The sequence below is a fragment of the Zalophus californianus genome, chromosome 1 (assembly GCF_009762305.2).
Source record: "Zalophus californianus isolate mZalCal1 chromosome 1, mZalCal1.pri.v2, whole genome shotgun sequence".
NCBI lineage: Eukaryota > Metazoa > Chordata > Mammalia > Carnivora > Otariidae > Zalophus > Zalophus californianus.
Genome location: NC_045595.1, coordinates 105246444 through 105318532, shown reverse-complemented (window position 1 = coordinate 105318532; position 72089 = coordinate 105246444). Strand labels below are relative to the sequence as shown.

The 72089-nt window shown below is 38.3% G+C and overlaps 3 protein-coding genes and 1 pseudogene across 4 annotated transcripts in view; 2 read left to right on the top strand and 2 right to left on the bottom strand.

Moving 5' to 3' along the window:
* Window positions 1-2132, bottom strand: part of SELENOT (selenoprotein T) — a 24059-nt gene extending 21927 nt beyond the window's left edge. The window contains exon 1 of the mRNA XM_027585513.2: window positions 1887-2132. Within this exon, the coding sequence (XP_027441314.1) occupies window positions 1887-2023 (137 nt within the window). The 5' untranslated portion in view covers window positions 2024-2132. The remainder of the gene's footprint in view (window positions 1-1886) is intronic.
* Window positions 2133-22738: 20606 nt separating this feature from the next.
* Window positions 22739-58246, bottom strand: EIF2A (eukaryotic translation initiation factor 2A). 2 transcript variants are annotated; one of them, XM_027582603.1, is made up of 14 exons: window positions 58156-58246; window positions 48092-48161; window positions 44387-44461; window positions 41181-41299; window positions 40239-40338; window positions 39809-39891; window positions 38216-38289; window positions 37934-38078; window positions 37638-37754; window positions 34454-35025; window positions 31006-31119; window positions 24577-24705; window positions 23740-23805; window positions 22739-23135 (listed from the first exon to the last, which is right to left on the bottom strand). In XM_027582603.1, the coding sequence occupies exons 1-14, from the start codon at window positions 58205-58207 to the stop codon at window positions 23070-23072; spliced, it is 1782 nt and encodes a 593-aa protein (XP_027438404.1). In that variant the 5' UTR covers window positions 58208-58246; the 3' UTR covers window positions 22739-23069. The 2 variants fall into 2 exon arrangements, with proteins under 2 accessions (XP_027438404.1, XP_027438405.1); XM_027582604.1 differs by lacking the exon at window positions 44387-44461 and having other exon boundaries at window positions 58156-58198.
* On the top strand, window positions 25219-26715 carry LOC113917423 (annotated as a pseudogene).
* Window positions 58247-58420: 174 nt separating the features above from the next.
* SERP1 (stress associated endoplasmic reticulum protein 1) lies at window positions 58421-64474 on the top strand. Its single transcript, XM_027582605.2, has 3 exons — window positions 58421-58950; window positions 59255-59330; window positions 60536-64474. Exons 1-3 carry the CDS (start codon window positions 58867-58869, stop codon window positions 60574-60576), a joined length of 201 nt encoding a protein of 66 aa, XP_027438406.1. The 5' UTR covers window positions 58421-58866; the 3' UTR covers window positions 60577-64474.
* The last annotated feature ends 7615 nt before the right edge of the window (window positions 64475-72089 follow it).

Sequence of the window (72089 nt, the reverse complement as noted above, 5' to 3'; positions counted from 1 at the left end):
ATCTACAATTAAAAAACAAAACAAAACTGAGTAACTTTTGTATGTACTACGCTCCAGGTACTACAAAAGAAAACTCTCATTAGACTTTTGGGACAAGTTTGTACTTAAGGGGGGGAAAAAAAAGAAGAAAAGGAAAAATGAAAGAGAAACTATGTATCAGAAACTCAACTGAAGTTCTTAAGACTTTTTAAAAAGTTTAACTGATTGAAGAACTAAATGCCCTTCCCTGTATCTGTTATGAACAACCTCAGTGGAAGGTACACTTTTTAAATTATTGTGACAAGTATTCCAATAGAAGCAATTGTAAAAGAAGAGTATTTTGGAAAAGTACAAGTGAAACCAAGAGGCGCAAAAGTAGGAAACAAAAATTACATAACTTGGAAAATGCAGTCTTTTTTTTTAACTACTTACATCCAAAGTATCACAATCCTTACCAATAACTATAGGTTGAAAAAAATGACAGCCACTTTCTAATTAAAAAAGAAATTATGGAAAAAATAGAAATGGTCAAGTCATAACTCCCATTTATAGTATTATATGAAAATGATATTTGCTGGCCACATAGTAAACAGTACAGGGAGTTGTTCTGTTGTTTTTTTTTTTTTAATCAGGAGGAAAGTGCAAAGTTTTTATAGTTTTCACTCCAAAAATAAAGCCTCACCATCTCACTTCCTGACTCTAAGGGTAACTTAAATTGATTTTTTAAATTTTAAATATTTGCTTACTCTTTAAAGGATAAGCAAAAAAATAGCTGGGCACATAGGAAATCTAACCTTTAGAACACTTAACACATCAAGTTTTAAAAAGCCGATTTTAACTGCATTACGGCCAACATTGATACTCCAAAGTATCAGGACTCTGAAAAATTTACTAACCTGACCATCCGATCTTGAAAAAACGTCATCTCTTGCAATACAGGATTCTAACTTCTACAATTTTGCAATTTTAGTTTGCCTTACAAATCTTCCCCCAACCCCACCTACCTTATTACATGCATCACTGCTCAGGTTCTAATACTTAACCAGGTAACGACAAAATCACTTACAGAATAACGTCGAAAACTGCTGGGGTTTTTTCTGGTTTAGGGTTTTTTCTTTTTTTGTTTCTCTGAATGCACAAGAGATTCGAAAGGTAGAAAGAAAGACATGCCAGTACAGGCAACTTCTGGGAGGCGGGTGTAATGGGGGTTGGGGGAAAAGATAAAAGAATTGTCTGGGAGTGAACCACTGTCAGAAGAGCAACGTGCTCCTTTGTAAAGACATTTTGGAAATTGCAAACTGAGGATCAGCCTCCCTGGACCTCTCCTCGCCCTCCAGCTGTCAGAATCCCCACTCCCTCACTCAACAGTCACCCCGGCAGGTCCTGGAGAAAAGACTCGCGGGTCTCCTCCAACGACCCGAATTAACCTTCGCCCAGGGGGGCAGCGAGGGCGCCCGGCATAACCCTGGGAAAGGAGACAGGAAAGGGGCACTGGGTGGCAAACGCTCCAGCTTCTCCGCCGACGCTGCGCCAACTCATGCCCACCTCCGCAGGCAGCCGGGGTGGCCATGGCGTAACGCCGCCGACCGGTCCTCCGTACTGACAAGTGTCCCCACGTCTTCGCCTTTCAGTATTTAACCTTCTCGTGCCCTCCTTCCCCACTCCCACCATTCGAGGAGGCAAAAAAAAGAACTGAGCCAAGTGAACGGTTCTGCTTGGAGGAAAGAAGGGAGGCCTGGCAGCCCCGGGAAGGACCCCAGAGAAGGCAAGCTGCGGAGGGCTGCTGGCGCCGTTCTTCCGGGCCAGGGGAGGTTCAGCTCGCTAGGCCGCGGAGCCGGGGCCTCACGTAGCGACAGACGCCTCACAGAGGCGCGGCGGCGCTGCCGGGGCCCGGCACACATACTCACCAAATCTGGAACTTGAGCAGCGGCCCCGTGGCGTACTGCATCTTTAATCTTTTGCTAGGCACGCCGCCCAGGTTGGCCGAGGCATCGCTCCGGATCACCGCCGACGCCGCCACCAGGAGAACTAGCAGAAACCTCATCTTAATCAAGCCAGCCACTTTCGGCCGCCCTCAAACGGAGACTGCAGCCAGCCCAAGGCCGAGCGGGAGCCGCGAGCAGCTCCCCACCGCGCAGGCGCGCTCCGCCAAGGTCGGGCAGGGAAGCAAAAATGCGCCTGCGCGGGCCGGCGCCAACGCACGCTCTGGGAGGCAAAGCTGACCTGTTTCGCTGTCCTGACCCACCATCTTGGATGTGTGCGGAGGCTGGGATGGAGTGAGTTAAGCAGGGAGGCAACGAAGTAGCTGGTGGGATGTCAGAAGATCCTTAATCATAGCACATGTGGGTTCATATAAAATTTTACTTAAATCAGACATTGCTCTGCCTGAAACACTTAGGAGCACCCATTTAGCAGCCTTGATGCGGGTGTGGGAGGTAAAAGAGAAAGCCCCAACCTTCTGAACGGTTAATGCTTAACTCTTTGAGTGCCACACTATGGCTTTTTCTTTGATCTTACAATATTGCTCTCTCCTAAAAGAATGGATTTTTTTAAAAAAGACTTTTGGAAAATTTTGATCATGTAGAGGAGTAGAATAATTACCTTACTCATTAACAATCTTTAACCATTACTGGCATTTTGACAGTCTTGATTGCCTAGCTCTAACCTGTTCTTCCCCCGGGGATGCAAATATCAGACATCCTGTCATTTCACTTGTAGGTATTTAAACATGTATCTCTAGAAAATAACTAGTCTTTGGGGAAGAAAAGAAAAATCTGACCACAAGACCGTTATCCCACCTTAAAAAAAAAAAACACTGTAATTCTTTAATACCACATATCCAGTGTTCAAATATCTTGTCTTAATAGATATTTTTCTAAAATTAGGACCAAAATAAAATCCATTGCCATTGGTTGATAGGTCTTTTAGTTTCTGTCAGAGCGTTTGAAACCAAGAATATGCCAGGAATTGAGAAGTTTCATTTATCATTTATTGCAGCAAAGGGGAACACACACCACTGGGAACCAAGGGGAGTCTCAGAAAGATGGTATTAGAAAGACCCTTATAGTATATGGGCTTCAATTGGATGATTTGGGGAAGAATGTTGGGGGTAGCAATGGAAAATTTGATCATACTTTTTTAAAGTCTCAGTATTAATAAATATAGGTCATTCTGGATCATTTATCCCAGGTATTTCAATTATGAAATACATCAAATATGAGTTTGAGAAACAGTGGAATAGGAAATTCTCAGTGTGTGCCCATAGTTTCTTATGTCTAATAGCTCAAATGTAGCACATGATCAAATATTTTTTCTAATTTAAGGATGCAGTGAGAGTCCGAAAACATTCTACACAGCTGTTAATTTCAGTTCACTTAGACGTTAAGTGATTAATATAAGTTCGATATATCTTAGGACAAAAGGAACTGCAAAACCAAAATCAAACTTTTTTCAGTAATCACACTGATGGTGATACTATTTCGTTTGTATTATTATTCTAAGACTGCTGCATGTAATGTGGGATAAAGCAAGTGAGTGATTATATTGGTGTCAGTCAGAATGGAACCTTGCAGTAGGAGAAAGGAAATAGATTTAAATTAATGTGTTAGGAAATACATCATGAGAAAGTGGATGAGAATACAAGAATTTTTTCAATTAAGAAATCTATTGGAGGGGCGCCTGGGTGGTTCAGTCGTTAAGCGTCTGCCTTCGGCTCAAGTCATGATCCCGGAGTCCTGGGATCCAGTCCCACATTGGGCTCCCTGCTCCGCAGGAAGCCTGCTTCTCCCTCTCCCACTCCCTCTGCTTGTGTTCCCTCTCTCGCTGTGTCTCTCTGTCAAACAAATAAACTCTTTTTAAAAAAATCTATTGGAATCTTGCAATAATGGATTAGAGAAGACACATCATATGATCATTTCCATAGAATTTGCTAAAATTAAACTCATTTATTATAAAAATTCTCAATGACTTAGAAGGAAATTTCCTTAACCTGATAAAAGTTATCTAAGAAAAAATGCAGATATCATACTTAATTTGAGACATTAGAATCCCAAGAAATTCCCAGTTCAGTCAGAAACAGGTCAAGTATACCCACATTCACTGCTCCTGTTCAGCATTGTGCTGAATTGTACAATTGTGTACTACCTAGCAAATCTAATAAGAAAAAGAATTAGAAAATGTAAGGATTGAAAAGAAAGAAAACTGCCAATGTTTGTAAACAATATAATTATATACATAGAAAACCAAAAAGAACCTACAAACTTGGTGTCCAGAAAGGTTGCTGGATACAAGTTCAATTCACAAAAATCAATAGTTAGCTTTCATCAAAAGTTAGAAAATGTGGTTTTTAAAAAAGGGCATCTCTTAATATTTTCTAGAATAAATCTACATGAAATGTGCAAACCTCTACAAAGAAAAGTATAAACCTTTCTACTAATTCTTCAAGGCAAATTCACTCAGCCTTCCCTGCACTCTGGCCCTTAAGCACTGAGAAATCACCTCCCTACTTAGTCATCATATTTCATTGTAATCAGTTATTACTGTGTTGGTCGCTTCTGCTATTAGCTGAGTTAGGTAAGGTCAGGGACTGTCATTTATCCTTGTAGCCCAGGTGACCATGGAGTTTTTATAATAGTAACAATGAGAATAAAATGAAAACAAACACTATCAAGCTACTGTTTATCAAGTGTCTACTATATACAAGGTACTGTTAAGGGCTTTACCTATAGTATTTTTATTTATATCCTTTAAGAAATGAATGGGAAGCCAGAATAGGAATATAGGTAGGGCAGATTGTGGAAGGTCTTAAATGCCAGGCTAAGCAGTTTGAATTTTTTTTCCTATAAAAAATTGGAACCATTCGAGATTGTTGGCATTATCAAAGCACTATTTTCAGAAGACGGATGTGGTAACTGTATGGGTAAAGATTGAAGTAACAAATATCTAAAGGAAAGGAGTCCTATACAACAGGGAGAAAGTTAGCACAGAACAGTTATTGTAAACCACCAGGCATAGTGCAAAACTAGGGAACAAGGAATAACTTGGTGGGTTCTTGGTCTTAAAGAAGGTCATGATTGGGTAAGAAAATATTTCAAGTGAGACCAATAAGATACACCAAAGTAGGGGCACCTGGCTGGTTCAGTGAGTAGAACATGTAACTCTTGATCTCAGGATTATAAATTCAAGCCCTACATTGGGTGTAGAGATTACTTAAAAATAAAATCTTAGGGCGCCTGGATGGTGAAGTCAATTGAGTGTCCAACTCTTGGTTTTGATTCAGGTCATGCTCTCAGTGTGGTGAGATTGAGCCCCACATTGGGCTCTGTGCTCAGTGTGGAGTCTGCCTGAGACTTCTCCCTCTCCCTCTGTCCCTCCCCCCATGCTCCCTCTCTCTCTCTCTCTCTCTCTCTCTCTCTCTAAAATAAATAAATAAATCTTAAAAAAAAAAAGATGTACGAAAGTAGGTAAGTGGGGAATCTCATTAAGCCTGGAAGGTTTCCACAGCTGGTACTCAGATTGTGTGGTATGTGGCTGGCAAACAGACAGATGTTTACTTAGGTGGGGTTTGGGGGAACATGGAATTAATGCTCCTGGGAAATAATGCATTTTAAGACAAGAGGCCAAAGAATAAGAGCCCAGTCAGCAACAGAGCACTAGTCTCTGGAGGAAAGATGATGCCAACCCTAGCACAGTGACTGGCACTCAAATTCCTCCTCATCTCAACTAGATTCCAAAAATTGACAGATCTAAAGTCCAAAAATGAGGCACAACATTGGAACCCCAGAAGCGCAGCTTTCAAAAACGGTCCTCCAGCAAAATGCAAAGAGAAGAGAGACATTCTCCATCTTATCCAGAGACACAAACTATGGCACCTTAAGGGCTCTATCATATTAGGCTTGTGATATGCTAAATGTGCCCAGATATTGACAGAGACCCCAGTGTTCAGTGAAGTAGCAGAGGTGTGCCAGCAGAGGGCGTGGTGTCCAGCAGAGCAGAGGTAGCGTTCGTCAGAAATCCTGTGGTATGCGTGGGGGGAGGAGAGGTAATGGCGACACCTGGTAAGAGTGAATTCATTTACCAAACATAAGTCGGACATCGTTTGGAGCCTCCCAGGCCATACATGAAATGGGAGGCAGGCATTAAATGGATCTTCATGTAGGACTGAGTCAGTACCTATTAGTTGGTAATAATAATAATTATTATACAATAATAGTTGTATAAATTAATAATCCAAAATAATAATAAAAATAGTAATGTACTCCATTTATTCTCAGAGGCTGGCATTTTGGTCCAAAATTCAAGTTCTGAATTTTCTTAATCTTCTAATTCCAAGAAATAGCCTACATCCATAATAAGGTCAGCAGAGCTGGCCTGAGGGAGTTTCCTTGAAGAATAAAATTAATACAATTAGCAGTATGAGGAAGGGTCTGAAGATTGATGGCCTTGAAAGCCACACTGAAAAACAACAAATTCAGCAGATGGTCATAGGTACTACAGATTCTTGAGCAGAGAAGAAAAGCCGTACAGGTTTCTGACGTCATTTGGGGGATTTAGTGCAAGATGGACTGGAAAAAAGAAAGAATGGACAAAGTAGAGCATAGGGGTGACGATCACTGGTTTTGAAGTCTGATCCTCCTCTCTCTTGCTAGCTGTGTGGCCGTGAGTTTCCCTGCAGTTTTAATAAGGATTAGAGCAAATAAAATGATATATGTAAAATCTGCAGCCTAGTTCCTCAGGTAGTGATAGTTATTATTGCTTGTTTAAAGTAGTAAGAGCTTTGAGTAGGGAATAATAAATGTAAAGAAAAAGGAAGAAATTTTTCCAGAGGAAATACTGGCTAATTTGGTGATTGCCAATGGGTGCTCTGGAGAGTGAATATTATGGGCTGAATATTTGTGTTCCTCCCCAAATTTATATACGGAAGCCCTAACTCCCAATATAATGGTATTTGGAGGTGAGGTCTTTCGAGGTAACTGGGTTTAGATTTGCTCATCAGAGTGGGACTCCCCACATGCACACACAAAAAGAGGTCAGTGAGCACACAGTAGAATGGCCGCTATCTGCTAGCCCAGAAGAGGGTCCTCACCAAGAACCAAGTCCGCGGGCACCTCGATCTTAGACTTCCCATCTTCTAGAACTGTGAGAAATAAATGTCAGTTGTTTAACCTAGTCTATGGTATTTTGTTATAGGAACCCAAGTTGACTAAGACAGTGAGGATTCAGTAATCACATCTCTAGCTCAGGTGTTCTTCTGATTTAGTTGGTCTAGGATGGGGCCCGGGCTTCCGTATAATCAAGTTTCTTCAGGCAATTCTACTATGCAGCCAAGTCTAGTGAATTAGACTTGAGGTCTCTTAGGATTTCAGACTGTGGTCTTATATGTCTTCAAATCCCCAGAGAACCCAGCAAATTTCTCTGAGCATAGAAGTTACTTGAACTTTTATTGCAGTGAATAGTAATGGGGAAATTGGCAAACAGTAAAAGGAGATCATTTAATTGTCAACATGTTAAATTTCAACTTTTGACTGGGTATCCACGTAAACTTATGCTGGAGATGACTGGTAATATGGGACTAGAAAGAGAGAATGTACACATATGTATTTGGGAATCATTTAAATGCATGTGGTAGCTAAAATTACGAAGGAACATCCAAATATGGTTAATACATCAAATTCTTGAGGCCTCAATTAAAAGCATTAGATGGAAGGTAAATTAATATAACCAGGTAAAATTGAATTTAAAAACAATATTTAGAGGGTGCCTGGGTGGCTCAGTTGGTTAAGCATCTGCCTTCGGCTCAGGTCATGATCCCAGGGTCCTGGGATCGAGTCCCACATCAGGCTCCCTGCTCAGTGGAGAGTCTGCTTCTCCCTCTGCCCTTCCCTCCCCCCACTCATGCTCTCTCTCTCTCTCTCTCTCTCTCTCTCACAAAACTAAATAAAATCTTTTTATTTTTTTAAATTTTTATTTATTTATTAAGATTTTATTTATTTGAGAGAGAGAGAGAGCACACGAGAGGGGGGAGGGTCAGAGGGAGAAGCAGACTCCCTGCTGAACAGGGAGCCCGATGCAGGACTCGATCCCGGGACTCCAGGATCATGACCTGAGCCGAAGGCAGTCGCTTAACCGACTAAGCCACCCAGGCGCCCTAAAATCTTTTTAAAAATTAAAAAGAAAACAATATCTAGAGAACATAGCTTGTATAAAAAAACTATATTTGAACAAAATGTATCCATTTCAAGATCTAAAGTAAGAAAGAAAGAACCCTGTACAAAATTTAATTGATCAGCAAGTTATCTGGTGGGAGCTTCTTCATAATATTAACAAAGTAGATATATGTTGTTGAAATGCTCCCCAACATTGACTCCTCTTCTTCTGGCAAAAGTACTTCAGTTTCTCTTCGGGGGACTAGCTTCACCCCACTGCACACAGTCTTGTCAATTAAAATGCCCCAAAGCCTTCCCAGCCAGAGTTGTGCCAATGTCCAAAGCCAAAAATTACTGAAGTTGAGTAATTCTGACAAAAGAACCCCGAAGACACTTCTAGACCCCAAACTACTCAGGTTCCTCTCATCTCCAGGGCCTCGTTCTGTGTCTTTTCATTTCAATCTGTGAGTTGTAACATATTTTGCCTCTAGAGGGTCCATTTCTCTTGCTTTCAAAGCAAGCACTCTTCAAGCCATGTATTTTTTCTTTCCTTAAGCCTGGCTTAGATTTTTCTAACTGCTGTCATTCCCACCTTCAAGTCTTAAACCTAGAAATATAGACAGACATTATGTGGAAGTTCAGATGGTAGACTATCAATGTCTGGGAGGCCATTTGAAAGATGGAATAACCCTGGCCAGCAAGCTCGGAATCAAGGCCAGACCTCAGACTTCCTGAAGGGGTGACATCAAGAGGCCTAGGATGAAAGGCCTAGGCTCAAACTTATGTCCATGCGAAAACCTGCACATTAATGTTTATAGCAACTTTATTCACAATTGCCAAAACTTGGAGACAACCAAGATGTCCTTCAGGAGGCGAATGGATAAATAAACTGTGGTATATCCAGACAGCAGAATATTATTCAGCACTACCAAGTCATGAAAGACATGGAGGAATTTTTTTTTTAAAGATTTTATTTATTTATTTCACAGAGAGAGACACAGCGAGAGAGGGAACACAAGCAGGGGGAGTGAGAGAGGGAGAAGCAGGCTTCCTGCGGAGCAGGGAGCCCGATGCGGGGCTCGATCCCAGGACCCTGGGATCATGACCTGAGCCGAAGGCAGATGCTTAACGACTGAGCCACCCAGGCGCCCCATGGAGGAATGTTAAATGCATATTACTGAGGGAATGAAGCCAATCTGAAAAGACTGCATACTATATGATTCCAACTATATGACATTCTGGAAAAGGCAAAAGTATGGAGACAGTAAGATCAGCAATTGTCAGTGGTGGGAGTGGGGAGATGAATAGGTAGAGCAGAGGACTTTTAGGAAAGTGAAATTGCTCTGTATGATACTATGTTGGATACCTGTCATTAAGCATTTGTCCAAACCTGTAGAATGTATGTCAAGAGTGTTGTACATGATGAAGCCTCATGTAAACTATGGACTTTGGGGGGTGATGTGTCAATGTATTCATCAACTGTAACAAATGTACCACTCTGGTGGGGATGTTGACAATGGGGGAGGCTCTGCATGTGAGGGGGCAGGGGTTATAGGGGAAATCTCTGTACCTTCAGCTCAATTTTGCTGTGAACCTAAAACGGCTCTAATAAAGTTAAAAAAATATATTCCTTTCCCCAGCAGCTGCCAACCCAAATACCGTAACAGTCTTGTTAGGGCCAGACACTACCTCTTCCTCCTCCGGGGAGCAGGAGGATGTCTATAAACAAAGTAGACCTTTAGATCAGATGGAATTCTAGTAGCTTCTATGCAAGGCTGGCTTCATGGGTGTGAGTCCATTTCACAGGACTCAGTGCTTAGAAGGGCCTGCCCATGGGGCACCTGGCTGCCTCAGCTGGTAGAGCACATGACTCTTGATCTTGGGGTCATGAGTTTTTCCCACCTTGGGGATAGAGTTTACTTCAAAAACAGGGAAGGGGTCTGTACTCTGCTTATTAACACTTTGCTGTCACCATCTTGAAACTCTTCTTTTTGAACAAGGAACTCCACATTTTTGTTTTGCACTGAGGCCATTCTTCTATGCCCAGGGCGTATCACTTCTCTACCATCATCATTACCAAACTCTATCTAAATTCCTTGAGAAAGTCTTTCATTGCCAGTGTTTAAAATGCAACATCTGCTTGGGTTTTATGGTCCAAACATATGATTTCAATCAATTGGGGGTTTGGGGGAGGAAGCACAAGCCAGGGACTTTAGGTTCCTTAAGTGGGTGCCAGATGTCCAAGGAGGTGGGGAGGGATGCAAAAACAAAACCGGCTGGGCACAATAAAAGATTCTCTCTGGTGATATCACAATTCTAGGATTTGACCTGTTTAGCTTCAATTGAACATAGAAAAATAAACAAAACTGTGCGTAGGAGTAATTTTGCCTCAGGGTGGAAATGGAAGCAGCTCTGCTTTGCTAAGTCTTTTAGGACTCTAAAAATACAGCTCCCTTTTCTTCCAAAAGGAACTAAATTACTAAGAGATCTCTGAAGGTATTCCCAAGTCACATAGTGCCTGATCTGCAACTATCTCGGGGTTACATAGTACCTATTTCCTCTTTCAAGTGTGCTCACCATCCTTCCATCCCTCCCCAGCTCAAATAAGCAACTGAGGGGTTGCCTGGGTGTGATACCTCTGACCCAATTCCAATGTCTTTCCTTCACTTCCTCTGTGCATCTCCTGTATACCTTTTTGTCTGTAACACCTTTTTCTTTCTCTACTGCTTCCATTTTTTGCTTAGTGATCTATCTCAGGAAATCTCTCTTCTTTCTTTCCTTCATTTCATTTGTAAACAAATTACTTCAGTTGTAATTAAATTCAAGAATAGTGAAAATTTGTATCAAGGGGGCGCCTGGGTGGCTCAGTCATTAAGCGGCTGCCTTCAGCTCGGGTCATGATCCCAGGGTCCTGGGATTAAGCCCCGTATCAGGCTCCCTGCTCCGGGAAGCCTGCTTCTCCCTCTCCCACTCTCCCTGCTTGTGTTCCCTCTCTCGCTGTGTCTCTCTATGTCAAATAAATAAATAAAATCTTAAAAAAAAAAAAAGAATATCATTTCCTTCCTTTAAAAAAAAAAGGAAATTTGTATCAAGGATCTTTTCCTTGATCCTTGAAGATATGTTTGTATGGATATAGTAAAGAATAAGTATCTAAAGCACACAAAAATGACCAAAATCATACTTAGTAATATCCTAAAAATTATTTTCTTTTTTCTTCATTTAAATCCGTTTTTAAAAAAGTAGCATTCAAACTTTCTAAAGGAATTCTCATTCTATTTTTATATATTTCTTATTCTGGCACTAGTTTTTAAAAATTTTCAAACTGCATTAAATGTAGGGTGCCTGGGTGGCTCAGTCAGTTAAGCATCTGCCTTCGGCTCAGGTCATGATCTCAGGGCCCTGGGACTGAGTCCCACATTGGGCTCCCTGCTCAGCAGGGGAGTCTGCTTCTCCCTCTCACTCTGCTCCTCCCCCCAGCTTGTTCTCTCTCTCTCTCAAATAAATAAATAAAATCTTTAAAAAAATGTATACACAGTTCTTCCATTGAATTCTTCATCTGCTCACCTCAGCACCAATAATTAGTTACATTATTACCTCTCTGGGAAAACACATTCTATTTTGTAAACATTTGACCTACAAGTAAACTCTTGGGACATGATTCATTTGCAGCCAATAGATAACTGACAGAATCAGGAGAAAGGTAAAAATAAGTCTGATGGCAAGGGGCTAAAGAAGGTTAATTCAAGGAACCTGGCAATGAAAAAAAGAAAGAACACAAACCAGCCTATTAGACTGGCAACTTTTAAGTGAGTAAACGTATTTTCTGGATTATGTTGTAAAATTTCTGTTAATTTCCATTTACAATGCTCTGATTTTTGGAACCCTCTAGTGGCCATATCAGGAATTGTTTAGGCAAAACAAAAGGCTTTTAATTTTCAAATTCACTTAAAATATGATTATATATATTACAAGTACTTTTCGAAGTGCACTTTTCTGACTCCTAATTTAAGACAGCAAAATAAGCACATGCATTTGGCTCTCTCCTGTCTAAGGATCTCAGAAAAATGCCAGGAAAGTGGTGGTACATCAATGGTAACACTGGCATGAAGGCAGTGGTCTAGAAGCTGTAAGAACTCTAGAAGACAGAAAGTAGATTGAATCATCCTAGGTGGCTCACCTAACATCTCCACAACATATCAAGAAAAAGATGAAGTCAAGATAGGAGCTGGTCAAGCCCCAGAGACGTTCCATTAATAAGCCTTCCCTGTAAACAAGTCCCCACAACTGCAGCAGCGTTTCCATGCCTGACACCTAACCTCACCAACTCCACAGTTGCCCCTGAGTGGTCCCAGTAGACGGATAACATTGCGGGGGCCTGTGGCTGAGCCTTCATGTGATGGCGGGGCTACACACAGTCTCAGCCGACCGTGGCTGTCAATGGATTGTCTTTAGGGAAACAGCTAAGGAGCCAAGATTAAAATGCTTACCTTATGATTTACTTTTGGAAAACTCAACAGCCTACTTTTTTCACATTTCACAGACTTTCTGATATGAAATTTCTTTTGGAATTTAAGCATAGTAACTTTTACTTGCCAAGGGGTATAAATTCTGGAAGTATTTAGTTCAAAAAAGGAATGTTTAACAGTTTATCTGAAGCAGGTTGGTGGCTCATTAATCTTTTGAATACAGATTTAAATAGTTCAATCCTCATCAAAATCAATCTGGCCCATTGCCTTATTTCTTAAAAAAGAAAAGTTTAGGTGTTAAGATGCCAATTTGCAGTCATTCATGAGATTCACTCAAGTAACTCGATCATACTTCCATTAAGTAAACACAATGGTCTCAGAGTGATAGCAGTACCCAATATCAAAACAAATTGATTAAAAACCCCAAACAGGTGAGGTTGGTGATGGAAAACACAATAAAGAGAACACTTAAATCTTTAAAAAGATTTTATTTATTTGAGAGAGTGCGAAAGTGAGGGAGAGAGAGAGCAGAGAGAGGAGAAGCAGACTCCCTGCTGAGTAGGGAGCTTGACACAGGGCTTGATCCCAGGATTCTGGGATCATGACCGGAGCCGAAGGCAGATGCTTAATGACTGAGCCACCCAGGTGCCCCAGGAACATTTAAATTTTTAAATATGATGTGACCCAGCAATTCCACTTCTGGACATTTATATAGTGGAGAATATAAGAAACAAAATAACTATATACTGTATTATAATTATTTTCATGTTATTTTTTATTCTTGTAGAGTAGAAGTTAGCAAACTTTTTCATTTTTCTTTTTTGGCAAACTTTTTCTGTAAAGGGCCAGAGAAGAAATGTTTTAGACTTTGCCAGCCACATAGTCTGTTGCAACTACTCAACTGCAGCTGTAGCACGAAAGCAGGTATGGCTGTATTCCAATAAAACTTTAAAGACACAGAAAGCTGAATTTCATATAATTTTCATGTGTCATCAAATAATCTTTTGATTACTCAAACATTTTAAAAATGCAAAAACTAGGGCCCCCTGGGTGGCTCAGTTGGTTAAGCGTCTGCCTTCATCTCAGGTCATGATCCCAGAGTCCTGGGACCGAGTCCCGCATCTGGCTCCCTGCTCAGTGGGAAGCCTGCTTCTCCCTCTCCCTCTGTCCCTGCTTGTGTTCTTTCTCTGACAAATAAATAAGTAACATCTTTTTTAAAAAATGCAAAAACTATACTGTGCTGCACAGGATTTAGCCCAAGGGCTGTCGCTGCTAAGCATGGTCTACAGCATCATTTTTTTTTTTTTAAGGCTGCACAGTACTCCATCCTATTAAAATTTTTCACTGTTATAATCACACATTTTTGCAGACATTTACTTCCCTTTCATGCTACCTCAAACATCAAGAGATACACTCTGAAGAGTAAATGAATTCCACCCAATCTCCATAACACTGAGTCCTTATCTTAGAAATGAAAGGTGTATGGTAGTCATATATTGAACTGCAAGAAGACAATTTCTTATTCTGAAGTCTAGTCTCAGTTGATTATGATTTTTAAACTTTACAAAACTATAATCTACCTTATATAAAAAATTAAACATAACAAATAAGGCTAACGTTCCTTTTGACCACCCTCCACCCTAGTCAATGTCATCCATTTAGTATATACCCTCACCAAACTTTTCCTATTAAGTTTGCACACTTAAATGTACCCATAGAGGGGCACCTGGGTGGCTCAGTTGGTTAAGTGACTGCCTTCGGCTCAGGTCATGATCCCGGGGTCCTGGGATCGAACCCCGCATCAGGCTCCCTGCTCGGCTGGAAGCCTGCTTCTCCCTCTCCCACTCCCCTTGCTTGTGTTCAATAAATAAATAAAATAAGTAAAATCTTTAAAAAAAAATGTACCCATAGAAACTATAGTGTTAGTTTGAAAATATTCAGTATTTTATATTTTTGGCAACATACATAGCATTTTTTGACACAAATGATCTCTTTATTTCTTTTCCAAGAAAAGAATTCCTTTTTTTCAAATGATAGAATTGGGTTTTGGTCTTTTTCTCTTCCCTCACTGGGAAGCTTGCTTAACTCATGAAAGGAGAGCCTTTGTGTCTACTGAAGTGCCTCTCCTCAAGACTATAATGCCCTTCAGAGATGCTTATGGTAAATACCAAAAACATTTTTGGGATAGTTGAGCAAGGGAGATTTTTATGAAAATCCAGGATTTATAGATTTTCTTTTCTAATGAATACAGCAATGTATTTAAAATTTCAAGCTCAAGCACACTTTCATCACCTTACCCTCTTTCTTCTATCACCTTACTCTCAGAGGATAATATGCTTAAAATAAAAATCAAACAAAATATGTAGTCAAAGAACACATCAGTGATTTTTATATTGACATGTGCTCAGAAATGAAACATTTTTTTAAGAGTTGAATGGATTAAATGATTACAGAAATAAAGACAATTCTGAAAATATGAGCCCAAGAATTTTGGTAGCAACAGTTAGCCTGGAACAATTTAAATGCATCTGACTAAAACAAAAGTCAATGATAGGGCACCTGGGTGGCTCAGATGGTTAAGCATCTGCCTTCGGCTCAGGTCATGATCCCAGAGTCCTGGGATCAAGTCCCGCATTGGGCTCCCTGCTCCTTGGGAGCCTGCTTCTCCCTCTGCTTCTCTCTCTCTCTCTCTCCCCCTCTCTCTCTGTCTCTCATGAATAAATAAATAAAATCTTTTAAAAAAAAGTCAATGATACTCTCTTTGAGATAAACATTTTGAAGATAATTAATGTTTACTGTAAACTCTGCTATAAATGAGTAATTTTTAAAAAACTGTTAGGCTGCCAGGCCAAAAAACATTACACTATCTTAGGATGCATTATTTAATATTTTATTTAAAAAAACTTTTAAAAAAGATTTTATTTATTTGAGAGAGAGACTGAGAGAGCCCAAGTCAGGGCCTCTCTCAGGGGGAGAGACAGAGGGAGAAGCAGACTCCCCACTGAGCAGGGAGCTGGATGCCAGGCTTGATCCCAGGACCCTGGGATCATGACCTCAGCTGAAGGCAGACGCTTAACCAACTGAGCCATCCAGGTGCCCCAGAAAAACAATTTTTAAGGTAATACATTGTAAAAGTAATCTATCTAAGTTTCTATTATCAGAAATGAATATTGAAAGCAATTATATGTGTGCAAGCACACACACACACACACTCCCACCCACCCCCACCCTCTACACAAAAAACATTTAAAATATAATTGTTTTTTTAAATTTATTTTTTTAATTTAAATTCAATTAGTTAACATATAATGTATTATTGGTTCCAGAGGTAGAGGTCAGTGACTCATCAGTCCTATATAATACCCAGTGCTCCTTACATCACATGTCCTCCTTAATGTCCATCACCCAGTTACCCCATCCCCAACTCCCTCCCCTCCAGCAATCCTCAGTATGTTTCCTATGATTAAGAGTCTCTTATGGTTTGTCTCCCTCTCTGATTTTGCTTTGTTTTCTTTTTTTCTCTCGTCCCCTATGATTCCGTTTTGTTTCTTAAATTCCACATGAGTGAGATCATATGATAATTGTCTTTCTCTGATTGACTTATTTTGCTTACCATAATACCCTCTAGTTCCATCCATGTAGTTACAAGTGGCAAGATTTTTTTTTTTTAACGTCTCAGTAGTATTCCACTGTGTGTATATATATATATACCACATCTTCTTTATCCATTCATCTGTCGGTGGACATCTAGGCTCTTTCCATAGTTGGGCTATTGTAGACACTGCTGCTACAAACATTGGGGTGCAGGTGCCCCTTTGGATCACTACGTTTATATCTTTGGGGTAAATCCCTACTAGTGCAATTGCTGGGTCATAGGGTATCTCTATTTTCAACTTTTTGAGGAACCTCCATACTGTTTTCCAGAGTGGCTGCACCAGCTTGCATTCCCACCAACAGTGTAGGAGGGTTCCCCTTTCTCTTCATCCTTGCCAACATCTGTCCTTTCCTGACTTGTTAATTTTAGCCATTCTGACTGGTGTGAGGTGGTATCTCATTGTGGTTTTGATTTGTATTTCCCTGAAGCCAAGTGATGTTGAGCACTTTTTCATCTGTCTGTTGGCCATTGGCATGTCTTCTTTGGAGAAATGTCTGTTCATGTCTTCTGCCAATTTCTTGATTGGATTATTCTTTGGTTGTTTGGTTTGATAAGTTCTTTACAGATTTTGGATATTAACCCTTTATCTGATAAGACATTTGCATATATCTTTTCCCATTCTATTGGTTGTCTCTTGGTTTTGTCGACTGTTTTCTTTGCTGTGCAAAAGCTTTTTATCCTGACGAAGTTCCAATAGTTCATTTTTGCCTTTGTTTCCCTTGCCTTTGGAGATGTGTCTAGCAAGAAGTTGCTGCAAACAAGGTCACAGAGGTTGTTCTCTAGGATTTAATGGATTCCTATCTCACATTTAGGTCTTTCATCCATTTTGAGTCTATTTTTATGTATGGTGTAAGGAAATGGTCCAGTTTCATTCTTCTGCATGTGGCTATCCAATTTTCCCAACAGCATTTGTAGAAGAGACTGTCTTTTTTCCATTGGATATTCTTTCCTGCTTTGTCGAAGAATGGTTGACCACAAGGTTGAGGGTCCATTTCTGGGCTCTCTATTCTGTTCCATTGATCTATGTGTCTGTTTTTGTGCCAGTACCATACTGTCTTGATGATTACAGCTTTGTCATAGAGCTTGAAGTCCGGAATTGTGATGCCACCAGCTTTGGTTTTCTTTTTCAACATTCCTTTGGCTATTTGGAGTCTTTTCTGGTTCCATACAAATTTTAGGATTATTTGTTCCAGCTGTGAAGAAAGTTGATAGTATTTTGATAAGGATTGCATTTGAATGTGTAGATTGCTTTGGGTAGCATAGATATTTAAGCAAGATTTGTTCGGCACATCCACGAGCATGGGACGTTTTTCCATTTCTTTGTGTCTTCCTCAAATTCTTTCATGAGTGTTCTATAGTTTTCTGAGTACAGATTCTTTGCCTCTTTGGTTAGATTTATTCCTAAGTATCTTATGGTTTTGGGTGCAATTGTAAATGGGATGGACTCCTTAATTTCTCTTTCTTCTGTCTTGTAGGTGTATATAAACACAACTGATTTCTGTGCATTGATTTTATATCCTGCCACTTTACTGAATTCCTGTGAGTTCTAGCAATTTTGGGGTGGAGTCTTTTGGGTTTTCCACATAGAGTATCATATCATCTGAGAAGAGTGAGAGTTTGACTTCTTTGCCAATTTGGATGCCTTTTATTTCTTTTTGTTGTCTGATTGCTGAGGCTAGGACTTCTAGTACTATGTTGAACAACAGTGGCGATAGTGGACATCCCTGCCATGTTCCTGACCTTGAGGAAAAGCTCTGTTTTTCCCCATTGAGAATGATATTCACTGTGGGCTTTTTGTGTATGGTTTTTATGATATTGAGGCATGTTCCCTCTATCCCTACACTGAGAAGGGTTTTAATCAAGAAAGGATGCCATACTTTGTCAAATGCTTTTTCTGCATCTATTGAGAGGATCATATGGTTCTTGTCCCTTATTAATGTAGTGTACCACATTGATTGATTTGTGGATGTTGAACCACCCTTGCAGCCCAGGAATAAATCCCACTTGGTTGTGGTGAATAATCCTTTTAATGTACTGTTGGATCCTATTGGTTAGTATCTTGGTGAGAATTTTTGTATCCACATTCATCAGGGATGTTGGTCTGCGATTCTTTTTTGGTCGGGTCTTTGTCTGGTTTTGGGATCAAGGTAATGCTGGCCTCATAGAAAGAGTTTGGAAGTTTTCCTTCCATTTCTATTCTTTGAAAGTTTCACAAGAATAGGTATTAATTCTTCTTTAAATGTTTGGTAGAATTCCCCTGGGAAGCCATCCAGCCCTGGACTCTAGTTTTTTGGGAGATTTTTGATTACTCCATCAATTTCCTTGCTAGTTATGTGTTTGTTCAGGTTTTCTATTTCTTCCTGGTTCAGTTTTGGTAGCTTATATGTCTCTAGGAATGCATCCATTTCTTCCAGATTGCCTAATTTGTTGGCATATAGTTGCTCATAATATGTTCTTATAATTCTATTTCTTCAGTGTTGGGTTGTGATCTCTCCTCTGTCATTCCTGATTTTATTTATTTGGGTCCTTTCTCTTTTCTGTTAAGCCTGACCGGGGGTTTATCAATCTTATTAATTCTTTCAAAGAACCAGCTCCTAGTTTCATTGATCTGTTCTACTGTTTTTTGGTTTCTATTTCATTGATTTCTGCTCTAATCTTTATTAATGCTCTTCTCCTGCTGGGTTTTGGCTTTATTTGCTGTTCTTTCTCCAGCTCCTTTAGGTGTAAGGTTAGATTGTGTATTTGAGACCTTGTTTCTTGAGAAAGGCTTGTACTGCTGTATACTTCCCTCTTAGGACTGCCTTTGGTGCATCCCAAAGGTTTTGAACAGTTATGTTTTCATTTTCATTTGTTTCCGAATTTTTTTAAATTCATCTTTAATTTCCTGGTTGACCCATTCATTTAGTAGGATGTTCCTTTGCCTCCATATATTTGAGTTTTTTCCAAATTTCCTCTTATGAATGAGTTCAATTTTCAGAGCATTGTGGTCTGAAAATATGCAGGGAATGATCCCAATCTTTTGGTACCAGTTGAGATCTGATTTATGACCCAGGATGTGATCTATTCTGGAGAATGTTCCAGGTGCACTCGAGAATGTGTATTCTGTTGCTTTAGGCTGGAATGCTCTGAATATATTTTGAAGTCCATATTGTCCAGTGTGTCATTCAAAGCCCTTCCTTGCTGATCTTCTGTTTAGATGATTTGTCCATTGTAGTGAGTGGGGTGTTCAAGTCCCCTACTATTTTTGTATTATTATCAATGTGTTTCTTTAATTTTGTTATTAATTGGTTTCTATAATTGGCTGCTCCCATGTTAGGGGCATATTTATAATTGTTAGATCTTCTTGTTGGATAGACCCTTTAACTTTGATATACTGTCCTTTCTTATATTTTATTACAGTTTTTGGTTTAAAATCTAATTTGTCTGATGTAAGGATGGCTACCCCAGCTTTCTTTTGATGTCCATTAGCATGACAAATGGTTTTCCACCCCTTCACTTTAAATCTGGAGGTGTCTTTGGGTCTGAGTCTCTTGCAGACAGCAGATTGATGGGTCTTGCTTTTTTATCCAATCTGATACCCTGTGTCTTTTCATTAGGGGCAATTAGCCCATTTACATGCAGAGTAACTATTGAAAGATATGAATTAATGCCATATTATTACCTATAAAGTGACTATTTCTGTATATTGTCTCTATTCCTTTCTGATCTATGTTACTTTTGGGTTCTCTCTTCGCTTAAAGGATCCCTTTTAATATTTCTTGTACGGCTGGTTTGGTGATCAAATTCTTTTAGTTTCTGTTTGTGCTGGAAGCTTTTTTATCTCTCCTTCTATTTTGAGCGACATCCTAGTTGGATAAAGTATTCTTGGCTGCATATTTTTCTGATTTAGCACCCTGAATACATCATGCCAGTCCTTTCTGGCCTGCCAGGTTTCTGTGGATAAGTGTGCTGCCAGTCTAATGTTTTTATCCTTGTAGGTTACAGACTTCTTGTCCTGGGCTGCTTTCAAGATTTTCTGTCTCTGAGATTTCCAAGTTTCACTATTATAGCTTGGGGTGTGACCTGTTTTTATTGATTTTGAGAGGGATTCTCTGGACTTGGATGCTTGTTTCCTTTCCCAGATTAGGTTAGTTCTCTGCTATAATTCACTCTGATATACCTTCTGCCCACCCACCCTTTCCTCTTCTTCTGGGATCTCAATTATTCTAATACTGTTTCACTTTATGGATCACTTCTCTCTGAAATTCTCCTCTTGTGGTCCAGTAGTTATCTTTTTCTCAGTTTTATTCTCCATCATTTTGTCTTCTATATCACTAATTCTCTCTTCTGCCTCATTTATCCTAGGAGTTAGAGCCTCCATTTTTTATTGCATCTCATTAATAGCCTTTATTTCAACTTGATTAGATTTTAGTTCATTTCTCCAGAAAGGGATTCTTGTGTCTTCCATGCCTTTTTCAAGCCCAGCTGGTATCTTTAAAATCGTTATTCTGAACTCTAGTTCTGACATCTTACTTATATCCATACTGATTAGGTCCCATACTGTCTCTTGTTCTCTTTTTTGAGGTGAGGTTTTCCACCTCGTCATTCTGTCCAGAGAAGAACAGATGAACAAGAGAACAAAACAACAACCCCAGAGAAATATACACTAAACAAATCAGAAGGGACCTGAATCCAGGGGGGAAAAAAAGGAATATGATCAGACAGGTGAACAGAAGAGAGCAATAGACTGGATCCCGTGTGTATTTTGGTCTGTTAGAAAACTAGATCCCAAAATTCTAAAGAAAAACTTCTCCCTGGTCTCCATCCACAGTGTGCTCACCCAGCCTGTGACCAAGAGTTTCTATCTCAGGCACATGACCATGTTCCAAACCCCGTAGACTCCTATGGTGCGCACCCACGCAGCTCCTCCCAGGGGAGGAAGAGCGATGGTTTCGCCATGATTCTGTGGCTTGCTGGGCCCCTGCCTGGAGAGCGGTCACCGGACTGTGCCACAGTTCCTGGTTTATGGCAACCCTGAGCTGAGAACCCACTTCTGGGATCACTGATTGCAGCCGGCTTCCCTGCTCCAATGCCTGGGAACTTTGCCATTTGCAGGCAACGCCCCTCTTCCTGTGACCCCAAGGATCCTGAGACCACAATGTCCCACCTAGGATTCCGCCCCACTCCACCACCTGAGCACCTTTCAGGCAGGGACATTCCTCACTGGAGCAGACTTTTTATTTTATTTGACAGAGAAAGAGAGAGAGAGAGAGAGAGAGCACAAGCGGGGGTGGGGGGGACACGACGGGCAGAAGAAGCAGACTCCCTGCTGAGCAGAGAGCCCAATGTGGGGCTTGATCCCAGGACCCTGGATCATGACCTGAGCCGAAGGCAGATGCTTAACCAACTGTGCCACCCAGGTGCCCCTGGAGCAGACTTTTAAAAAGTTCTGATTTTGCACTCTGCTATATCACTTTCTGGGGCTGCTGACAGAGGCTCCCTCCTCCCATGGTTTATCTTCCCATTTATTGCCTCAGATTCACTTCTCTGCACCTTCTACCTTGTAGAAAGTGGTCACTTTTCTATTTGTAGAGTTGCAGCTATTCTTTTAGATCTTTGGTTGTATTCGCAGGTATTCAGAATGATTTGATAGCTCTGTAGCTGAATTCCTAGGACCAGATGAAACTAAGGTCTCCTACTCCTCCGCCATCTCGGACTATCCCTCCATGTCAAAATACCACTCAACTGTAATGAATTACCAAATCTTAGTAGAAGCTCTGGGGTGTCAATAAACTCAGTTATCTATTTTTGTCTCTCAAGCTGTTTCTGTATTCTTTTACCTATCAGTTTAAAGATTACCTCTGGAAAATGAAAACCTGTATTAATGCAAATGAAATAAAAGCAGTTTCAAATATTAGGGTGCCTGGCTGGCACAGTCAGGACAGAGTGTGACTCTTGATCTCAGGGTTGTGATTTCAAGCCCCAAGCTGGGTGTAGAGATTGCTTAAATTAATCAAACTTTTAAAGTGACTTTAAATGTAAACCTGATAAAAAAAAAAAAATTGTAACAGACTCTAAAACTATATATATATTTGTTTTCATAGGTGTCTTGCATTATCACATCTTTTTTTCATCATATGAATAAACAATCAAAATAATCAAGACTCAACTATAGCAAAATAATCATAGTTCATGTTTCGAAAATATTTACTTCATCCTTAATCACTAGATTATTTGAAATATCAAAATAAAATGTTTTACTATTTTCTATTTTTAAAGTATATTTACTTTAGAATTAAGCAGAAAAACTATTTCAAATACTTCAAAAAAATATAATCAATTTAATATATTTAGTACCTTCAGATTTTTAAGGCTTTTCTTTAAAATTTGGACAATATAGTAATTCTTTAGGATAAAAAAAAGCCATATTACATATTCAAAGGAAAAATTTCCCAAGCTTGTCTGATTAATAGCGGACATGTTAACTTAGGAACTTATAACAAAGCAAACAATGATTAAATTTAAATGCTTTTATTCACATGTATGGTAAATACTGTCCCCTAATAAAAAAACCAATGACACTGTCTTTCAATCTGTCAAACTTGCTAAAAAATTCATGTGTTTCTTTTCTTTATCACGTGTTGACATGGTATAGGATGCAGGATGTAAAAATCAATTTAACAGACATTATTAAATAACTTCACACATATGCAGAATCTTGGATAAATGGTTAAAATTATAGATGAACATTAAATGTGGGCACATGGATATTTCATGTCCACCAATGGGTTTAACAGAAAATGTGTTTGCACTGATTTCTGGTAACAACTTGCTCTCTGTGAATCTTTAAATACCCAATTCCAGATCTTCCAGCTCCTGGAGAAGGGCTTTCTCTTTTTGAATTTTCTCCAACTAGAAATAAGTTTAAAAGAACAAAGTTATTAAATAGGAAATGAAATAAAATAATTATTGGATCTACAGCCAAAACAGCAAAGGAGAAAAAATTTATAAAAAGAGTATTTACACTTTAACAGATCTACTGGAAAATACAGATTTAAAAATACAAAGAAACAAGCTCTAATTTGTTTCTTGGTATGAATCAAGGGGGCAAAGGACAGGTGCTGTCTTATTGCAACACTGAAGGTCCAAGAAATTTCCCATTCTACACTTGGGCTTCCCTCAGAAGGAGAGAAAGGAGCAAACAGGGCAGTGCAATCTGAAATATAGGAAGGAAGAGAATCTTATGTTTATTTTAATAAATTGCCTTTATTTTTAATAGCAATGGCTTCAGTATGCCTCTCGGGAATAGTGATTCTCTCATTCACCATGATCTACATCTTATCTTCCTCTATCCCTTCTGTTTAAGTGTAAAAACATTTTACCAAATATATGGCATATGTTTTCAAAATAAGTTTTTAAATTTATATGCTCTCCCACTTGATTAAAAAATTGTTTATAATAAAAAGGGGGAAGAGTGGTAGTGACTACATGCACAAATGAAACATGTAAAAATGACCTGATTTTTTTCCAGCTGTTTTCCAGCTGCTGCTTGTTCTTTCAGTTGTTCGATTGCTTTCAGTTTCTGCGAACATCAAATATAATGAGTCAAGAGAAGGAATAATAAGTAATTTCAGTATTTCAGAATGCAAATTTTCTTAGTAACAACTCAATCACATGAATGGGAAAAATGAATAAGGAAAAAGTTATCTTACCTTTGGATCAAGGATAGTCTATTAAAATGCCAAGGTAAAATTTTTTTTTTAACTTAGATGTAAAATTAAGTATGTTAAGAACATGGGATTTGGCAAAAAAAATTTTCAAGCTTTCAAGTAATGGTATATGTGTACATGTATAAGTATGTAAATATATCACCAACTTTACCATTTATTCTAGCACTTCATTGTACCCCGACAATGTCTTTGGCTTTAAGAGATACTTTGTCAAGCAGCCTGGGAAGACTCTAGAAACCTGGTTTTACCCCAGGGCCATCATCACAAACTAGTGGCAATACGACAAATTAATAAATTTCTTTTTCTGTTTCTTCATCTTCAAAACTGGGATAAATATCTGTTCCTACCTATCTCACAAATTGTCTGATGAAATACTGAGTATAAAAGTGTTCAGCATATTTCTGTACAAAGGTCCATTTCTTATTACTCCAAAAATCAATAATAAAGCCTAATAGCCATTAGATATCTAGGAATAGAACTAAAATCAGTGCCATTCCCAAATTATAGTATTTCATAGTGAGAAAGCGATAAGCAGAACTGACACAAACTTCTTAGATGCCATCTTTATACATTTCTCATGGATTTCTTTCAATAAACACATCTAGCTTTTATTTGTGTCTCACCTTCTTTAGGTTCTTGATTTTTTTGTCTATTTCAGGGTCTCCAGAGGTTGACTGCGGGATAGTATTTCGTGGTGTGCTCTGTGGGGCAGGAGTAGGTGCCAAATCTGGACTCTTCTCATTCCTTGCTTCCTGCAGGAAATATTTTCAAAAATTCAATTTTCTCAAATGAAAACACTAAAGTATTTCAACCAACATAGCCTTCGTATATAAAATGCAGAAACCAAAACGTGATTTTATCTTTTATACTACATTTTATATAAATGATCTGAATTGAAGGTCTCATGAAGTAGCCACATTGTCCCATAACAAAGATACAATACAACTTTAAAAAAAAAAAAAAAGAAAATCAAAGTATAAGGAGACACCCAAAAGGTTTTTCCTCTGTCATCATCAGAGGGAACACTTTGCTAGATCTAAAATTTAAAGTAGCATAATAATAAAATAAAAAATAATACTATATTAAGTAATAAAAGGACAAATGAAAAGAAATGAAATGACCTTAGCAGAAAAAACCAGGAGGTTTCTCTATCAGCCAACAAGCATTCCAAATTTTCGGATATTTTGGGATGTACCACTATATGAATGGTTTAGAAATGTGAGAGGGCTCTTCTAATTTAAGGTGTCTGAAGTTTCACTTTCGTGATGTCGTCCAAAACTCTAATGAGTATGTATGATCAAGTACATGTAATGGATAATGTTACCGGATTAAGTCCTACAGAGATTTATTTATAATCAGATCAGTTCAGCTCTTCCAAGGAAAACTCAAAGCGAGGTTGCTCTCAGTGTGATCAGACCTCTGATTCTGAACCACTTCGATTCCCCCTCAGGCGCCATATACTTGTTTCCTGGCCTTTGTGTGTGCTAAAACAACTTCAGGTTACCTGGCTGACCCTGCTTATCCTTTAGGCCTTTTGGAAAATTCTCTCCCAACCCAAAAGACTGGATTAGTTGCACAATACATGGTATGTATTCCTACTGTAACAGTGTATTGTACTATCCCCCATTAGGCTGTACCAGAGGTTTCTTTGTTCATTGTTCTGTTTGTGCCCCCAGCATAAGACCTGCTTTACTGCACATGCTAAATAAATAAAGTAGTCAAAGAACTACTCTCCTTTTGTAATTATGACAAGACATACATTTTGACAAGGGAGGGGGAAGTTATGTAAGGCTTTATTGGCCCTAAGATAGGATTTCTATTTCTTCCTTATAGAGTTCCCAGTGGAATACATAAAGCCCCAAGGCCAAAACTCTTACTCAGAGTTCTGGGTAAAATGCTTTGAATACCAAAGCATCCCAGGGGGACATGAAACACAGTATCACTCCTATATCTTCATATCTAGGAATGTCTGCCTGAGAGTTTTTGGAAAGTACAGAATTGGAGTCACTTTTTCTTTTTAAAGTCATGTTAGTTGTACTTTTTGTACATTCCAATTCAACAAATACTGATTTCTAACCCTCTATGTAAAAACGCATTACTGAGCAAGCACTTAACAAAGTGGTCAGAAAGAAACTGTTTAGATTCTACTCTTAAGAAGTGTACAAGTTCTGGCCCCGCCCCCGCCCCGCCCCGCCCCTGCTGGCTGGGATTCCCAAGCCGCTTACACACCGACCCCCGCACCTCTGTGAACAGGGCGCTGCGAGTGGTGCGGAGCGTGCGGGCTGCGGCCTGCGGCCTGTAGTCCGCGCATCGCCTCCGCGCCCGCCGCGGCTCTGGGGGCTAAGAGCGGGCGCCGTCCGGACACTGCGCACGGGCTCCGCTCTGCTCTCCGTGCGTAAATTCACAGACACATGAATGGTTAACAGAAAATGGTACTGGAACAGTGGGAATCAGCAGTTTTGCACAGGAAGCTTTGGGAGATGTTGTTTACAGTAGTCTGCCTGAAGTTGGGACAAAACTGAACAAACAAGATGAGTTTGGTGCTTTGGAAAGTGTGAAAGCTGCTAGTGAACTCTATTCTCCTCTATCAGGAGAAGTAATTGAAATTAATGAAGCTCTTGCAGAAAATCCAGGACTTGTCAACAAATCTTGTTAGGAAGATGGTTGGCTGATCAAGACAGCACTCAGTAATCCTTCAGAACTGGATGAATTAATGAGTGAAGAATTAATATGAGAAATACATAAAATCTACTGAGGAGTGAAAATGGAAACCCTAAATAAACTAGTATGAAACAACTTAAAAAAAAAAGCCTACAAGTTCTAATAATATGTAGTTCGGTATTTTCATAATAGAAAACTAAAGGAGAAGAGTGGGTAAAAGGAGAAGAGAGATACTCTGCCTATCAAAATTCACTTTGCAAACAGTTGAGAAAATTTTCTTCTAGGAAAGGTTAATGTCAATACATTTGAAAATCTATTAAAGTTAAGTGAAATATGAAATTTAACTTTCTACCACATTTTAAATAACCAAGAGTAAGTTAAAATGTCTGTATTATTATACTTAAAATTCTGGTCATTCTCTGAAAATGATGTATATATGGTAAGATTAAGTTCTTAGTTTCAGTTCCTTTTGGTAAAGTTCATAAGCTTATAGTCATCACCAGTTTAAAAAAGTACTTGTTTAGATCATGTACCTCTGACTCCTTCATCTTTGATTACTTAACTCAGAGGGCTGAGAAAGTGGATCTTGTCATGGACCATTTTCCTTTGTTCTATCACAACCATAACTAACTCCAACCAGTCATCTCAATAGACATTTTTTCAAAGACACAAAGATGGTCAACAGACACATGAAAAGATGCTCAACATCACTCATCATCAGGGAAACAAATCAAAACCACAATGAGGTATCACCTCACACCTGTTAGAATGGTTAAAATCAACAACACAGGAAACAACAGGTGTTGGCGAGGATGTGGATAAAGGGGAACACTCTTGCATTATTGGTGGGAGTGTAAACTAATGTAGCCACTCTGGAAAACAGTATGGAGGTTCCTCAAAAAGTTAAAAATAGAACTACCCTACGAGCCAGCAATCACACTACTAGGTATTTACCCAAAGAATATAAAAATACTAATAAAGGGATACATACACCCCGATGCTTATAGCACCATTATCTACAAGAGCCAAATTATGGCAATAGACGGTGTCCATCGACTGATGAATGGATAAAGAAGATGTGGTATATACATACAATGGAATTATTAGCCATAAAAAGGAATGAATCTTGCCATTTGCAATGACATGGATGGAGCCAGAGAGCATTATGCTAAGCAAGATAAGTCAGAGAGAGACAAATACCATATGATTTCACTCAGATGTGGAATTTAAGAAACAAAACAAACAAGCAAAGGGAAAAAGAAAGAGAGAGAGAGGCAAACCAAGAAACGGACTCTTAACTATAGAGAACAAATTGATGGCTACCAGAGGGAAGGTGGGTGGTGGAGGATGGGTTAAATAGGTGATGGGGGTTAAGGAGTGCACTTGTTGTGATGAGCACTGGGTATTGTATGGAAGTGTGGAGTCACTGTACTGTACACCTGAAACTAATATTACACTGTATGTTAACTAACTGGAATTCAAATAAAAACTTTTAAAAAAATCTTCTAAAATAAATAAATAATCTTCTAATAAAGAGGAAGAAACAGCACTTATAAAGATAATATTCTTACGCTGAGTGGGTTTCAAAGGCCCTTAAATCTCAATGAGAAGGAATCTTATACTGCCACTATGGAAAACAGTATGGAGGTTCCTCAGAAAACTAAAAAGAGAGCTACCATATGATCCAATAATCCCACTTCTGGAGATATACCAAAGGAAACAAAATCATTATCTCAAAGAGATACCATATTCTTGTGTTCATTGCAGCATTACTCACAATAGCCAAGGTGGAAATAATCTAAAGTATTCATCAATGGATGAATGGATAAAGAAAATGTGGAATATATATATAAAAAGGACTATTATTCAGGGGCGCCTGGGTGGCTCAGTTGGTTAAGCATCTGCCTTCAGCTCAGGTCATGATCCTGGGTCCTGGGATCCAGCCCCACATTGGGCTCCTTGCTTAGTGGGGAGCCTGCTTCTCCCTCTCCCTCTGCTACTCCCCCTGCTTGTATTCTCTCGAATGCACTCTCTCTCTCTCTCTCTCAAATAAATAATAAATGAAATATTTGAGAAAAAAAAAGGGAAATCTTACCATTTGCAACAACATGAATGAACCTGGAGGGATTATGCTAAGTGAAATAAGACAGACTATGAAAGAAAACACTGGATGGTATCACTTATATGTGGAATCTATTAAAAATAAAGTCAAACTCTTAGAAACAAAGAGTAGAATGGTGGTTGCCAGGAGCTATGGAGTGGGGGGAATGGGGACAGACTGGTAAAAGGGTACAAACTTCCAGTTATAAGATGAATAAAGTCTGAGGACCTAATACATAACATGGTGACCACAGCTGATAATACTGTACTGTATAACTGAAGTTTGCTAAAGAGTAGAACTTTCAGTGTCCTCACCTCTCAAAAAGTAAATGTGTAAAGTGATGGATGTGTTAATTAACTCAACTGTGGGCATCTTTTCACAATGTTTACCTATAACAACTTAACACGTTGTACACTTAACAATTTTTGTCAATTATGCCCGAAAATATTATAGCTAGGAAAAAAAAAAGAAGAAATCTTATCTACCAGTACTTAAAAGGATACTACTAACTTGTAATATTCAGGGCCAGTAAGAGATCTCTACTCACACTGATGAAAGGACAATTCCTGCTTTTATACAAATCAAATACATGGAATAGATCATTATGCTTAGAATGATCTAAACCTGACCTATTTAAAGATATTTCTGGAGGGGCGCCTGGGTGGCTCAGTCGTCAAGCGTCTGCCTTCGGCTCAGGTCATGATCCCAGGGTCCTGGGATCAAGTCCCGCATCGGGCTCCCTGCTCTGCGGGAAGCCTGCTTCTCCCTCTCGCCCTGCTTGTGTTCCCTCTCTCGCTGTGTTTCTGTGAAATAAATAAATAAAATCTTAATAAAAAAAAAGATATTTCTGGAGATGAAATATATTAACTACAAAAGAGCACACTGGGGCGCCTGGGTGGCTCAGATGGTTAAGCATCTGCCTTCGGCTTGGGTCATGATCCCAGAGTCCTGGGATCGAGTCCCGCATCAGGCTCCCTGCTCCTTGGGAACCTACTTCTCCCTCTGCCTCTCTCTCTCTGTCTCTCATGAATAAAAAAAAAAAAAAAAAAAGAGCACACTGATTTTTTTTAAAGCTCAGATTTCAGTAGACTATGGTTGCATAATGCAATTCTATGCCTTAAAATAGTAATTGCCTACCAAAACACATAAACAACCTAGAATTGTCAAAATTCAAGCATTACCAGCAAGTCTGCATTATCTGAATCTTAAAAATGTGATCATAATAACTTCACTAACCAGATACTCCTAGCCTCGCTGATTATACTATCACCATAAGCCATACACAATCATAATTTCTCACTTATTACACTGGTATGGTTTTTCAACTATAAAATCCCATAAAAATTATTTTAGAACAATTCCATTGTTTTGGGTATTTCTGGTGTTTAGACTCCCAGTTGAACAATTTCCTATAGTAATGTAATACTGAGTAACAAAATGGCTTTATGGTCATGTAATTTCTGATCTCTCTTAACAAACATATGCTTTCAGAGAGCAAACCATACCACTTCACACTAGCTTCAACAGAAGGGTCTATAACAAGTAACACACTACACAATCCCATTAGGGTTTCAGGTTTTAAGGCCAGATCCACTTTCCTCACTTCCTCATTATACAAAGAGAACTACTCAGAAATTCATAGGCAAACACAAAAGAAAGGCATTCTGGCTATTTAAGTCTAATTCCAACTACATTTTATAACACAGTGGTCAAATCTTGGGGTGCCTGGGTGGTTCAGCTGGTTAAGCGGCTGGCTGACTCCTGATCTGGGCTCAGATCGTGATCTCAGGGTCCTGGGATTAAGCTCCACGTTGTCTGCATTGTCGAGCTCTGTGCTCAGCATGGGAGTCTGCTTGAGGATTCTCTCTCTCCCTCTCCCTCTGCCCTTGCCCCTACTCATGTGCACATGCATGTACTCTCTTTCAAATAAATAAATCCTTTTTTAAACAATTTTTTTTAAGGATTTTATTTATTTATTTCAGACCGAGAGATACAGAGAGAGAGACCATGAGCAGGGGGAGAGGCAGGGGGAGTGGGAGAAGCAGACTCCCCACTGAGCCAGGAGCCCGATGTGGAGCTTGATCCCAGGACACTGGGATCATCACCTGGGCCGAAGGCTTAACCATCTGAGCCACCCAGGTGCCCCTAAATAAATAAATCTTAAAAAAAAAAAAAAAAGCCCATAATAGTCAAATCTTTAGGACTACAATCTTTAAACTCTGAGGCTTAAATTAAGCTAATTTAACCGATTTTGCATATTTTGTTTCAAAAAGATTAGTGTCCCAAATACCTGTTTTGCAGCTTTCTTAGCCTCATGCTTCCTTTGATTTTTAAGGGCTGTTTTTGATAATGGCTTATCATTTCCTGCTTGTGGTTTCATATTCTGAGGTGGTTCCTCTTCATGCTGTGGAAAATGTGAAACAAACGATTGTGAAATGGAATCCATGCTTTTAAAAACATGTTATCACAAATTATACAATTTTGTTGGTGTGGGATAAACATTTTATTAAATTTAAGATCACTGGCAAAGAATATTTCAAAACTCCTATCAGTAGTAGACACACTCCAAACTGTCAAGGATGGATTTAATGAGTATCTTCCTATTAGTTGATATATGATGTCTTTCAGTTATACAAGTGCTGGCAAAATACTGTATAGCTGTGTTAAATAATGGAACTTTTCTTAGTACTATTACTGACACATGCTTCATATGAAATTAGATACTAACAACAGCTTCTTCCCGGATCTTTCGGGATCTGACTACTGCCAACAGAAACCCAATTGCCTCATCTGCTTTCTTTGCACAAAGAATTACTTCTAGGTCTTTACATGCAAAATCAGAGATTAGAAGCTTAAAAATAAAAGCAAATTAAAAACTAAAACAGACCAGAAGAAAAAATACCAAATAGGAAGTGGTAACTGCGTATCTGTAAATCCAGGATTAACATAATGAAGAGGCCCACAAAAAATTTCAGACTATAATAATAAAAACAGATAATCATTTCCATCATGAGATATTTATATAACCACCCATCAACTATATTCCACAACAGAAAGGGTGAATTAAGGATAGGATCAAGGAGGAGGTGGTATAAAACATGGTGACTATGGTGGATAACACTATCGTATAATTGAAATTTGCTGAGAACTCAAATATTTTCGCCACAAAAAAAAAAAAGGCGAGGTGACAGATTCATTAACTAACTAGATGGGAGGAATCCTCTCATAATGTAAACCTGTATCAAAACACCATAATGTACACTTTAAATAACTTGCAATTTTACGTATCAGTTATATTTCAATAAAAAAATACACATACACAGGTTTAAGTCATCTCCACAGTTGCCTGAGGCAACAGGGAGCACGTGTGATGGAAGTACAGCTTCTTAACAGGTTCATGTTTACTTACTGATTTCCCTCCAAACTGCTATCTCAGTGTTAACTCTCTCTTAGACTCTATCATACTCAGCACATCAAAAGAACCAGATCTCCATGAAGCTTCTTAAGTACTAGACCTCAGATGCACGGGGTACTTATAAGTGCTATGAGGAAATGGGCAGGGCTCAAACACTGAAGATACAGAGGAAGAAATAAGAAACCATACTGTGACTATCTTAGCCGCATCAACTACTTCAGGTCATCAAAGTTCTGTGTGTGTACATGCTCTACCTGAAGTAATTGAGTATTTGAGAACCCACACCTGTAGAACAGACAACTTGACGGCAAGTCTCTTTCACTTCTTTGTTATCCACACTGCATACAACGTTAGTTAAGACATAGCAGTATTTGCTGAACATTTGTTTTATACATCAAAATTCTTTCCATAGTGGGCTCTCCTACAGTACCTTGCTTTGGGTGAGAAGTTTCTAGTCAAAAGAACTTCAAAAAAATGACAAAGCAATTAAAAATGAAGTAAGGAAGGATGCATTATAAGGTCTTCTACACTGTGAACATGATGTAGTCACTGACAGACTTTCATTTCAGACACACACAAAAAATCCACATGGCTACTAGGGATCATGAGCTTTTCAGGCTTTAGTACTGTGCCCACTGTACATAATTTCATCCCTATTAATAAAATTTGTTTTTTCATTTATGTCAATTATTATGGGACTGTTTTGATGAATACATTATAAAAGTGAAGGGGTTTTTTTGGAAAGCCAAGAAATACTTCAGTGTAATTCATATGTGAATTTTTATTTGTAAAAAAAGTAAGTTTTTTCTTGAGAGAGAATCCCATCTTTTTTTTTTTTTCCCCTTTTACTATATATAACCCTCCTCCTTTGTGAGGTTATTTACTAGAATGTCTTTGTTTCTGGTAATTTCTTGACAGTATTTTTTTGCCACTTAGCTCATTTCTGGAATTTGACACAAACAAAAATTTCTCACTGGGCATGTAATTCCTTCAACTAAAATGATTTGACAGGATCACATAATCACCGTGTCACATACAAAAACAAAAATTTAGTGGAAATCTTAAAACAATGTTGGCTTTAAGACTTTCTTACCAAGTTTTATCACTATTTTCAAAGTATATTTCTCTTCCTCTCCCTATCAAAACAAATTAGTTTTATGAATCAGAGAATAAAAATATATACTGATTCAGAATTTATTCCTCTTGTGCTACCTTATAGATATTTAGAAAGCAGGATATGTTGAGGTTACTTCTGTTTTTATCTTAGGTAAGGAAAATTTTAATATAGAGAGAAGACAAATTTTAATCTAAATGCCAAGTATCATAAATGGGGCTTAATTTGTTCATAACTTTTATGTGTTTTTAGTAAATAATACAACAAAAATGTTTAAACAGAACATTTCAGTGAAGTTAAGAAGTTGCAGACCACTGCTAGATTTTGTGGAGGAAGAAGGGTTATTCTTTTGTTTTTGTTTTTGAGAAGGCTAGGAGTGGCATGAGGGAGGCATAGGAATATTTATCCTCTGAAAAAGTATCTACTTCCCTGAGTGCCTAATATTTAAGTGACTATATGTCCCTGTTTACTTGGTTCCAGTTTACACCTATTGTATGGCCACCTTTATGACACCAATAATATTGCTGTTCATTCTTACAGAGCAACTTTATTCCTTAACATCATCCCAGAGACTCAGGTCATTAATAAATGCTTCCCCTGAGCTCCGAAATGCTAACATTTTAAAGCGGATGAGAATTTGACCAATGCTCTGGTCCTAACTTTACGATACAGATGGGAACGGACAGCCTAAGGAAAACAAGTATGTTTTGTTTGACCAATAGTGTTTTAAAAATTGAGAAATTTTACGTAAGCATCCAGACTTGTTTTGTCTTGGAAAATCAAACATTTTGGCAAACTGGGCCTAAATCTCCTATGGAAACAATCGGCTGCTGCTGTGCAGTTACTATGGTCTTTAAAGAGGGCATGGTGTCTCCCTTTCACCATTCTCTCCCAGTCACCAAAGCCTTGCATTACCAGCCTAGCCTGACAGGCAACTGAATTTGAGTCCGTGATCTCTATAAAACCAGTATGTCATACTCTGTTCTCTTTCCCACAGATGTAAAATGTAAACTGTTTTAAACTGACTACTTTGTCAACTTGACAATGTGAGGTGTTCACCATCTTCAGCAGTAGGTCCTCCATGGTTTCTACTCTAGAGTTTATATTCTTATCAGGTGCTAAGTAATGCAAGAACATGCATGAGAAAAAGGTCTAGAGAACTCCATACACTGAAGTCTTTTCCCACCAAAGTAGTAAAACTTTACTTACCAGTTTGGAATTGGTGATTGGCTTATTTCTTAAAGCTGGGGGTCTATAAGCTGTTGCAACTTTAGGTTCTTCACTGGGTACATCACTTGGAACCGCTTGGTAAGTTATTGTTTTTACTGGAAATATTCCATCTAAAAATGGCTGCCAAGAAACCTGCCATAATTCTCCATTTGACGGCACATCATACTTGTGTAAGACAGAGCCAGTATAATGCCAAATCTTGTACCCATTATTAACACGTAACCTGGGAGCACACGTGGCTGTTAAAATATGCTCACCGTCAGGGCACCAAGCAAAATAGGTAGAATCAGAGGCCACTGGTTTAGAAATAAGTTTGTAGTTTTTAACATCCCACACTTCCATTTGTCCCCTCAGATTTCCAAATCCAGCTAGTACTAATATATGTCCATGTGGGCTATAGTAGGCTGCATTACGAGGACCAGTTCCAAAGTCAAACACAGGATCACATTTCAAGTTGAAAATCGTCGCTTTGGCAGGCATAAAACCATAAACAGCACAAAACTCAGTAGAACTAGAATTCCAAACGACATCATAAATGGGACCACTTTTTGCTAGAAAAAGAATACAAAACCCAAATTAGCAATAAATCATTACATGAATACAATAGTAGCCAAGTTATAAGTGTATAATACTCATAAACATGTCAAACAGTTAAAAAAAAATCCAAAAATTAGAAGATATGTTACAATTACAATATTTTTATATGACATACTATGGAGATAAATGCTTTATCTTAATTTCTTTTAAACATTTTGGCAATGTAGGCTCATAGAAACATACATTAGTCCTATTAATAAACTAGTTTTCATCAGAAGAGGTAATGTAGGCACATAGTAATAAAATGATATACCACAAATTAAGACCCTCTACAAAAAGCAACCCTCTATTTTATTCCTTGTATGTGTTTTCAGAATATTTTTGTTGAAATTAAGCATCTCTCTTAAACACACATACACACTCACACTAAAGTTCTTTGCTGTTTCATTTAGTACCCTATCTTAGAGATTTTTCCACATAAGCACATTAAGATCTGCCTCGCTCTTCCACTGGTACTGTATTCCTGTATATTCTCAATGGTGAGTGTATACAAACACATCTGTAGGAGTGAACCTGGCTGCTCAAAGGTGTGTACATTTACTCGATAAGGCCAAAATGCCCCTCAGAGAAGTTATACCATTTTATACTATCAAAAGGTTTTTTTTTTTAAATATTCTTTTTTTGGTTTTATTTTTTTGTTTTTTTTTTTTAAGCAATCTCTACCCCCAGCATGGGGTTTGAACTCACAACCCAAGATTGAGTCACATGCTCCTCTGCTGAGCCACCCAGGTGCCCCATCAGCAGTTCTTGAGTACATATTTTCCCCTCACTCTCCCTCATGCTTTATCTGTGCCAAGCTACTAAGAAAAACTGTTCACTTGTCTTCCTATTTCTAACTAAGCACCTTTTAATATATTTATACATAATCTTGTTTCTGTTTCTGTGGACTCTTACTGTCCTATGCTTATTTTTCTCTGGTCTTACTGATTTACTTGATAGATTAACAAAATTCACCTTTCTCATATTCATCCCTTGTCCATCTAAAAAATTTATTCCCCAATTTTTTGTTTGTCTTGCTTAATTTATGGGCTTTTCTTCCCACCAATGTAGAAATCTATATATTTTTTTTAAGATTTATTTGAGAGAGAGAGAGAGAGAGCAAGTGCACGCGAGGGAGAGAGGGAGAAGCAGACTCCTCACTGAGCAGGGAGCCCGATGCGGGACTTGATCCCAAGACCCTGGGATCATGACCTGAGCCGAAGGCAGAGGCTTAACTGACTGAGCCACCCAGGTGCCCCTAGAAATCTATATTTTATATATTCACTTTTCCTTTATTATTCTGCCTTGTTAGAAAATCTTTTTTTCACTTTTAAGATTAGAAAAAATGGTTGGGGTAGGGAGTGGCTCAGTCAGTTAAGCATCTGACTTTAGCTCACGTCATGATCTCAGGGTCCTGGGATTGAGCCCTGTGTTTGGACTCCCCGCTTAGCGGGGCGTCTGCTTGTCCCTCTCCCTCTGCCCCTCCCCCTACTCATGCTTGCTCATTCTCTCTCTCTCTCTCTCAAATAAATTAAAGAAAAAAGATTAGAAAAAAAGGAAAAAAATCAACTTTAGAACCAGTTTATCTAGTTCAAAAAAAAAACACCTACCGGCTAAATTTTAATTTTTAGGTTAATTTGGAGAGAAATGACATCTTTATAAAAGACTTTTTTTTTTTTAAAGATTTTACTTATTTATTTGATAGAGAGAGTACAAACAGAGGGAGTGGCAGAGGGAGAAGCAGACTCCCCGCTGAGCAGGGAGCCTGATGTGGGACTCGATTCCAGGACCCTGGGATCACAACCTGACCTGAAGGCAGATGCTTAACCAACTGAGCCACTCAGGCGCCCCTATAAAACTCTTCTTAATAAAGGTCACATTCTGTCCCTTAGAAGTTTTGAAGTTTTCTTCCCATTAGTCCTATTTATTTCTCGCCTTTATGTTAGTCTATATGGGACCCTTCCTTCCATTATGTTTTTTAAGTGGCTGTTTATACTGTGACTTCATGTACGTGCACAGATATGATTCTGTTTCCTCCTTTCAAAATTGTATATTTATTCTTTTGATCAGTTACACTGACTAGGTCTTTCAGAATGTTAAATTATAGTAGAAAGAGGAGTCATCCTTGTTTCCTTTCTGACTTCAAAGGGAATACATAGTTTTTTTATAATGAAGTTTATCTTACTTTTACATGTTCAATTCAAAATGAAAAATCAAGAAGTTGCCAGAATTTTAGAACTGTATTATTCTATAGCAATTTAGCTCATCAAAACAAAAGATGAAATGGTAACATTCCTCAGTTCTGAAGACAATGCTAAACCCACTAGACCAACTTACTGTCATAAGTAAGTCCCCAGAGTTGCTACAATGAAATTATTTCATTTATCAAGTTCCCCAGAACTAAATTAACTGGATTTTGTCAAAATAATCTATGTGTGGGGATGACTGTAAGTTTATTAACTAAGAGAAATTTTACCTTAAAGGCTATTAAAATATTTGAGCTTTATCATGTGATCAAGAATTTGATTAGATCCTCTTTATGGCATAGTGCTCTATTGTTTTATCACAAGATGAATGGAATACTCACGCAATTGCACAACAGCACTTTCTCCATTCGCTGCAATGTAGTGCAGTGTTTGTTCTCCATAGTAGGATGCTCCTGTCTTGTCAACATCTGTGCTAGCTATTACTAACACAGCAGTAGCTGTAACAGTAAAAACTTTAGTTAAGAATTAAAACACAAATTAACCTAATGCTGATAAGAAAAAAAAATTAAAAAATATAACAGCACATTTTCATTAAATAAGCATTGATACTTTTTTTCTAAACATACAGGAGTATGTCTCAATACTTGCTAAATGAGATAAAATATAATTATCATACCTTTTTTATTCCATAGCATTGTAACCTTATCAGCTTTAAAGAAACTTTTATTAGCTAAAGCTGCATGAGGTCCATCAAAATTGGGGTACTGATACAATCTAACAAATGAAGGTGCACCCTTACTTCCTGGAACATAGACAGCCACCTGAAATACAGACATATAAATCATCACTTCATTTTTTGAGGCATATAAACTAAGATGGACATGCTTTTACAGTCACTAAGAAGCAGGAAAAGGTTTAATCTAATAACATTCCACATGAACAAAAACATAGAAATTACCTTGTATGGTTGGGGTCCAGGTGATAACACAAAATCATTAATTTTTTGCAAATGCAATTTATTTGCAATTGTGTCTAAAAAAAACAAAATAGTGTTAGATGGAAGAGAGAAGCTAATAGGAACATGATCAATTCTGAATGCATTATAAAAGATTAATGTAAATATACATGGATACTACTCATTGTAGTCTCATGTAGGTAAGGCAGCATGGTGGAGAGAAGGTGGAGTGGGGACAACACAGCCCTACACTTGAATTCCTACCCAGTCACTTACAAGCAGGGAGACCTTGGTAAGTAACGAGACTGCACATCTAACTCCCACTGACTGATTTTAAGAGAACAGTGCTCTTTCCTATATAAATAGTACCACTAGGTAACCAAGTAGTAGGTGGGGGAATTTCTCTATAGAAGTAATATAGCTTATAAATGATAGGGGAGGTGGGGAGACTTGGAAAATCACCGATTTGGCAACCACTCATGAAATAATGGATCTAGGCATTGAACATTAATGTCAGCTAATCCTACGAAATTAAAGACCATAAGATGTTATGTGCTTCTTGATAAAAGAATTGAGCACCGCTTATGAGGTAGACTTGCCCTCATCTCCCCAAAAAAGAAGAATCTGAAGCTGAGCAGTTCTAGATCCAAGTAGCTATTTAGGGGACAGATGAACATGTTAAACTATAGGATAGGTTAGAGTAGCACAATTTAACTATGAGAAGGTATATGAAAAATAACCTTGTTTCTTTAATAATAAATCTCAAGGGGGGGGCACTCCCACTGATAAAAATCAATGAGAGTTAGCTGTGCAGTCCCATTACTTACCAAGGTCACCCAGCTAGTAAGTGACTGGGTAGGAATTCAAGTGTAGGTCTGTGTTGTTCCCACACAGAGTGTGGAAGAGATGGAAAGGGAACCTATAGCTTAAAAGAAGCTTAAAAGATATATATATATATATATCAATTTGCAATGTGAGGAACCTTATTTGGAGGCCACGTTTAAAAAAATTATAATATTTGCAATTATCAGAATTTGAACACTGACCAGATATTTTATAATCTGTGATAATGGTATTGTGGCTAAGTTTTAAAAAATTAAAGAGCCCTAATCTTCAAAGATACATACTGGATATTTATAGGAAAAATCATGCTATGTCTAGGATCTGCTTAGCAGAGTAAGAGAGCTGTTAGGTAGAGAGATGTATGGATGAGGTAGGACTGGCAATGGGTTGAAGGTTATTGGGACTAGGTGTCTACTTTTATGTTTCAAATTCTATATAATAAAACATTTAAAAAAAATTTGTATCACAGAATTTCAACAGCAACTAATCTCAGAAAGAGTTAATGCAATGTCTTTATGCAATATCTCAATTTAATAGCAATTATTAGATAATAAAAGCTTATTTTAAAAGAAAATCTTTGTTATAGAATTTTAGTTAGCACTTAGACTTACAAAAGTTATTCAAATGAATTAATGTAACAGCAATTATTAAAATATTAACAGTATTTAGGAGAACCCTATGATACCATATAAGGCAATAAAACTATATACATTTATAGTACATAATAAATTTATTTCATATATCTTTTCATACTAAAATTGTTGTTTTCAAAGAAGTGAACTTCATTGTTAACATTTCGGGCACAGATAGTTTCATCTTCTGACCAAGATGGACACCTATGTTGAAAAGAAAGAATGTGAACAAAATTTAGACAGGTGTAACCTCACATTAACATGTTGAAGTTTGTGATATTGCTTACTATTTAAGGAAAAATACTTATAAATATGATGTCAAGTCAGATCCTAATAGAATTTGTACTAGAAAGATATTCTTTTTCATTCAAATACTAAACAAAAGAAAGGTCAAGTTTTTCCTCTATTACATTCCCACATACAAAATCCCTAAAGATCTAGATTTTGGTCTGACAAGTTATTTTCTATATGAGTACCTGAGAAAAAATATTATACAATGAAGATATTTAAAATATTTTGTAAAGAATTAGTATTTTAAAACATTTGTTTACCAATTTTGCATTTTTTTCTGGGTGAAAGACTTAAAACATGTACCAGTTTTCACATCATAAAGTTGTAGGTTGGGCATTCCAGCTGTGCCATCTTTAGAAGCTAAAATAAAAACAAATTTTTTTGCAGTAATTGTCTCCTAACACTAGTAAAAAGAATTCATTCTTAGAACAACTTTGAACAAGATTATAAAGATCAAGTAAAAGAGTTGCTTTAAATCAACTTTCCCTTTTAGCTTTAATTATGGATTTAATCATCCATTCCTAAAGCCATGACAACATGACAGCTGTTTGAGCAAGTTCAGCATTCTGAAATGAGTTAATTACTATAGATTTTAAGAATACTTAAGAGACTTGTTTACTAAGTTTGACATGGTTTGCAGTTAAATGGATTAAATTCTCTTATTATGAAATCTCATGTCTGTAAGTCAAACACACAAACACACGAAGTTATATAATCTACTCATGATTCTCAATTTCCCTTTTATTTACTTGGAAGTGAAGATTCATTCAAGTCTATGCCTCTTGGAAGAACAAACCTAGAGGGTTTGTAACCCAACAATGGACTATTATATATTTAACTCAACAATGCCCACATTATTAAAACATGTTTAAAAAGCCCATATACCAGTTCTAAATTATTACTCATCTACGAAGCACAGCCATATAACATACTATCTCATCTTTAAATGTGTTAAAAAATGGCACACTTATTCACTTGAGCTTTTTCTTTTTCTCTATCCCATGATGGATCTTTTCACTAACTTGAAATTACTTAAAGTACATTATATTGGGGCAATACAAGAGTCACTGTTCAGTAAAGATATTCACAAACACTACTATCTAATGATTAATTACTTTCATATAAGGTTATAAGGCTTCTCTTTTTTTCCCCACTGAATTGAATTGGTCCTGTCAATATTTTTACAATTGGAAAATACTTACTAGTATAAGGCTGCCACGTTGCCAGGACAGTGTTTTTTGGTGAGAACTCAAGGCAAACTGCCTTTGGGAGGTCGAAGGAGTGCAGCAATCCCTTGTTAGTGACATTGATAACATTTATTCTGGTTTCAAAAGAAATTACTTCAGCAATGAAATACTATTTTAAAATAGCCAGCACTATCCAAAACATTCATGCCTCTTTTCAAATACAGATTGCTATAAAGTGGTCATTTTCATAAAAATCAATTTTCAGTTAATTCTAGAAAATATCCAATAAACACCTTAACAACAACAAAAACCAAGTGTACATTTTACCAAAATGCCCCTATATAAAGTTGGTATTGGGAAATACAGACTTAGCAGAAGTATATAATAGATGATTCCATTTTTAGCTGAAAAGAAAACAACAGGCCTTTAAGTGGACACAGAACTAACCTAGAGATAAGCTGAGGTATATCAAACCAAGGGAAAATAGAGGTGCTAAACCAAAAATATATTTTTTAATTTGACTAAATGGAAGTTGTAGCAGCCGTGAAATCAAGGAGACTTTTGCTGTCTATTAAAATCTCAGAAGCAATTTCCAAAAGATAAGACTAAGAATTACTATGATATGATAATGATAAAAATTATAATAATTGTATAATAAAAGCAGTTCCATTTTGTGGATGCTTTCTGTGAACCAGGTTCTGATCTAACCACTTTATGTACAAACGTTTTCACATTTAATCCTCACAAGAGACTTATAAGATAGGTATTGTCATCCCCATTTTACAAATGGTAAAAGTGAGGCTTAGAAAAATAAATGATTTGATGATTTCTCCAAGATCATTCTACTGATAAATACCAGAGTCAAGTTTTAAAACCAGTTTGGCTTGACTTATCTTATGTACTCTTTGGGGTAAAAAAAAAAAAAAAAAAAAAAAGACGCTCCATCTTACTTTAGAAATTGCTTAAAGTTACTTTGGCCTACTCAAGTTTGTGCCACTGGTTTAGGATAAGCAGAAATTGGTAAAAGATTTCCATTACAGAAAGATTACTGTGTACTGTTTAAACACACACACACACACACACACAGGATTCTTTACAAGTTATTATAAATTACAAATTTTAGAATTACATGAAACTTTTGTTGTTGTTGTTGAGAGCTTTTAAGAGCTATTCTTAGTTTAATAAAGAGTATTTATTTACACTAAAAAACCCCAGATATTGAAGGAAAAATCAGTTAATAGTTTCTGATTAATTAACTATGACCTCAGCAGAGACCACAATCAATACACTACATCTGTTTCTCTTGCCCCCAGGAACATCGTATGTTGTTGTGGCCACAGCACTTTAAGGAAGTAAATGCTAGAACCAGGGATAGAAAACATCTATTAAAAAGATGGACAGAACAAATGGGCACATATTAAAAGGGTTCAAAGGTGAATCCAACAGAAAGCCAATGGGGATATGAAATATATAAAATAATAATTGTGAAGGTGAAAACAGACTTATTCAACCAACTCTAAGCTAGTAGAATAAGGGATACCTCAAAAAGATAATAGACAATGAGAGGAAGTATGGTATGTCCCATTAGAGTTGAGAGTAAATTTCTATTAACTCATTACTCATAAACTAAAATACAGATTTTAAAAATTAAAACTCAAACACCAACAATAGGTTATACCAAAAATAAGAAAATTTGAGAGTACATTCTTCGAGACTGAGGTTAAGACTATCTGTTAACATTGTGGATAAGGCCCAATATGATTATATTCTTTTTTTTTTTAAAGACTGCATTCATTCTTTGAGAGAGGGAGAGCGAACGGGGGAGGAAGGAGTAGAGGGAGAGGGACAAGCACACTCTGCATCACGTGCAGACCCCAACGCGGGGCTCGATCCAGGACCCTGAGATCATGACTTGAGCCGAAATCAAGAGCCAAATGCTCAACTGACTGACCCACCCAGGCACCCCCAATATGATTATATTCTTAATAATTTATGAGTAGTGGTGTACTGGCTGGATTCAGTAACTTAAAAAAATTATAAGTGATTAACATTTTTAATTACAAAAACTAATTTTGCCAGCTACTCATAGTCATAAAAAGTGAATCATCTAAAAAAAAGTGAATCATCTAATGCAACACAATCTTTTTAGCATTAATTTTTAAAAATCGTGTGTTTAATCCAATCTGACTTCAGAATCCATCACCACTGTGTAACAAACAACATTTAAAATGTACTTCTCATACAAATGCATACATTTTCTCCTTTTTAAAAAACCTGAGGTAGGGGCACCTGGGTGGCTTAGTCGGTTAAGCGTCTGCCTTCGGCTCAGGTCACGGTCCCAGGGTCCTGGGATCGAGCCCCACATCGGGCTCTCTGCTCCGCAGGAAGCCTGCTTCCCCCTCTCCTACTCCCCCTGCTTGTGTTCCCTCTCTTGCTGTCTCTGTCAAATAAATAAATAAATAAATAAAATCTTTTCTAAAAATCTAAAAAAAAAAAAAAAAAAACCCAAAACACCCTAAGGTATTACATCTGGTTAACAACAACAAAAATAACTTAAATCAAGCAACAAATATTTAGGCATTTTCCTGGTTCTTTGAACTGAAATGCTGTAGTGACTATGGAAAAATTAAGAGTGATTTTCTTAGCAAAATTATGAGTATTTAATCAGAATTTTTTTTTTACAAAACCAATTCTGTAATCTGATTATTTTATATAATACAGACTATACTAATATACTTTTGAATAATTTATAAAATACTAAAATGACATACTTTTATATATAATAAAACTCACTGAAATAACTGTAGACAGTTGTTACTAATTTAATAGCAAATCTTTGTTATTATACATATCTTAGTCTAAGGTAAACAAGCAAAGAGAGTTCCTCTCTAAGTGTTAGTACAGAGCTTAAGAAACCCTAACCAATAACTAGAGCACTATTTAAAACAACTTCTCAGCTTCTCCGCATTAAATTAATTGCCCCTTTTCATATATTACTTTTTAATCCTAAGAAACTAGGTAAGTCAAGTCATGGCACATAAATAGAAGCTAATAACTTTAGAGTTCTGTGGGAGTTGCGTTGGAGATAATACCTAAGTACATCATGACATTAAAAGATGGACTTTATTAATGACACCCAAACACATGTAATTCAAATAATGCCACTTATGTTTTATACTGATGATACACACATAAAACATGTTATATAAAGAAACACTAACTTTTCTCCGTTTCCCCAGGCAAACAAGGTGCCATCCTTACTAAAGGTATAGACTTTGCAATTTTTCCCAGATTCCCTGAAAATGACAAGAAAGAAAGTTTAATAAGCATTAATACTTTTCAAAAAACTGTGATTAAAAATTTACACTCTTACTACTAATTTAATGATTATGAACTTACATAAATTTAAGAAGTAATTCCAAAATGCTTAAGTCTACCAAATGCCTTATCTCTTACAATGCAGTGCCAACAACCACTGTAAAGTAAGGTGGAAATTGATGTTACATCAACAGATCAGAAAACGGAGCCCTTTTGGGTGAATAACCAGTTTGTATGAAAACTCAAAAATGTAAGTGAACGTGGAAGTCACTAGCTGTCAGGACTAACCTTGAGGGCTCAAGGATTTCAATATGGAGACTTTGTGAAGAATTCTCCAGATCACCTACATAACAACATAACTATGGCTAGAATATCCTCAAGTCGCCAAGAAGTGCCCCCGGATTTGAAGGACAAAGATCTTCCATCAGTTTCTGATGTATAGAGACAGGAAGTGTAACAACAGTAAGAGGATCCTCACACTAAGTAAGTGTGGATGCCAGATTCTCTATAAAAACAGACCTAGGAAATCAGACTTCTTGGCAATATTCAATCCAGTGATCAAAACCTGGGGCGCCTGGGTGGCTCAGTCATTATGCGTCTGCCTTCGGCTCAGGTCATGATCCCAGGGTCCTGGGACTGAGCCCGCATCAGGCTCCCTGCTATGTGGGAAGCCTGCTTCTCCCTCTCCCTCTCCCCCTGCTTGTGTTCCCTCTCTCACTGTCTCTCTCTCTGTCAAATAAATAAATAAAATCTTTAAAAAAAAAAAAAATCTTAAGTACTCTAGCTCTCAACTGGAGATGGCTACTAGGAGGACATCTCCCAGTGCTAAGGAACACACAAACAAAAATGTGTATGTGGGCACATGTAGAAGTCCACAGCCATTTGAATTACTAAATAACAAGCACTGAGAACTGAGCAGTACATCCCCCTTAAACTGGATACTATCTTTACATTATTAATTCATCTGAAGATGATACTCGTGTTTCTGCAATCACATAATAATGGTAGTTTAGCCTCAGCTTATAGTTACTGACACATTTTTTGTCCTCTTCTCACTAAACAACTATCACCAAGAGGTCCTCCATTCCACAATTGTGCTGCGACCTATTTCATATAATACCCAGTCCTTGGATACCCAGGTTTTTAAAAGCTCCCCATGTCATTCTAGCATGCAGCCAAATTTGAGAACCACTCATCTAAAAGCTTGACTAGAATCAGGCTGTTTTTTATTTCAACCTGCATAGAAGGTAAGTGTCATGGAGTTCCCATTACTACCCACCAGGAGACACATACTGTCTCCTCGTTCTACTCTTAGTGATGCTGAGACTGTCCTGGACTCATTATGTATGTGCCTCCTCAGATTCACCTTACCTTTCCTGCTTCCAGGACTCAGTTATTCAATGAAGAGACCTGGCCACCTCATCTCCTAACACCACTGGTTGTCTCAGACTCCCTAGGAGTGAGGGCCACATTTTAGCATGGCTTCCACTACGCCTATTGCAGCAGCAGGAAGAGGAGTTCTGACACTCAAACTCAACGTGAATAGACCAAAAGAGGCTCTGGCTGCAGATAACATTTCTTATGCTTCCTCTCCACAACTGAATGTTCTGAGGCACCATGGTGCCTTATAGCCTCTCCAGAGACATTTTGCATCACCAAGCAGCCTGGCTATATTTTGTGCATTTGTGGTCAGCTCAGTGCACCTCACATTATATTTGCTTTCACTTCTTCCTTGACTTATTTCCTTCTCTTCATTCCACATTACCGTCCCCCGCCCATATTCCTGCTGCCTTGGGATTATACACCCCAGTGAAGTGCATGCAGCCCAAAAGCTTTGACACAGACTTGTTTACTAGAGCAGTGCTTTTCAAATATCAATATGCATACAAATCACCTGAGGATCTGGTTAAAACACAGATTCTGATTCACTAAGCTGGATCAGGGACTGAGATGTTGTATTTCTGCACTGGCTCAAGGTGAAGCCAATATAATATAGTTGTTCTTGAGCCCACACTTCCCGTATCATGGTTCTAGAGAACTGGGGTCTAGTAAAAAACTGGGCAATAGATTCAGGTGATGTCAGCCTGATTATAAAGTTCCCCATCGATACTTCATCTAACAGTTTCAGCATCTTTTGATGATCATTTGCCCAGATCAATAGTTCTGAAAGCAGGCTCCCCAGACTTACAGCTTTGGCATTACTGGGGAACTTGTTAAAAATTCCAATTCTTGGGTCCCACCCCAGATCCAATGAATCAGGAAATCTGGGGAGGGAGCAGCAATCTGTGTTTTAACAAGCTCTTCAGAGAATTCTGATGCATGTTAAAGTTTGAGAACCACTGACACATGATTTCTTTAAGATTACAATGATTATCTAATCCCATCATTCCTTTTGTATTAACTGGAATTCTCCTATAAATAAGTTTTCCTCATCAATAATTTGTTTACTCTGAAAAACTGTACGGGAAAGGCAAAATAAATGCTTGACTCCTTCTCTTGATTTATCAGTTTTCAAAATAATGAGCGAGGACCCACCCCATCAACCTCCAATGCTGACCAATAAGATCTGGAGAGAGGAGTTTTGGGGGCAGTGTTTATATCCTTGAATGTCTTAATCCTTTCAGTCATGATTCTTCCCAATTCTCAAACTGCCCCATCTTAAGTTAGTGAGAACCCCCTAAAGTTGACTCCTGTGACCCTTTAACAAAGCCCTGTTAGTCTTTTATAGCTTCCTTGCTTTCTGGCCCAAGATGTCTCTAGCTCAATTCTTGTATCTACTGTTGTAGATCTGAAGTCAGTCACTTCTGCAAGGAACTAGTTCCTATTAGTAAAAAATGGTGTTTAAAGATCACAATCTGTGAGGCAGGGGTATTCACTACTACTAGCTTATCACTGCTTCTCAACCTTTTTCAGCGGACAGAACTAGAAAATACAAATGTTTTTATGAAAAGAAATCATGAGTTCATATCAATATATGCATCTATCCTTTCAATCTTATGCTGAAAAATCCTGGTTTCTAATGATGTTAATATAATTATTTGTTTTACCATACAATGGATTTAAAATGACAATATCAATTTTCTGTTCCAATAAAATGACTGAATGCATTTCAGAATTTTGCATGTCATCATAAGGTTATGCCACCAACTTAATACTTTTATTATAATTTTCTGTTTACCCATTGTTTCTTTTTAGAAAAAATATATTTGTATCTATCTAGTTAAATATATATTTTCTATTTCCTTCCTTTCCTATATCTTTTTCATTGTCCGATTTCATGAAGACTATAGGCAGTGGTTTGGCTATCACATTTGCAAGTTTTTCTTCATCCTCCAAGATAAGATTCTTCGAATCTTAAGGCTTGAACTCAAATATACTAAGGTCTACGCTTTTTCTTTTAAAAATGCTGAAGCTATTATTTTCAAATCTAAAGATCAATCAGTTTTCTTGATAAAGAATATGCATTCTTTCCGTCTTCTGTTAATATTATATAACACACCCCAAGAAACCAGCCTATCTGTTCTTTCTTGTTCAGAATATAACAACAAAAATAATTTAGGATGTATTGTATAGTTCCCTATAACATCAGTCAACAATATAAACCATACCTTGAAAACAAAGTGCTTTCTGTAAAATGTGGTGGTCCATTTACCATGTACAGTCCTTCTGATCCTCGGACTAAAGAAACAAAGTGGAAAGAACCACCTTTAGTTTGTTAATGAATACTAAGTAATCACAAATATTTTAAAAAACAAAAAGCTTTCAGGCGTGCCTAGGTAGCGCAGTTGGTTAAGCGTCTGCCTTTGGTTCAGGTCATGATCCCAGGGACCTGGGATCAAGCGCTGCATCAGGCTCCCTGCTCAGCGAGGAGCCTGCTTCTCCTACCCCTACCCCCACCGCCTTGTGCACTATCATTATCTCTCTCCCTAATAAATAAAATCTTAAAAAGAAAAAGGTTTCAAAGTATCAATGAAATTATTAAACATTTCATAGCTACAGAATGTTAGCATTAAATGAGTACATTTTTCATTAAATATACAAAAGGGTGCATTTTTCTTAACCCTATTGCATGAAATCATGCAACTGCTGGGAAATCAATACATAATGCAATGGAACGAATGTTTATATCCCCCCCCCCAATTCTCATGTTGAAACCCTAATCCCAATGTGATGGTATTTGGAATTGGGGCCTTTTGGAAGTAATTTGATTATAAGGGTAGAGACCTTATGAATGGGATTAGTGCCCTTCTAAGAAGAGCCCCAGAGAGCTAGCTAGCTCTCTTTCTGCCACATAAGGATACAATAAAAAGTTGGCAGTCTGCAACCTGGAAGAAGAGGAGATATTAGAAAACAGGGTGGCTGTGTGCTTTATACAAAAAAAATAACAGGAAAATACAGAATACATCCAAAGTTCTTAAAAAATGTAAGGCATTAGTAATATATTTACAATTTCTCAAACTAAGAGAACAAGTGGGATGACACACATTCATTTACTAAGTTCCCAATAACAGTAATATCCTAAAAAATAAAGTGGGAACAGAGTTCAAGATTAAGCAAAACCATCGATAGAATTAATTATATATATTTATATATTTTTTAAAGATTATTTATTTGACAGAGAGTGAGCACAAGCAGGGAGAGCGACAGGCAGAGAGAGAGGGAGAAGCAGGCTCCTCACTGAGCGGGGAGCCTGATGTGGGGCTACATCCCAGAACCCTGGGATCATGACCTGAGCCGAAGGCAGATGCTTGATGACTGAGCCACTCAGGCGCTCCAGATTAATTATATATTTTTAAATGGCTCAATTAGAAGTTTCTAAAGCTGAATCAAGGAAATTGATTCATTCATTTGAAAAAGGCTTACTGAGTAAAAAATAAAAACTACCTCCCAGACCCTATGTTGAGTACTGGAGATACAATAGGGAGGAAAATCAGTCTTGTCCCTGACCTCATTAATCACATAATTAGTCAAATACATGGAATTCTGTAAGTGTGCTTAGTGCTACAAACTAAAGATCTATGGGGCCAATCCAGTGAATAGGGAGTTTTGATCTAAAAATGAAAGATGAGGGAAAGTGCCCTTGAGTACAGGATTTGTGTACTGAGATCTGGAGGATGGGTACAGTTAACAAGCAAAGAGAACAGGAACAAGTGCAAAAATTCCATGGCAAGAGAGATGACAGAGCATCAGAGGCCTTTATGGAAGTAACTGGAGGTGGAGAAGAAAACAGGGCTCACACCAAGCACGATCTTGTGGCCGAAGTCAGGCAACGTTGGTCTGTGGCCTAAAGTGGGAAACTTCAAAAGGGTTTTAGGTGAAGTTCTAGAACCAGATTTGCATTTTGAAAAGGTCAATCTGGTCCAGTGTAGAGAATAAACTGGAAGAGAGTAAGAGTGGATAAGACTATTCAAGACAGTTCTGCAGTGGTCCCACAGGAGAGTATGGAAACTTGGACTGATGGGGGGCAGGGGAAATGGTGAATAAGTGTTCAATATTTAGGAGATAAAACTGGCAGAACTTGTTGATGAGTTACTATTTTATCAGCTAAAATTCTTGCTAGCAGCAAAAGTTTAAGTGCTGAATAGAAGAAAAACTTATACTAAGGTTCATGGTTATATTTCGATCTGCTTCCTTTTCTGCCAACTGTTCACAAATCTACTCTTCCCTTTACTGAGAAAGCAGCAGAACTGACAAACAGGGGGCCGCTCTTGGCTCCATTTCCCTTCTCAAGGGACAGTTCTCATAATACTGATTTTCTACCTGAGAATTAACTAGCTCAATTTTCAGATATTGAAAGTAATATAACTTACAGTCCCAAAGTAAGTAATTTAAAGTTATAAAGTTACTAAGGAAAGGAACCACTGATGAACAAGACAAAAATCTATGCCCTCATGGAGCTTCCATTCTAGTGGAGGGACGGAAGATAAATAAACACATAAGTAAATGATGAGTTTCTTGTTAGATATCCACAAGTACCCAAGTCAATACCATGTTTCCTCACATGCAGAGCACTAAACTGAATTGTCAAACTGTTACAGGTCATTTGGCCTTGAAAAGAATGAAGCCTAGCAAAGTGTTCTGCATATATCAAGATCTAAACTCCTAACACTACATGGCTTACAAGGCTCTATTTGATCTGGTCGCTGCACAGCTCTATGTCCTAGGCATTAGGGATTTAAAAAAATGAATCCAGGGGCACCTGGGTGGCTCAGCTGGTTGAGCGACTGCCTTTGGCTTGGGTCATGATCTCAGGGTCCTGGGATCGAGCCCCGCATCGGGCTCCCTGCTTGGTGGGAAGCCTGCTTCTCTCTTTCCCACTCCCCCTGCTTGTGTTCCCTCTCTCGCTGTCTCTCTCTCTGTCAAATAAATAAATAAAATCTTAAAAAATAATAATAAAAAAATGAATCCATAACTGCACTCAAGGCAGTAATTTCAAAGGAGCTCAGTCTATTGCTACGTCTTGAATGAAACACTGAAGTTATCTATTTTAAGAATCTCTAATGACATTAGAAAACATTTTGTGCCAAAAAATGTTTTCCTACAATATTTTAAAACTATGAACTATAATTCTCTAGCATCAAAATTCTCAACTGCTTTTCAGTTTTTTGGCTAAGATCAAGTGTAGCATCAAAATTCTCTTACTACACAGGCAAAACAGTGCTATTTCTCATCACCAAATCATTTGCCGTAATATCATGTACGACACATTAGCATTTAGAATAGGCCATTCATTTCTTAATACTATAATAATGGTTTTAACAAACATTTATTTGAGAGATTCATAAAAAGTGAATTTACCAAAGTAAGGATTTTAGTTACCAGATTACACTTTATTACTAGGTTACATAAAATTGTGTCAGCCTAATGAGGTCCCTCCCACAAGCTGCTACAGCAATTTAACACATGAAGGGCTCTCTTACAGAATTTACATACAAGCCTAGGAAAATAAAACAGCGTATTGTCAGTGAAGCCCCAATGAAGCTGCAGTGTAATTAGAAAATGTGCCATAAGATGATGCAATCAAACCACATTCTGTTGTCTTAACTGCTGGCCCTGAGAACATAGGCCTAAAGTGACTGGCAAAAAAGAAAAAACAAGCTTGGGCGCTTGGGTGGCTCAGTTGGTTAAGCAACTGGCTTCAGCTCAGGTCATGATCCTGGAGTCCCAGGATCCAGTCAGCATCAGGCTCCCTGATCAGCAGGGAGTCTGCTTCTCCCTCTGACCCTCCCCTTCTCATGCTCTCTCTCTCATTTTCTCTCAAATAAATAAAATCTTTAAAAAACAAAGTAAAACAAGCTTTATCGACCTGATCTCAGCTTGTGTTCTGATGAACTTGTAACTAGTGACCTTGGTCCTCTATGTTTGTTCATTTTGCTGTTATCACCAACCACAATGTTTACTTGAGGTGAAATTCAAAGTTTTTGTACATTATACAGCTGACTCTTGAACACAGGAGTTAGGGGTGCTGAATCCTGTACAACCAAAAATGCGTGACTAACTTGACTCCCCCAAACATTTAACTACTAATAGCCTACAGCTGACCACCTGTATCGGTAACATAAATGGTCAATTAATACATATTTTGTACATGTATTATATATTATATTCTTACAATAAAATAAGCTACAGAAAAGAGTTATTAAGGAAATCACAAGGAAAACACATTTACAATGTTGTACTGTATTTAAAAAAAATATGTAAGTGGACCTGCATATTTCAAACCCATGTTGTTGTTCAAGGGTCAACTGGACTAAAGTGGCAGGTATACTGCAGAACCCATGAAGCCTTCTGACCACAGCAGTGGGAACTTTCAGACTATTCAGGGCAACCAGTACAAGGTTTTCCTTTTCCAAAATTTCTATTTGACTACATACCAAACTAAGACAGGTGGAAAACTCCAAAGGATCTACTATAGACTGTTTACCACCCCCCTCATTCATACGTTGAAACTTAATCCCTAATGTGATGGTATTTGAAGATAGGCCTTTGGGAAGTAATTAGATGAGGAAAGCAGAGCCCTCAGGAATGGGATTAGCACCTTTATGAAAGAGATTCCAGGAAGCTCCCTTGCCCCTCTGCCCTATGAAGACACAGCAAACAATGGCTGTCTTTGAACAGGAAGTAGGCTCTCACCAGACACCAAATCTGCCAGTACCTTGAAGTAGACTTTCCCAGACTCCAGAAGTATGGGAAATAAATGTTGTTTAAGCCACCCACTCAACGATATTTTTGTTACTGGAGACTCAATGGACTAAAACAGAACAGGAGTGAGGAACAAAAACTACTTAACCCACACTCTCTCATACAGATTGTTAACTCAAAATCTTAAAAGGCAACACTTGACAGAAAAGTTAGTGTGAAAAGTGTCACTCTTGAGTGTCACTCAAGTAGCATTCAGTCTCATGTGGTTTTCACTTCCTGGTTTTAGTATGTTTCTGGAGAAGCAAAATCTTGAGTCAAATTGATCAACTGCTTTTCAACACGCATATGTTCACATTCTAAATAACAGTTTTAAAACAAAAATCCAAAAGTTGTATGTTCTGATTCCATTTATAGAACACTCTAGAAATGACAAAATTATTGAGGGACAGATCAGTGGCTGCCCATGGTTAGAGTTGGAAGGAGGATCTGACTATAAAAGGGCAGCATCTTTTTCTTCTTTTTTTAGAGAGAGAAAAAGCGTGCACATACAGTGGGGGGTGGGGTGGGGTGGGTGCAGAGAGAGAATCTTAAGAAGGCTCCACACCCAGGGCAGAGCCCGACACGGGGCTTGACCTCACCACCCCTGAGATCATGACCTGAGCCGAAATCAAGAGTTGGATGCTTAACTGGATGAGCCCCCCAGGCGCCCCAGGGTAGCATCTTCTTTGTGATGATGGAGCAGTTCTATATTCTGACAATGGTGGCTACATGAATCTACATGTGATAAAATTTCATAGTACCCTATACACACACAAACTGGTGAAATCCAAACAAGGATTATAGTTTAGTAAATACTACAGTACAAGTATCAATTTCCTAGTTTTAATAATGTACTATGGTTATATATTATCATTGGAGAAAGCTAGGTGAAGGGTACATAGGAAACTCCCTTTATTGTTTTTGCAACTTCTTGTAAGTATTAAATTATATCAAAATATAAGGCTTTTTTCTTTTTCTTTTTAAAACTTTATTTATTTGACAGAGAGAGAGAGAGACAGCAAGAGCAGGAACACAAGCAGGGGGGGTGGGAGAGGGAGAAGCAGGCCTCCTGCCAAGCAGAGAGCCCAATGCGGGGCTCGATCCCAGGACCCTGGGATCATGACCTGAGCCAAAGGCAGATGCTTAACAACTGAGCCACCCAGGCGCCCCTATAAGGCTTTTTTAAAAGACCATCACTGGGACGCCCGGCTCAGTCAGTTAAACCTCTGTCTTTGGCTCAGGTCATGATCCCAAGATCCTGGGATGGAGTCCCGCATGGGGGAGCCTGCTTCTCCCTTTGCCTGCCACTCCCCCTGCTTGTGCTACTCACTCCTGCTCCCTTGCTCTCTCTGACAAATAAATAAATAAAATCTTAAAAAAAAACAAAAACATTTTTGATAATGATTGTTCACAATATGGCAAGAAATTAAATCAATCAAAAGTTTGGGGAAAAGTTGTTTTTTTTTTTTTTAAGGTTTTATTTATTTGAGAGAGACACACAGAGGGAGAGGGAGAGGGAAAAGGAGACTGCCCGCTGAGCAGGGAGCCCGACATGGGGCTCGATCCTAGGACCCTGAGATTATGACCCGAGCCGAAAGCAGATGCTTAACCAACTGGGCCACCCAGGTGTCCCTGGAAAAAATTTTTTTCAACATTTCTCAAGAATAGATTTGCTTGGGAATACCGAACAAAGTGCTTCATTAAAATAAAAAATTGAATAGATCAAGATTTTTGTACTAAGGTAAAAACAAAGTCCATGAGACAAAAGTGTAAACCAGAGCTACTTTAAAACTGGTGATACTGTTGGTTATATTCTTTATAACAGATACGTCTACTTTAGGGGAACTAATTATCAATTGAATTCATCATAAAAATCATACTGAGTCACTACAGTCTCCTTCATACATATAAATCACTATTTAAAGCAAATATTTTACTTCACATCTCCTTACACAGAAGCATATCTATGAAAAAGTGCTGTAAAACATTTTGGAACCACTAAGATACTTTACTGGATTTAATCAGTTTGAGTAACTTATACCAGAATAAATGGATATACAAAGTGCATTCGAAGACACACAAAATCAGATTCATAACAGAACATAAACCATATTACAAGTTAATAAAAGCAAAAATAAATATGGATTCAAAAGTTCTTTTCAATAACAAAAACAACTTTTCTATATATGACTTTCTAATGAGGAATTCATTTTAATTAGAAGTATGACTGAATGTGAAACACTGAATACAATGTAGACAGTTTAATATAGTGTACTGAAAGTTGATATGATCCCTTGTTTTTAATGATTTTCTCCTTTAATTAAAGGGGATCTGGAAACATGCTCTATTAGGAAGAAAAACCTAGAATGTGAACGGCTCTTTTCAGTAAAGCAACAAATAAATGCCAGAGTTTCACACAGAAAAACTGTTTAAAAACAAGAATAATAAATACTGTACTTAAATAATATCTTTCTAAAAATTAGGAGCCTTTCTGGATACTCATATACCATCTATTGCTCTAAGCCTGAGTTAGTATGAGAAAACTATTAGGCTTCAACAAACAAGTGTTCTATGCCAGGGATATGGTGATCATTATAATGGGATACTTTTTCCAACCCTTACATCCAGTGCAGTACCTATCAATGTAGGACAATGACTCCATTTTGAATAAATTATCTCAGTGGCCTCAACCAGGCAAGTTAATTAGAAATATGGGTTTCACGTAAGGGCCACTGTTTTACATGCCTGGAATCTAGGCCTCACCTTTTAGAAGACTCTAATTTTCCAAGGGAAACTATCCAAGGGTTAGAATTGGTGATTTGATTAAAAATTGACTGATTCAAAGATAAGCAAGATCCAGCCAAGCCAAGTCAGGCCAAAGACAGCTAGCATTGAGACTGGCAAAAAATGTGCTTTCCTTTGGGGCTGCTAAGCTGGTTGAATGTAAACATGGAGAACGTTAGCCTGAGAATGAATTTTGTTTTAAACATTTATTTATTTTAGAGAGAGAGGGCACACATGCAAGCAGGAGGAGGGGCAGAGGGAGAGAGAGATGGAAAGAATCCCAAGCAGATCCCCCCCAGAGTGCAGAGCACAACTCGAGAGGCTTAATCTTGCGACCCTGACCCCGAGACCATGACCTGAGCTGAAATCGAGTCGGATGCTCAATGGATTGAGCCACCCAGGCGTGCTTTGGCTTTTTGTCATTTCCAATTAAAAGTTGTGACTAACAAAATTTACTGGGCAATGTGCAAATTATTTTAAACTCCAAAATTCCATGAGTCTAAGTTTTAAAAAAAGATTTTGGAAGTAAAAGAATCTATTATTGGCTGAAATATCTATACTAACAATGTTTAAAAAATTAATCAATGTGTTCAAGTAAAAGAAAAATGGACGTTGAATGACTAATAATCCTGATTCTGCCAACTTGTAATGTGAATCTCTCTAGGCCTCTATGAATATGAGAAATAGAATGATTATCTAACCCTGAAGCTCTTACAAAGTCCTGCATTTTAAGCATTGTAAGAAAATTATCATTCTTAGTTAATTTGACTATAAATGATTACCCTTTATTAATTTATTCCTCCATCAAACATTTAGAGTGTCTATTGTTTACCATGCACCGTAACTGGTACTGAGAAGACAGGGATGAGTAAAACTCTGCCCCCGCCACCAAGGAGTTCACAGTCTAACAAGGCAGAAAGGCATCTAAATAACCAGATAATTAACCTACGTGAAAAAGGGGAAAAAAAAATTTCAAGTATATATGAAGTACAAAAATAGCCTGGGACTGACTGATCATCTGGGAAGAGTAAAGAAAATCTTCAAAGAGCAATGATGTTTGAAATGAATTTTAAACGATGAAAAGAAGTAAGCCAAATCAAGAGGAACAGGATAGTGCTAGACTGAAAAAGTAGATTTTTCGAGGGTTTTATAAGCAGTTCAATATTGACGGAGCACAAAATGGGGGGGGCAGCCAAGGAAATGCAAAGAGCTTTTCACGGATTATGAAGGATTCCACATGCTATGCTAAACAAGATGGAATTTATTCTGTAAGCACTGAGACGACCCTGTAAGGATTTTTTTTTAACGTGAGAAAATTTATCAGATAATTTTAATGTACTGTTTTTTATTAGAGTTCAAATAAGCATTGTGAATAACATACTAGTTATCTTTACGAAACCAGAGAAAAAAATTCATTTAATTATGTAATTATGCCTTTTAAACAGTAATGTGCCTGGCATAATCATTTAACAAGTTATAGTCAGTATTTGATAAATATCTGATGAAGGAACTGCAGTGGCCAGATTAATATGAGAGGATGTCGTGCTTAACAATAAAGATTTTAAAATGCAGAACAGGAAAAAGTGCAAAAGTTTTTTAAGGTTCAAGTCTCCGGGGACATAATTCCCTTCCTCAAAAGTAGACAACCTTGGGGCGCCTGGGTGGCTCAGTCGTTAAGCATCTGCCTTCGGCTCAGGTCATGATCCCAGGGTCCTGGGATCGGGCCCCACATCAGGCTCCCTGCTCAGCGGGAAGCCTGCTTCTCCCTCTCCCGCTCCCGCTGCTTGTGTTCCCTCTCTCACTGTGTCTCTTTCTGTGTCAAATAAATAAATAAAATCTTAAAAAAAAAGACAACCTTTTTGTTAATGACTTTTTCTTTTCTATATAAACTATTCGTGACTTTCAAAAGGCCTCTATTCTTTTCTCTCCCAATTCCCCTCTCTTTATTTGATACTCATATGAGAATCCCAGTCGTTACCGTAGTCCAGTCTTCCCAGACACAGTCCAAGGCTAATTATCGTTTCCAAAATTATAAACTCTGCCTCCGCTTCAAAATCCAGGAATCCTCTCATGTTCAAATTCGAAAATTCTCATAACCATTTCAACATCAAACGTTGCTAGATCATTTCTGTAATGCTCACTGCTACAATCCCAGAGCATACTTTCATCACTTTAAATCTACTCTACCACAGCTCTACTCTCTCTATTCGGCGCTACAAATCTCATTAAAGCAAGGAACACAGAATTTGGTATTACTTAAGTTCAGGTGTATTTAATATGTGTGCTCATTCTAGGGACTTAGTTATTTGTTTATCTTTGTTCCTTATTAGAGAAATAAATGATTTCTCACTGTCAACAAGGTCTGTCACCAGATAAGGGTTCCTTATAAAACCAGCGTTGTACACCCGGGGTAACAAATTCAACTTGCACTTCCTGATCTTATCTCCCTTCCTCAATTCCAGTGGAACCTAAAGCGACAGGGAGGAATGATGCATGGGCCAAAAGGGAGGGGAATGCAGGAGCCCACAGGCGGGGGCCTCACTTCCGACTGCCACGCGACACCAAGAAACCCAAAAGGCCCTCTAGCTCTTCCACAACCCACAAAGAAAGATGGATAAGACACCAGTGCTTCTCGGGTTATCCCCAAGAGCAAAGACACAAAAAGAAACTGCTCTGAAAAACAATCCCTTGCTCGTTCAGGACTCACCTGTCAAGAGCGGCGTGGACGGCGCCATCTTGTCCCGGAAAGAAAAACCCATGCGCTTGGGTCAGAGTTCACGAGGGCCAAACCCGGCCCCTACACGTCTCCTCAGGCGTGGAAACCGCGCATAGCTGTTTCCGGTATCACAAACCTCGGGGCCAATTCACTTCCGGTTGGAGACAGCGGCGGAAAAGGAGCCCGAACGCGCACGCGCAGCTCCGGGGCAACACTTTAAAGAGCGTCGGGGGGCTGGGCTAGGGCCCGTGCGCCCGCCTTCGTCCTTTTTCTCCGTCGGCTTCAGCAGGCGGAGCCCGCACTTCCGCGGGGCGGAGCCCGTCCAGTGCTGACGTTGGCAGCCGAACCCGAAGTAGTTCGAGGCTACGGACAGCGCTGCACGGTTGTTGCGTTGCATTTCCTTCCTCTTTCACTCCACGCTCCCGGCGGCGGCCAGAGCGGCGGCGCAAGACTATCTCGGCGGCCTGGTGTCGTCCCGCGCGCCCACCTCTCCGCCGGCCAGTCCGGCGTCGTCAGTCAGTCGGCGGCCCGCGCCCGGCTAGCGCTTGTCTAGCCCAGGCCCAGCGGCCGGAGCTAGCGCCCCGCCTGAGAGCCTCCAAGCTCCGGCGGCGCAGGCACCAGGAGCAGAGCGTCGCGGCGGCCCAAGGGGAGGCGAGCGAGCGCGTCCAAGGGGTGGCTGGGGCAGGTGGTGGCGCCGCGAAGATGGTCGCCAAGCAGCGAATCCGTATGGCCAACGAGAAGCACAGCAAGAACATCACCCAGCGCGGCAACGTCGCCAAGACCTCGGTAAGGAATGAGCAGGCGCCCCTCGGTCCGGCAGCCCGGGCTCAGGCCTGGGTCGTAGGGCCGCGTCGAGCTGTCCACGAGACCCGAGGCTAGCGGACCGAGGCTGCGAGCTGGACGCTAAGTTGGCGGGGGCAGGCTGGGGGGAGGGCGTTCGGGAAGGTGGGTGCTGGAGCTTGGCGGTTCGGGAACAGAGAGGAAACCTGTGAGGTGAGAGGACCCGGCCACCTGGGCCAAGGTGTAGGCTGCAGGAGTCCGGGGTCGGAGCGGGGTTTTGCATTTGAAAAGGGAATTTTCATTTTTGCAGAGAAATGCTCCCGAAGAGAAGGCGTCTGTAGGACCCTGGTTATTGGCTCTCTTCATTTTTGTTGTTTGTGGTTCTGGTAAGTGTTTGGGGGCTACCATTGGGTAAGGGCGTTGGATGTAGGGCTTGGGATGACGTGATGACCCATCAGTGGTGAATCCTACCAGCGTAGTTCTCAACTCACCTGCCGGGAGCCCCACAAAAGTCACTTTCATCTGAACCGAATTGCTTGTCCCACATATGCACAGAGTGGTGCTCCAGAAACTTCTCACAGCTTGATTTGTGCTCACAGGAGATCAGAAAAGGAGGTCAGGTCCTTAGTAATGATCAAGTTGGAAGAAATTTAGACCAAAACAACCCTTATGGAATGAGAATTCAGAATGTTTTGCAGCCTCATTATCGATACATTTTTAAAAAAAGCTTAGGAACATGATGTATGTATATGGATGTTGAACTTAATTTAACGTGTCCCAGAATGTAATGTCTTTATGTCAAAATTGGGTATATTTTATAGAGTAAAGCTCTTGCAAAGAATTGATTCTTTATAAAGGAAACGGACCTGATTGGCAACTTAATGTATGAGATAAATGTTTTTAGATTAATTAAAGAAACGTTTGACATATGGTAGGAAAAATAAGTTAGCAGATAAACCTGTTAAATTATACATTGTTGCCTCTGCAAATTACAGAATACCTTTCGTCTCTTCATTTATTATCTTAATATACAAGTTGTTGATATTGAAGTACATGTTTCTGTTTTTTACATTCTGACATTCTAAAATTACTGAGGTTTTTCTTAAACATTTCACTTTGCCTGCCTCCTAAACTTACTAGTTAGAAGCTTTCTTGATAAATGGCCAAGAGCCAAGCAATTTATTTAACCTAAAGATGATCAAATTTCAGCTTTGTGAGAATGAGGAAACCTGGTTATATTACATGCCAGGCCTTAGAAGGACACTTAATATTTTGGGGATAAATCAAAATAATTCTGTGCTAGAAAAACCTGTTTGCTTTGGCGCTTTAAGTTCTTTCTAAAATGCGTATTGCAAAATCTCTTGGACGTTTAGAAATAAAATTCAGAGAAACAAATTTAAAAATAAAATTTAGACATTCAGTTGTTAGAGTAGGCTTATCTTCATTTTTTATTTCAGTGAAGTTACATAGCATTTGCAAGTAATTTTAAGGGTGCGTTTGGATTCTTGTGAACTACCTTAATAAGTATCAGTTGCCAGACCTATTTTATTCAAAGCATGCATACTAAAACATTTGCTCTTTCTCTTTACAGCAATTTTCCAGATTATTCAAAGTATCAGGATGGGCATGTGAAGTGACTGACCTTAAGATGTTTCCATTCTCCTGTGAATTTTAACTTGAACTCATTCCTGATGTTTGATACCCTGGTTAAAAACAATTCAGTAAAGCATCCTGCCTCAGAATGACTTTCCATATCATCCTTCATTTGTCATTCCAAGGTTTCTTCACGAGTCATTCCAAGTTTTCTAGTCCATACCACAGTGCCTTGCAAAAGCACCACATGAATAAAGCAATAAAATTTGATTGTTAAGCTACAGTAGTGGACCCTACTTATTCAGTCAGTAAAGAGTAAATTTTTTTTAATGTGGTTATTAAAACAGTATCCAGTATAGATAATTAGATTAAGTCTATGTAGACAGGGTCTAGATTTTGTTAACCCTAATGTGTAAATGCAATTAGCTTAATTTAAAGTTTGGAGTTTGGTTTTTATATAGCTAGGCACTTTATTACTGTATCTTGAATTGAAAGCACACTCCCATATAGGGTCATGTAACTGTCATGTAATAAAGTGCTTATAATGGAACAACTACACAGCCTAGTTTTCCCATAATCTTTAGCACCTAAATTTTTTAAAAGCTAAATGCTTAATATAAAGGGAGATGCTTACAGCTACAACATCTATTTTAACAATATTTCTGTTACACTACCTTGGATTTTGCATGAGTAATTATACTAACCTGAAATGCCATAAGAAAGCAACTTGATTGAGCATTTTGTAACTTAATGAGTCAATTCATTTTCACTAAAAGCTACCATGGTGGAGTAAAATCAGGGACAGTTTATGTCACCATTGATTTCACCAGAATTACTTTAATATATCAAAGGGGTCTACTGTGCTAGACAACATTTTAGGGAAAAATACTACTAAAACTGGGTGTCTCATCAGGACATACTGATGAGTCCAATGTGCCGTAAGACATCTGAGCACATTAATAGCACTTTTGATACCAAAAAAGGCACATCAATTAAAAAGTTACTTAGTGTTTGGAAATAATTTTCTAGATTTATGATTAAAATTTTGTTAGGGTACTAGATACGTCAGACTAAAGTGCCCTCTGGAAGTAAATGGATTTACTGATAAGGATCAGTCTTTATAGTCTTCCCTTTGTTGTATAATTTTATAGGTTATGATTGATCAAAGTTTCTTTTTACTAATGGTAAGGGTGAGAAGGCAGGTTTTGGGTTCTCTGGTACTGTTGAAAATTTTAAGTTTTGGCTATTTAAATACTTAGTCATAACTTGATTAAAAAAAAAAAAAAAGCCTGAGAGGTGTCTCTGTATCAATGAATTGGAATGAAAGCTGCTCGTTTGCTTTGTTAATTGCCTCAGGATAATCTCTTTTAAAATAAGCTCTTTTAAGAGGAACAGAAGGGAAGTCTGCTACCTGATACACAGTGTGAACCTCAGAGCTTCTGATACCCCTAAATGTAGGAGGAGAATGAGGGAGAGGAGCAGTTAAGAAGGTTTAGGAATTTACTCAAGAATAGGGAAGGCATCAGCCGATCTTGGACCAGCAGGTTTTTATCTGCATTGTTACCTGCCTTTCTCACCCAGGAAATCAGCGCTGTACTTGTTTCCCTCTTTGAAGCCAGTGTCTTGGTTGACTAATTCTATTTTATTGTAACTCTAAAAATGAAAGTTACTGTTCTAAATTTATATAGCAGGTGCCTTATTCTTTGCTTTGAGTCAAACCATTCCATATTAGAATTTCCCCTGGTTTACTATAGATAATTGGCTTTAAGATGTTCGGGGTTTTTTTTTGTTGATTGTACAATGTATTAATTTGACTGTTGAATTGCTATAGCTAGCAATCATTTTACATATGTAAAGTTGTATTCCCTTTGTATTTCATGTGTAATTTCCTAATTGAGAACATTTTATATTAAGGATGGATTATGCATGTTTGGGTCAATGAAAGCTATGTCTTATTTGATTTATCCTTTAAAAATAAAGTTCCCTGAATATTTGATGCCTTCTAAAAGGAAATGATTTTACAGATGTCTTATCGGAGTGTACTTTTTGTAGTTAATAGAAAATTATTTTAAAGAATGCCTAGTGTTATGTTGTACTTGAGTTAAAAGAAATAGTACCCAGAGACTGATTAAAAGTTCATAACTGGGAATAAATAGCAAGAAATAGATTAAAAGCGCAGTGAATTGGGCACCTGGGTGGCTCAGTTGGTTAAGCGACTGCCTTCGGCTCAGGTCATGATCCTGGAGTCCCGGGATCGAGTCCCACATCGGGCTCCCTGCTCAGCAGGGAGTCTGCTTCTCCCTCTGGCCCTCTTCCCTCTCGTGCTCTCTCTCATTCTCTCTCTCTCAAATAAATAAATAACATCTTTAAAAAAAAAAAGCACAGTGAATTAAATACTTCCTTTCCTAGGATTTACCCTCATCTCATTATCCAAGTTTCATTCACGGAAAAATAGTTCTTTCGGATCTCCCTTTCCCAGTTGAATTTTATGTCATCCAATGTTGAACACAGTATGATAATATTGAGGGGTTGTCTACATTATCCAATTACTCTTTGTCATTTACCTTTAACATTTCAAGGAGTTGTCAATGATTTCATTGTATCTGTTAGGTTGTATATAATGTTACTCAAAATAATTGGGCTTCCAAAATAAGGAAAGCTTTTCATTGTAAGAGGATGTATTGTGATGGACTTTGACTTACATCAAGGAAGTGTGTATCTTCAGCTGTGGGGCCACAGCTGTTCTCACTGAGGTTACTGGGGTTTTGCTGGCACAAAGGAATATGGAGATCTGGATTGTGTTCTTGGGAGGTTCATCATCAACAAAATTTTATTGCTTATACAGCATCTGTAAAATGGAGAGCATCAAATTTTCCACGAGAAATTGTTTTGACATTTGATTTGTCTTTACCTACCTTTTTAGTTTTTTAACTTACTGTTTTAGGTGCAAACCAGAACTTCAAGAAGCAGGAGTTGGGTTCAACAGCAAATTCTATGTCACTCCCATAGAGAATCATTTCCTGTCAGAACTTCATCCCACTCTAGCTACTTGTACTGCTTTATCTTCAAGTTGAATTAGGACAGAAATGTCCTAATTTGAAAAGAGTACTAATGAGCAATAAAAGGCTAGAAGCCAAGCTGAAGGGGAAAACTCAACCGTCTGGGCTTAGTTAATTCAAAGTAAATGCATGTATAGTACAGAATCCTAAAGATAGACAGGACATGGGCAGTTTAGTCTAACTGCCCCAATTTACAGATAAAAAATTCATTTATTCAGTGGATTTTGAGTTATGTGCCAGATATGGAGTTACAGCTGTGAATAGAGTCCCAGCACTCAAGTATCTCTCAGTCCAGTGGTGGGGGAAAAGACCATAAAATGACGATAATTGTGGTCAGTTATTTCAAAAGGAAAGTAAAACCAGATAAATGGTGTCCACTCTCACAGAGCTAGTTGAGGTAGAGCAGAAACTAGAACCAAGATTTCCAGACTCAACTGTACCCTAGAGAAACCATAGGAATGATTGCAGAACGTCCACACAGAACACTTCTGTTATCATGAGCTTGTTACTTCTGCTTTTAGAAAAACTCATAATTTTCAAAATTTTTGCATGTTGCCAATTAAAAAAAAACTTGTCCTTTTATAGATGCAATTAAGTTTGAAAATGAATTTAAGTGACAAATTTACTAGTGATATTTCCTGTACAGCACAAAAATAGATCAAATCAGTAATGTTATCCACTGTAACATATTCAAGAGTACATTTTTAAAAAGTATTTTGTTATATAATCTTACTGTATTTTGTTTTAAAACTTTTCATCTGTGATGTTGAAAAATCTTATAGTCTGGTAGCCAAAAAAAAAAAAAAAATGCAGTCATGTGCCCTCCATAATTTCTTTTTATTACAAAATTTCAATGAATAAATCATGTGTGACTTTTATTCGCAGTGTGAACTTCTACTTTGGGATGCAGATAGAACAAATCTGCAAATTTAAATAAAACTATTATTTCAGTGTCATTAAAGGCATTAGTAACAGGTTTTCTTTTCTCATTGTTTTGAAGAAGTTTGAACCAGGGGAATGAAAATAATTGATTTTAGAGCCAGAAGGAACTTTAGAAATTATCTTGATTGGCCCCTTTATTTTACATCTGAGGAAATTATGGCCTAGAGATGTGATCTTTCCCATTGCCAGTGAACCAGTAGCAGAACAAGGATTAGAAAACTAGTTTTGTGGTGATCAAACTGGCTCTTTAATATGTCGAGTGCCAAGGAATTCTGATTTTTTTTTTTAAGATTTTATTTATTTTTCAACAGAGAGAGAGAGAGACAGCGAGAGAGGGAACACAAGCAGGGGGAGTGGGAGAGGGAGAAGCTGGCTTCCCGCCGAGCAGGGAGCCTGATGTGGGACTCGATCCCAGGACCCTGGGATCATGACCTGAGCTGAAGGCAGATGCTTAACAACTGAGCCACCCAGGCGCCCAGGAATTCTGATTCTTTTGGAATGTCTCCCCCCCTTTTTTTTAGATTATATATTAATCTCATGAAACCCCATAAGAGTTTTGTGAAGGTAAAATCTGAATATTTACTAAACTTCAGTCGGCTTCCTGCTGCCATGGGGATGAAATACCTCTTTAGCTTTGATTTTTCAGGGGACTTCACAGCATGGCCCAACCTACCTTTTCAGCTTTGTCCCCCACTGCTCTTTGCAGCCAAGTTAGCCCAAAAAAGTTTACTTTCACTTTTCAAATACCTTGTGCTCTAAGTGTTTTTGCTCATTTTCCCTACATTACAATACTAATCCTTCAAAGCCTAGCTTCAATTTCACCTCTGTGAAGTCTTACCATATCATGGGAATTAGAAACGCTCTCTTTGGGATTGATGACTCTGGACCAGTTAGCATTTATTATGTCGCCATGTTTATCAGTTTTGTTTCTCAGTTTCTCAGCTAGAATATGGAATACTTAAGAACAAATGCCATATTTTTCATTATTTTTTCATCTACTTTCACCACCCTTGAGGCTAGTATGAAACTTTTTTTTAAAGATTTTATTTATGTATTAGCACAAGCAGGGCGGGAGGAGAGGGAGAAGCAGTCTCCCCATTGAGCAGGGAGCCTGATAACGGGGCTTGATCCCAGGACCCCAAGATCATGACCCAAGCTGAAGGCAGGTACTTAACCAACTGAGCCATCCAAGGGCCTTGAGGCTAGCATGAAACTTTACACACATAAGGGGAGCTCAACATTTTAGATGAGTGATAAAGAGAGCACCAAATGCGGGCGCCTGGGTGGCTCAGATGGTTAAGCGTCTGCCTTCGGCTCAGGTCATGATCCCAGGGTCCTGGGATCGAGTCCCGCATCGGGCTCCCTGCTCCTTGGGAGCCTGCTTCTCCCTCTGCTTCTCTCTCCCTCTCTCTCTCCCTCTGTCTCTCTCATGAATAAATGAATAAAATCTTTAAAAAAAAAATGGCAAAAAAAAAGAGCACCAAATGCGCTATCATATCAGAATAATCTTTAAAGTAAGAACATGTCTTGTAAAATAATCCATCCCTGATACAACAGCCATCCAAACTACTTCCAGTCTTGGCAACCTCTGCTTGATGGCTGGGCTCAGCACCATAACCCAAGTCTACCCTTGAAATGAACTCTCTCAGGATAGGCTTGATAGTTTGAAATATATCAACAGTGGTATTTGTCCTTCAGGCATATTTGAGAACCGTTCATTATAAGTGTCATTGAGAAAACTATAAAAAGTGCTTTATAAAGAAAGCTGACACCTCACCACACCAGTCTGTCCAGTTATAAGGAGAGTCTGACAACCACACTGTTAGAGCAGGTGCCTGTGGGCTGTTAGCTGCCCTCTGTCCCAGGCCCCATCCTAGAGCATAGGAAGGGACAAGGATGTCACAGGGGTGCACCTTTCTCCAAACCAGACCGCAAACCCAGATGGCTCTGTTCCTCCCAAACCAGATCCAGTCCCTGAAAGGGACAGCTTGTTCTCTTCACAAAGAAATTCCCTACAGCAAGGCTACACCACACTGACTAGCATTTATCATGTCATGTGGTTACCAAACCAGATCTCATACTTTGGGCAAAGGAAACTCTCAGGGCCCACCTGGGAAAATGCCATCCAGGCAGCCATGTGGAGCTCTGGAAAATCACTTAACTCCTGACACCCAGGAGCGCCATGAGACTAAGATGAATCACCAAGGTTTACGAGTTTGTGTTCTGACGCTTGAGGCACCAATTAACGAACAACTGTAGATGCCAAGGTCCAAATGCATCTGGGATTGAGACAGATCTGACAAAGCCCAAATCATAAAGATAAATAAACACTGGCAATATCCAAGCATATTTCTGCCTAGCTCCACCCTCTACTTGTGCACAACTTCCTGTTAATTACAGATGGATTACATGAAGAAGGAAGGTCTAACAGTCATTTCTGCTTGATTGAGAACAGCATCAGAATGCTTTTCAAGGGGCGCCTGGCTGGCTCAGTCAGTGTAGCATGCGACTTGATCACAGGGTCGTGGGTTCCAGCCCCATATTGGGTGTAGAGCTTACTTAAAACCTTTAGGGGCGCTGGGTGGTTCAGTCCATTAAGCGTCTGCCTTTGGCTCAGGTTATGATCCCGGGGTCCTGGCATCAAGTCCCGCATCGGGCTCCTTGCTCAGCAGGGAGCCTGCTTCTCCCTCTCCCTCTCTGCTGCTCCCCCTGCTTGTGCTTGCTCTCTCTCTCTCTGTCAAATAAATAAATAAATAAAACAAAATAAAGTAAAAACTTAAAAAAAAAAGAATGCTTTCCAAGGCCAGATCCCTTTCTTTGCTAAACATTATATGAAAGCCCATCTTCACTGACAAGTACACCCAGGGAATGTGGTCCAACAGAGTTTAATACTCAACCTATGTCAATGGTCTTATCCTTTACTCAGAGTGTGGCCAGGGGACCCACAGTTAACCTGGAAGCCTGTTAGAAATACAGAATCTTGGGCCTCACCCAAGGCCCACTGAATCAGAATTTTCATTTTTACAGAGTCCTTAGGTAATTCATATACAAATTAAACTTTGAGAAGTGTTGAAGAGGTCTCAGAGTTCTGGTTCCTAAACAAATACCTAACCTCCTTGGGCCTTGTTCTCTTTGTCTACAGAAAAGAAAGCACTTGCCCTCCTGTTTCATGCAACTGTTATGAAATCTTGAGAGCAAAAGCACTTTGAAAAGCTAAAATGCTCTACATAAATAAGATCCACTAACTTTATGAACTGCAAAAACAAGACATCTCTGGTAGGGTGAGGGGCTTTCTTCATTGAAAACAGAAAGTAACAGTAGCCTCTGTATTTGACTTGGCAGGAAGTCACTCACATATTTCTTAGGGTCTCTTGCTATTCATATATCTTGAACTATAATTTTGCTTTCCCAAAGTTCTGCCTTCTGAATAGCTTTTCAAAACTTACAGGACGGGGAATCCTATCCAGCTAATTAGGATTGCAATAAGAAGATGTATTGCATTTAGAAAGCTAAAGAGAAACCAGGGGATACACTGGTCTCAAAGACTGCTTGTACACAGTTATCCCTGCTTTAGAGGCTCTTGTGGCATCCCTTTTATTACCTAACTTCAAAATTGCCATTGCTCGGAAAGTGCCGCGGTCACAACTATAGGTAATGCTACCTCAGACCTGAAAAGGGCACTTGGTAAATATACAGGCTCATGAAATTTTTCCTTAGAAAACACCCAAATCCCTGTTAAAAGAAAACAGAAAACACATTTAGAGAAAATATGTGGAATTGGATTTGATACCTTCACTTGTTTTTAAAATAAACTCAGGTGATAGGCATTAAGGAGGGCACATGATGTGATGAGCACTGGTGTTATACGAAACGGATGAATTATTGAACACTACATCTGAAACTAATGATGTACTAGATGTTGGCTAATTGAATTTAAACTAAAAAAAATAAACCTAGATTTACAGAAAAGTTGCAAAGATAGTACAGAAAGTGCTTTTGTACCTTCACTCAGCTTCCCCTAATATAAACGTCTTATGTAACCACGGTACACTTGTCAAAATTAAGACTTTAACACTGGAGTGATACTATTTACTAGATTAGGACTCTATTTGGATTTCACCAGTTTTTCCACTAATGTCTTTTCTCTGTTTTAGAATCCAGTCCAAGCTACCACATTGCAATTTAGCTTTCACTCCTTTTTTTTATGAGCAAACTGTGCCTAATATAGAATATTGTGCTTTGGATTTTTAAATACTATAATTATAAAAAATGTCAAATATACACAAAGTAACATGAGATGTCTACATGCCATCAATAATGCCACAGTTGTTAAAATTTTGCCATATTTGCTTTAAATCTCTTTTTTTAAGTACAAATAAAATGTTAAAGATATGACAAAAACACCCCTTCTTTGCCTTATGAAGTCAGTGTAGGCCATTCATATGCATTTTTGTACTTTCACTACACATATATAAATTCATAAACAATACATACTCTTGTGAACTTTTAAGATTTACATAGGCAGGGGCGCCTGGGTGGCTCAGTCGTTAAGCATCTGCCTTCAGCTCAGGTCAGGATCCCAGGGTCCCGGGATCAAGCCCCGCATCAGGCTCCCTGCTCGGCGAGAAGCCTGCTTCTCCCTCTCCCACTCCCCCTGCTTGTGTTCCCTCTCTCGCTGTGTCTCTGTCAAAAAAAAAAAAAAAAAAAAAAAAAAGATTCACATAGGCAGTGTCAAACTGTACATTTTATACGCAATTTTACTTTTTACTTAACATAATTTTGAGGTTTCTCCAGTGGATCTGATTCATTCATTTTAATTGCCACATAGAGTATACCTATTATGAATAAGCCACACTTATGTATCCAGACTCCTGAGAGATGCTGAGGCTGTTTCTACTTGTTCACTGTTGTACTCTGGACTGCAATGAATGTGAAGGTTTATACATTGTTTCCTTGTATAAAATATATAGAGAATTTCTCTAGTCTAGAAGTGGAACTTTTTTTAAAAAAGATTTTATTTATTTATTTATTTGAGAGAGAGAGAGAGAGAAGGGGGAGGGGCAGAGGGAGAGAAAGAATTCCAAGCAGACTCCCCATTGAGTGTGGAGCTGAATGCAGGGCTCTATCCCACAACCCTGAGATCATGACCTGAGCCAAAATCAAGAGTCAGATGCTCAACTGACCAAGCCACCTTGGTGCCCCTAGAAGAGGAATTTCTGAGCACGAGGTATGTGCATCTTCAAATGTATTAGGTATGGTAAATTAACTACCCAAAAAAGATTCTGAAAAATTAAGTTTGCATCAACAATATGTAAGAGTTTTTATTTCCTTGAGAGCTCACTAAAATTTTATTTCAACAGACATTAACTTTTGCCTTTCTAATAAGAGGGTAAATTTGGCTCAGAATTGTTTTAATATGCATTTCTCTAATTACTAGCAAGGTTGAGCAACTTTTCAAGTGCCGGCTCGGAAGCCTGATTTTTATCTCTTTTTCTTTCTTTTTTTTTCCCCTTTGTTCCTTTGGGAACCTTGGGCAATCTTTTTAATTCTATTTTTTCAATTACAAATGAATTAAATGAGCAAATACAGGTAAAGCACATAGAAAAGAGACTGGCATAACAAGATGCCCCAAACTCACCTGAGATTTTCCTTCCCTAGACGTGGAACCATCAGCCATGGTTCTTTTTACCATGATATGGTATTTAGAGATTACAATCTAAACTTTAGGGGAGCTTATTGCAACTGTGTTCTCACTGTTACTAAGACTTTTAGTGAACGAAACTAAAAAATTGGTATTTTTAAGGGAAAGTACATCATGATTTTATATTGGTATTTCCAATTCAAATTTAAGATGACATGTTTTCACTTATTTCTTGAATTTTATATTTTATTCTTTTTTTTCTTAATTTGAAAATTAAGAAAAAAATTGTTTTTTTCCCCGTGGTTTCTAACAACAATAACGCGATTACTTAGTTGCTTTATCCCACTAAATATGCAATAGTTTCAAAATGTAACAATTTTATTAACAATATGACTATTGAAAGCAGTTTTCTTAAGAAAAAAGTCTTTGAAGTTCTTTTTGTCCTTAGGCAATATTTTGTGAGGGATATAGAGCCAAATTATTAGGTTTTAAATCATCTGAAATTTCTCTGTGTGATTATGTCACTAACTTGTTATCCAGTTAAGTTCATTTGTTCCATTTGACTTTGCTTTTCAGGATTTTTCTTTTTAAACAGCTTTATTGAGATATAATTCACATATTATACAATTCACCCATTTAAAGTATGCACTTAAATGATTTTTAACTGTGCAATGATCACCATGGTCAGATTTTCATAACCTCAAAAGGAAATCTTCTATGTCAATTATATCTCAATAAAAGTGGGGGAGAAAAAGGAAATTCACCAATGAAATCATCTTGGTCTGGACCTTTCTTTGTGGATAGTTTTAAAATGACAAATTCAATCTATTTTCTATTCAAATTTTCTTATTTCTTCTTGACTCAGTTTTTGTCTTCTTAGGAATTTGTTCATTTTATCTAAGTTATCTAATTTATTAGCATACAAGTGTTCATAATATTCCTTTCTAATCCTTTTTATTTCTGGAAGGTGAGTTGTAATGTTCCCTCTTTTATCGGAGCCTTTTCTCTCCTTTTCTTGATCAATCTGGCTAAAGGTTTGTCAACTTTGTTGAGCTTTTAAAAGAACCAACTTTTTGGTTTATTAATTTTTCTCTATTATTTCTCTATTCTCTACTTATTTCATTTCTGCTCTGTAGCCACTGGTATTCTTGGCTTGCTAGCCTGTGCATGGAAATTCTGCTTTTTTGAAATGAGCTGGGGCAAGGGGAATCAGACCCAAACCCAACTTTCGGGGTGCCAAACCCAACATAGAGTCTCTGTCTTGTGAGTGGGGCCTGGGGGGGAAGAAGAGAACCCTGTGTTTTTGGCTGTATCCATCTAGACTGGAGTTTACATTCTGAGTTGTGAAGGAGAGGGAGAAGGTCATAGTTCAAGATTCTTACTGTTCTTACTAAGCTTTAGTAGGTTTTCTTGAATAAATGTTTCTTCATTTGCTAAGTGGCCTCAAGACCATTTCTAGAGAATGAATTTTCAAAAGTGATTTCCACCAATTTCACTGTGGAGAGGGACCACAGAGGTCTTAATATTGTCATGCCAGGAGTACACACTTAATGGTTGCTTTTTAATTTTTAAATTTAATATGATTGTACAACTATGTAACATATTTACACAATTCTAAACTTAAATCTATTGAACAAGATATATTCAGAGAAATCCATTCCTATTCCTGCCCTTTCCACTCTGTTGCCTCTGCCTACTGATAAAGTAAAACAAATTTTTTTGAGATATAATTAATATATTTTAACATTCACCCTTTTAAAGAGTACAAATTCAGTGGGTTTTAGTATATTTTTAAAAGTTGTGCAGCAGTCACTATCTAATTTCAGAATACTTCATTTCCCCCAAAAGAAACCCCTTTTAGCAGTTACCCCAAATCACCATCTGCCCCCAGTCACTGGCAACCACTAATC

Excerpts from the sequence above, each read along its gene's own strand:
- EIF2A (XM_027582603.1), bottom strand. The coding sequence starts at position 58,207 with ATGGGTTTTTCTTTCCGGGACAAGATGGCGCCGTCCACGCCGCTCTTG. Across the intron at positions 41,300-44,386 it reads GCCTGGGGAAACGGAGAAAA|AATAAATGTTATCAATGTCA; the intron begins GTTAGTGTTTCT and ends TTTTGAAACCAG. Across the intron at positions 31,120-34,453 it reads CAATCACCAATTCCAAACTG|CATGAAGAGGAACCACCTCA; the intron begins GTAAGTAAAGTT and ends CATTTTCCACAG.
- SERP1 (XM_027582605.2), top strand. The coding sequence starts at position 58,867 with ATGGTCGCCAAGCAGCGAATCCGTATGGCCAACGAGAAGCACAGCAAG. Across the intron at positions 58,951-59,254 it reads GCAACGTCGCCAAGACCTCG|AGAAATGCTCCCGAAGAGAA; the intron begins GTAAGGAATGAG and ends TCATTTTTGCAG. Across the intron at positions 59,331-60,535 it reads TTTTGTTGTTTGTGGTTCTG|CAATTTTCCAGATTATTCAA; the intron begins GTAAGTGTTTGG and ends TTCTCTTTACAG.